General features: G+C 35.6%; 1 pseudogene; it reads left to right on the top strand.

Annotated features, from left to right (window-relative positions):
* The first annotated feature begins 20,719 nt into the window (after positions 1-20,719).
* Positions 20,720-51,360, top strand: LOC131040566 (geraniol 8-hydroxylase-like; annotated as a pseudogene).
* The last annotated feature ends 20,729 nt before the right edge of the window (positions 51,361-72,089 follow it).

The following is a 72,089-nucleotide window of genomic DNA, read 5'->3' as shown; positions in this document are numbered from 1 at the left end:
TTTTGGACTCCAAAGTCAACTGGCAGGTCAATATCATCCCAGTGAATCTTCTACACTCATGATAGCCTCCTCTCTAGCAAGACCTCCTCCTACTAGTCCCATCATTGAATGTCCCCCTTCTCCTATGCCTTCTAGTTCCCAATTACCTAAAAATGTCCAACATGAGATGGAAAAATTGAAACAAGCTCAGACATTGTATGCAAACAAATATGAGGAGAAGGTGAAAGCCACCATCTTGAAGTTTGTTGACTCAGTCAAAACCTCCAATGTATACATAAATATGAAGAGGATTCTTGAGATTTTGATCAAATTGAGAGAAGAAGAAGCCACTTTGGAACCAATCCTGAATAAGTGGGTGCCTAGAGGTAAAGCGTTAGAGCTCATGTGTTCTTCCCATGTAGATACAGAAGAGAATGACAATCTAAGGTCCACATGTGAGTTTATAAAAGAGATGAATATTCTTTCAGTGGAAGGAGCAGGTATAAAAAGAAAAGCCCAACTTTATAGGAAAGAATATGCAAATTATAAATTTGAAATGTTTCCAGGAGGTTTCATTGGTCTTGTCTAGCCAGAGGAAGAGAAGACTTAGGTAAAGGAGGTGGACCACAATTTGTCCCTAAGGATCAATCAGATTATTAGTACTGATGGCACATCCTTATTTGTCCAAACAATTGAGAAAATTGAAAAAGTGAAGAGAAGAGTTTCCTGCGAGCCTTCATAAAGGGCCTCAGATGCCTTCTCAAGTAGAGGGACATCATGAACAACATCAAGGTCATCTTCATAATCATGATTACCTGCACGAGTACTAAATGAGTCATGGATCAATGTATTTGTACCATCATCTTCAATTGTGTTTTCTGGCTCATGATCGTCATCTTCCATGGGATCATTATCTTCAGCTTCGATATTCACACCTCCTTGTTCATCCACTTCGAAAATCATATTATCGAGGTTGTGTTGATCCATAACATGTGCTCCGGGGTACTTGACCTATATAAAATTGATATACATAAATAAACCGTGATCATGATCTCATCATCACGTGATTTATTATGTATATAAATTGTCAAAACGATAAAATGAAAAACTTACAAATGGATGATAATCATGTCCACCTTCAATGTGACCATGCACCCTACAATGTTTCTTCACTGTTTTGATTAGAAGTCTTCTAGTCTTTAACCCCTTACAAATTTTGCACGGACAATAACATTTTCCATCGCCTTTTCTTTTAAAGTTAGACCACAATCTAGCAATTGTCTCCTTATTTTATTGTTTGTTGATATTGTTTGACATGGTCTTTCTTCACAGGAAAGAAAATAGAAATCATTGTCTGACATGGTCTTTCCCTCAGGAAATGGCAGATCCTGCTTCCATACTTTAATTCTATTTTCTCAAAGGACAATCCTAAAAATGCATGCATTGCAAACAACTTTTTACACCTTTGTTGGTTGTGGTGGCGTCACATAGAGTTTACATCAATAAATGAAGAACATGCCAATGCTTTTAATGCAGCAGTAGAAGTCTATCTCTTATTCAATATCTCTAGTGAAACCCCCATGATCTTTTGTTGGAGTAGAATTTGTTATATTCTAGAAAGGGTCTTGTCCTTTGTTGATGGGATATTCATCTACCTCAAGAAATAACCATTCTTATCTCCAACAAGAAGTGGAACTAAATGAAGATCTAGCGCCATGAAATTAATCCTCAAAAGGATTACTATAGTTAGTTTTGGTAGATAATGTTCTGGGTAAAATACTAATGTGGCTTTATGAAACATTATGTACTAGCTTAGCATACTCTAACAACTTTGGTGTGACATGCTATTGGCATATGCACACTCCAATGAGACATTGTATTTGATTGAAGGTTTTGTCATTGATGGCAACCTTGCAATCCTATGGCACCGGCAAAGGCATTATACCGATATCAGCAGATCACACTCTACACTGGCACTCAGAACACCAACATCGGCATAGAAGAAAGGAAGTATACCAGCACAAAGGCCAACAGGATTTTGTTATATTATATTTTGTTTATTATTGAAAAACTTTGTAAGCCGACTTGGTAAATTGTAAAATGACTCTTATATATAAAAGAGATCATTGTAGACATTTGATATAGAAGATGTAAGCATAAAGGAAAAATATTAGGTAGACCTATTATGTGAAATATAGGTTAAGGGGTTTATGTAAGCAGCAGAGTAGCAACCGGTACTGGATTAGGTATTGAAGATGCTATTGTAAAGCAGTAAAAGATATTGGATTTGTATAATCCTCATTGTAAGTCAGTGAGACTTCCCATTGAGTAGTGAGCTCTAGGTAGTTGGCCTTCCTGCATGTGCAGGCCCCTATTGTAAGTAATATTCTCTTATTGGCCAGTGAGTGAATATTGTGGGTCACAAATCCCACCGAGGTTTTTCCCACACCGGGTTTCCTTGTTAAAACCTTGTGTTATGGTGTGCTTTTCATGTGGATGTTCTTGATTCTATTTATTGCATTATTTCTTGCATACCGGTACACTGTTATATTTTGTTCTGCATGTTTTAAATTAAGAAATTCTATATACCTGTTAGATACTGATTCACCCCCCCCCTCTCAGTATCTGTGGGATTCCTAACAATTGGTATCAGAGCTTGGTCCTCTATTTTCTGAAGCCTAACAACTTGAGGGAGATCTTGACACCGGTAAAGATGGAAAATCTGATGAAGCAATTGGAAGGAGCTCTTATAGACTATGATGCAGAGAAATTGAAAAATATCAAACTAGAAGATGATTTAAGGGCAGCTCAGGATATCATTTAGGCACTTCAAGAAAATTTTACTATTGCAAGAAATAAGAGAAGAGAACTTTGTGAAAAATTGCAAAATGAGAATGATGAAAAGGAATCACTTAATGATATGATAAGCAAGTTGAAACTAGAGAACATGACAACAAAGAATGAGATACAGGATATGACTATGAGATTTTGCAAAGAGATTGAGGATAGGAAGAAGAATGAAGAAGAATTGACTAGAAGACTAAGTGATGTAGCAAATGAGAACACAAGACTTAGCTATGAAAATGACATGTTGAAGACAGATCTAATGCATACTCGGAATGACTCAAATGAACTAATGAGACAAAAAGAAGTCTTAGAAAGAGAACTAGAAACTGCAAATCAACATAAAGAAAAATTCAAGAAAAGCTCAGAGGAACTTGGCACCTTGTTGAAGAATCAAAAACCTAAAGGTGACACTTCTGGAATTGGCTTTGAAGTTGGTGAAAGCTCCGGTACTGCAAATACTCAGGATCAAAACAAACCGGTAAGACAACCTAATGCTTATAAATTCAATGGAAAATGCTTTAACTGTAATAAGTGTGGTCATAGAGAAAATGAATGTAGATCTAGAAATTATCAGAATATCAACACACCCACCAGTCAATGTACTAAATGCAACAAAGTTGGTCACAACTCTGAAAACTGCAGAATGAATGTGAGATGTTATGTTTGTGGAAGATTTGGACATTTATCTAATCAATGCCAAACACAAACCGGCATAGGTTATGGGAAAGCTATTCAGAAGAATAATGTAACTTGTTATGCATGTAACAAGATTGGGCATATTGCTAAATTTTGTAGAAGTAAAGGAACACTGGTAGACAACAAAAGTTATAGCTTGAAAGGTAAAGAAAAAGTTGAAGAGGTTAAGTAAGAATTCTCAAAACAATGGATTAGAAAAGCTAATCTAAATATTGGGAATACTCCTCCATTGGTAGAACAAACCAATGCTTCACCGGTAGGACAGAGTGATGCTTCACCAGAAGGACAGAGCAGTGCTCCACCAGCAGGAAGTTCTTCATCTAATTGAAGAAAATTTATTTGAGGGTTTGGCAATCTATAAAACCAAGAAGGTATCCAAGACCTAGTTACAAACCTAACTGGTGCAACATTCGACAAGAGGCCCCTGAGAGTTAATGATGTAACAAACATTAATGTGAGATTTATCAGCATGATATTAGGGTATAAAGCTACTCATGCAAATAGACTCAATTCAGTTTCAAGTTTATGCATTAAGAGTGCTTATGATATGGTCATAGATAATGCAAAGATTGATATATGTGAGTGGTTAAAGGATGAATTAATTGACAACCTTGGAAAGATTAAGAAGGACAAGAAAGGAACTTTCAGGTTTGGAAATCTGTCAGTATGTCTGATGCTACATATAACAAAATAGGTTCCCGGTATAGGCTACAAAGAACTTGGATATGATATACCGGTAGCCAAATAGTTAACAGAACTATTCAATAACATGGGAGAAGACAAGGAGAACAATATTCATGACTTTTTTCAAGCATTAAAGGCCAAAATGAAGAAAAGAATCAAGTTATCACAAAAGATTGTCGACAAATACAAAGATGAAATATGCTTTGTAATCAAGAAAGATGAAATCTGGATGGAAGCAGTCATCCCTAGGACAGTTTGGGTAACCGAGATGGGCTATGAAATAGATGATCATATAATTGAAACATATGCTAAAGCACTTCTAGAAGCCCTTAGAGAGCCTAAGGAAGAAGTATTTGGTAGTGCAGAAACTATTGAAAGACAAATACAATCAAAGAAAAGAGTGAAAAAGGTTGAGGCAGTTGTAAGGAAAGGTTCTAGACAAGCAAAAGCCATCAAAGAAGATGTGTTGAAGAAAACCGCTATAACAGAGGATGAGTTAGCAGCTCCACAACCTGAAACTCACCTATCACCGGTAGGTACTTCTTTGGAGGGTGACATGCCTACAACTTTCAAAAGAGTTGTAATAAATAGAGATCCCTCACCAAAAACATCACCCTCACCCAGGAGCACAAGACAAAAGCAACAAGCAGTGAGATCTCCAATAAGAAAGGCCACACCAAAGAAGAAGAAACTGACACCCAAAAAGAAGAAGAGGACAAACAAAGACTTGGCCCCTCTTGATATACTGCTGAATGAAATTATAGAGGAAGGTAAATTGAAGAACATAGAGAAAATATATGACACCTTAACAGCTAATGAAAAAGAACAAGTTAAAAATAGTGTTATATTGCATATGGATATGTATAAGAAGTTTTTGATGGAAGTAGTCAATGAAATTATAGATGAACTATTTAAAAGACTAGAAGCAAGAAGACAAGTAGTAATAGAACTAGACAAGAAAATAAATATTGAAAAGCTACTTGCTGTGTATCTGGTAAACTCACCCAAAGAAATTGATGACCTAATTGCTCAAGCCAACAGGATAGTATTTTCTACTGCACAGTGGCATGTTGCTTTAATGGTTGGAAGAATTAATGAGGTGATTGAGGAGAAAAAAAATGGATGGGATATATTCCTAGTTGAGAAAGAAAAACAAGAAGAGTACAGGAACCCCAAACCCATAAAATTTTATTAGAAAGATAGAGACAAGGGTAAAGGCAAAGTTGGTAGACCACCTAGTATCAAGGTTAGAGACAACTTACCCCCACCTCCTCTAATTACTCCACTGGTAAAAACAACAGCTACAGAAGATCAACTACATCAACTATATACTGTGGATGTTGATACACAAAAGACCAACATTGTGGTAGACAAAGATAGAACTGATAAGACTGATATGACTAGTGAGCCTCTGGTAGCTGAGGAAACTAATAACACATAGGAGAAACCGATAGAAGACAAAGAGAAAAAGGTAGAGACTCAGACTCAGACTGAGGCAATACAACAAATAGAGAAACAAATAGAGAAAAAGGCTCTGGAATAGGAACAACAATAGGAACGGGTACATAAAGAAACAGTACCACCAGCAACTAGTGAAGTAGAAAAACCATTGCTTAAAGAAATGTAGACACAAACAGACCTACCAGAGGTCAATAAAAGCTTGGTTACTTCCATTGGTACTCAGATTGTTGATTCATCATCAGGCTACAAATCAACTAATGTGACTGAGGTACTATTAGATTCAATCAAGTAGATAACCGATTGCAGCTCACAAGCTTACAAGGCAATTGATGATACCATACCAATTTTGAAGGTAATTGCTCCTAACTGTAATATAGACAATAAAGATTATTTAGGACAAATTGATACACTGTGTAAATCTATCACATAAAACATTGAGAAAATAAAGGAAGAATCATTGAAGGATAAAGTAGAAGTTGAAAAACAGAAATTCTTTGACGAGCAAATAAAGAAGTGTAATAGAGATTTTGACACAGTTCTACTGGAATTACGTAATTTATTGAAAGAGTACAAAAATATGTACAAATATACTTGTAAAACAAACTTTTTGACTGTAGATATAGACAAGAAGATGAGCAAGGTACATGATGAGATCAATAAACTTGTAGATAGTTTTGTCAACTCACCTGATACACTATCAGTTTTTGAGGAAAAGATAACAAATTTTCAAGAAGAATTACTTAAATTGGAAAGAGAGAAAGAAAGAATAGTGAATAAGGCAAAGCATTTGAGATCAAAAATAAGTCCAAGATTGGACTATCTAGCATCACTACGGAAAGAAGTATCTGAGGCACTAATACAGGGAAAGAAAACATCGACAGAGCATTTGCAGCATCTCATCGATACAATGAAGAGAACAGAGACAACAATAAAGGATAGCAAGAAGTTTATGGATAGTATAAACTTGATTTTGGGAGATCTTTTTCAAATTGTAACCACCCAGTTACAAGGTTGAAACTACAAACTCTACTGACATCTTGACAACCTTTTTCATTGATGCCAAAGGGGGAGTAGTGGGATGAGAAAATTCAAATCACCGGAATCATACGCTCAGGGGGAGCTCACACATTTTTGGTAACATTTTTGGACATCACATTTGTTTTTTGGATACATTTCTTGAAATTTCTCATGAGTGTTGCCATCAATGCCAAAGGGGGAGATTGTTGGCATATGCATACTCCAATGAGACATTGTATGTGATTGAAGGTTTTGTCATTGATGGTAACCTTGCAATCCTATGGCACCAGCAAAGGCATTATACCAGCATTAGCAGATCACACTCTACACCAGCACAAAAGAAAGGAAGTATACTGGCACAAAGGCCAACAGGATTTTGTTATATTATATTTTGTTTATTATTGAAAAACTTTGTAAGACGACTTGGTAAATTGTAAAATGACTCTTATATATAAAAGAGATCATTGTAGACATTTGATATAGAAGATGTAAGCATAAAGGAAAAATATTAGGTAGACCTATTATGTGAAATATAGGTTAAGGGGTTTATGTAAGCAGCAGAGTAGCAACCGGTACTGGATCAGGCATTGAAGATGCTATTGTAAAGCAGTACAAGATATTGGATTTGTATAGTCCTCATTGTGAGTCAATGAGACTTCCCATTGAGCAGTGAGCTCTAGGCAATTGCCCTTCCTACATGTGCATGCCCCTATTGTAAGTAATATTCTCTTATTGGCCAGTGAGTGAATATTGTGGGTCACAAATCCCACCGAGGTTTTTCCCACACCGGGTTTCCTCGTTAAAACCTTGTGTTATGGTGTGCTTTTCATGTGGATGTTCTTGATTCTGTTTATTGCATTATTTCTTGCATACTGGTACACTGTTATATTTTATTCTGCATGTTTTAAGTTAAGAAATTCTATATACCGGTTAGATACTAATTCACCCCCCACTCTTAGTATCTGTGGGATTCCTAACACATGCTACATCCAATTAAGTCTCCATTGGTATCTCTATTGTGTTTATGGATTGGGATTCAATGTACTCTTTTTATACATAGATTTTACTTTCAACTGAGGAGGTTTGTATGTACTTACTTGTCTTTCAATTGTATCCCTATTTCAAGAATTTCTTCTATCAACAAATCATTTGTTGTAAGTTGTACAAGTGGAAGCTTGAACATGCCTTCCATGCTAGCCTTGTTGATACGTTCAACACCATCTTGTGAAACAAATCTTTAGAACTCCACTTTTCCAAATTCAAGAGTGAGTAGTAGGGACAATTTAGGACACTTACAGAGGTTTTGTAAGAGAGATAAATAGACCTAAATATTATGGCTTAATAATGATCAATAGGTAAACAGATAAGAAACTCTCAATATCAAAATGACTTTCTCAATTGTCTTTACTAGAAATGGATAGATCAACTAATAATGGCTTTATGACTGTATGTCAACTTTAGACTCAATCCAAGAAGAGCTATAACTAATATGCGATATCTAGATTTATGATCTCTATAATATAACAATCCAATAATTATGTTTCCACACATCTATACCAGAACACAAACATCATGATAGTGTTCAGCCATAGCAATTGATATCCTAATTAGAGAATGTGAAATATGCACATAACTATGAATAAAGATTAAGAAAAACAAAGAAAGATGCTTATTGCAAACATAAATGACTAATGGACAAGAATTGAATTCATTGTAGATAGTTTTGAATATCAAATTCACTTATTTGTGTGCGTTTAGTAACTCATGTACTTGTGGCCAACCATTTATCTCTTTCATAAATTAAACACTTATTAATAACATTAAATGGTTGAGTAATTATGTTTTAGTAGAAATTGAAAATAAAATATTTTATTTCAGGACAACTCACACTATTCCCTATCATATTTTAGACTCTCGGTTTTGTTAGTAGTGGTTTGATGTGTTTGGAGCTGATCATTGCATTTCTTTAGTTATGTTTGCCAGCCTACTCCCAGCCTGTGCCAAAATGGGAGCTTTGGAATAGGGTATGGACATCCATCAAAGCATAAAAGATAGAGGAATTTTGTTAGATGTAGTTGCAACTGCACAAAATGGATTTGTTGAGAAGGCTTTAGAAACTTTCAAGCAAATGCAATCGGCAGGTGTAAAGCCAAATTCCAAGACCATTGCTACTATCCTCCCTACCTGTGCCAAAATGGGAGATTTGGAATAGGGTATGGACATTAATCGAAGCATAAAGGATAGAGAAATTTTGTCATATGTTGTAGTTGTAACTACCTTGGTAGACATGTATGCAAAATGTGGAAGCATAGACAAGGCATGTGAACTATTTGATAGAATGCCTAAAAGAATTGTTGTCTCGTGGACTACAACGATTGCTGGATATGCACAAAATGGATCTATCGAAAAGGCTTTAGACACTTTCAAGCAAATGAAATTGGAAGGCATAAAGCCAAATTCCACAACCTTTGCCAACATCCTCCCTGCCTGTGCAAAAATGGGAGCTTTGGAACAGGGTATGGACATCCATCAAAGCATAATAGATAGAGGAATTTTGTTAGGTGTTGTACTTGCAAATGCCCTGCTTGACATGAATGCAAAATGTGGAAACATGGACAAGGATCGTGAATTGTTTGATACAATGCCGCAAAGAGATGTGATCTCATGTGAACAATCAACACACGCATATACGGGAGGAAGGGATTGCTAATACAAAATTGAATGCTCACTCCTCAATCACAGTTCTATGGTTTTATGAGATTAAACTAGGACAATTAACCACCACATATATATATATTTTACAACATGAAATTAAAAACAAGGGCAATTTGAATCTACCTCCTGCGTGGGACTGCCTTCGACACGGGTTTGATGTTCTTGGGGGTTGAAGTCATCACGGACACCTACGCAGGATTGCAATTCACAAATGAATTCCCCGTCTCTTTTTTTATTTTGTAATGGCCACTATCATTAGAATTACGATGAACTCGAGCACTTTTTTGAAAAAAAGAAAATTCTCATTGCTAATGCCTTCTTCATCGAAACCAAATGGGTAATTTCCGTTGGAATTACGATGAATGCAGGCATTTTTTCAAAAAAAAAACAAATTTGGCCACAATATACCTTCTCCGTCACAAACCTCAGTCAAAAATCTAGTCCAAATGTATTAGTGGCAACTCTCAAAAGAGTGTTAAATCCTCTCACGAAGTTGATCCTAACAGATCATCAAACTCCTAACTGGGCTGCAAGAAGAATCCCCTAATCGGGTGACTCCTAAGAGGGTCTCTTAATCGGGCATATTGTAAGCTCCTAACAAGGCATACTTCAAAAGAGTACACATATTTGTGGGTGCCAACTCCCACCATGGTTTTTTCCCTATTTGGGTTTCCACGTCAAAAACTTATGGTGTTCATCTGTGGAATGTTTTTCATGTAATGTTCTTGTTTATATTTCATTTCATGGATTATTTCTGAGACACCAGTTATGATGTTTTATCAGAAATTTATCAGAGGTTACCGATACTGATAAGAAGTTACTTGAGAAAGTATTTTGATTTTATTGATAAGGTTAATGAGTTGGTAATTGATCAATTTTATATGATTACTTTGGTGGTGAAAGTATCGGTAAATGATTTGATTAATATGTTAAGAAAATTTGATATAGAGGTTATTAGATCTAATTACAAAAGTTGAGATATCACAGATCTGAATAAGTTCAATTTTGAGTTAAATTTTGAATTGGTCTTAATATTGATTCACCCCCCCCCCCCCCCCCCGCTCTCTCAGTATTAACTAGACCCTTATAGGATTAACATTTAGTTCATTTCTTCTAGATTATACTCTGAATCTTATTGTAAGTCAGTGAGACTTCCCTGAGGGTTGTAGCCTTCTGGGCCATTATATTTGAGCAGTGAGCTCTAGCGAGTGTGCCTGAATGCATGTGCATTCCCCATTGTAATATTTTTACATACTACTACAGCGTATGATTTTACTGTTGGTAGGTTCCCACCATGGTTTTTCCCTTAACTGGGTTTTCCACATCAAAATCTTGGTGTTATGTGTTGTGATTTCAATTTGCTTATCTGTCTTATTACTGCAATTTATTAGATCTATGTTTTGTGATTAATTTTTATATTCCAGTGAAGACTGATTCACCGTTGCCCTCTTAGTCTTCCTTCTTGGTTGCTGCTAACAATTGGTATCAGAGATATATCCTCTGGTAGAAGCTTAATCACTTGAGGAGATTTAGGATGGCAATTGAAGGTATAATCTTTAAGAAGGATAGTCCTAGATTTGATGGGAGTAACTATGATATATGGAAAGGCCGAATGGAAGTGCACTTGAAATGTCTTAGTGAAGATTATTGGAAAATTACAAAGAATTCTTATACTATTCCTCTGAATGGATCGTCTATTCCTGATGAGATCAAGGAAGTTGAACATAATATTAGAGTGAGGGAAGCATTGCTTAGTGCCCTAACTGATTCAAAGATGAAAAATGTAATGGGACTATAGACCATACATGAGATCTAGGTGAAGCTTGAGATTCTGTATGAAGGTGATAAACAAGTGAAGGTTGCCAAGTTGCAGAGTTTGAAAGGAAAACATGAGATGTTAAAGATGGGAGATGATGAGAACATACACTCTTTCATTGCTAAGGTGAATGATCTTGTCCTAGGTATTATATGTGCTAGTGGAACCATTGAGGAAGATGAAATTGTTGCTAAGGTGTTCAAATCTCTGCCTCCTTAAAAAAATAAGGTTTTTGCTATTGATGAGATCCGAAGTGTGACTATAGTGACAAGAGATATGCTGGTTGAAAAGCCTCCTACGTTTGAGCAAAGTGAGTTTGGAGAATCACATGGAAAGTCTAAAATTGCATTTAGAGTATCTACATCTATATTTGGTGAGCATAGATATGATCTTGATGAGTGAAAAATATATAGATATGAAAGAGAGTGAAGAGAGATGGAAGAGCAATAAAGGGAGTTGGATGAACTTGAAGCATTGATTGCCTAGACATTTCCTAAAGGTGCTGGTAAGTATGATGGAAAGTTTCCTTTGAAATGTTTCTCTTGTAATAAGATAGGACATTTTTCTTCTACATGCTCAGAGAGAATGGCTAAGCATGATAGACATGATAAGTTTGATAAGCATGATAGGAATGATAGATATGAAAAGCATGAGAAGTATGATAAGCCTTACATGTCTAACTGGAAGTATAGAAATTAGAGTAATGGTTACTATGTTGCTAATGAAGGTATTACAGATGAAGAATCAGAAGGAGATGAAGTTGTATTTCCTACCATTAAGGAAGATGGACCTATACTTGTTGACTCTACTAGCTACATACTATTGAGGAGAAAGCTTTAGCTGCTAAAGTTGAAGAGAAAGATTAATGAGTAATTGACAGTGGTTGTTCACATCATATGACTAGTGATAAAAGAAAGTTTGTGAGTATGGAAAGATATGATGGTGGAATAGTTAGATTTGGAGATGACAAAGCCTGTGTATCTATGGGAGAGGTTCTTTTTCTTTTGATGGTAAGCATAACACTGATGATGTCTTGTATGTTTAAGGTCTGAAGCCTAATCTTTTGAGTATTGGAAAGATGGCTAATAAAGGTTATGATCTACAATTCAGGGATGGAAAATGCAAGATCTTAAATGCCTATGGTATAGAGATTGCATCTGGAACTAAGATTGAAGGTAACATTTTTCATTTGAATGCTAGTGAGAAAAGTTATTTGATTGCTGAGATAGATGAGAGTTGGTTGTGGCATAGGAGAATGTGTCATGTAATTTTGATTCAATGATTAAGATCAGTTCTACACATGTTGTGAGAGATCTACCTAAAATTGTTAAGCCTTCTAGTTCGGTATGCAAGGAATGTCAGTTAGGTAAGAAAACAAGGATTTATTTCAAAAGAAAACAATATATATCAGAAGGATTGTTAAATCTTGTGCATACTGACCTATGTGGACCTACAAATGTTAGAAGTGTGCAGGGTGATATATATTTTATGCTACTAATTGATGATTGTTCTAGGATGATATAGGTTATCTTTTTGAAGGAGAAATCAGAAGCATTGGACAAGTTCAAGATATTCAAAGCTAAGGTTGAGAATGAGTTTGGATTAAAGGTGAACTATCTAAGATCTGATAGAGGAGGAGAATTTTGTTTTGGTGAGTTCAATTCATTATGTGAGAAGCATGGGATTAGAAGACAATTATCTGCTCCTAGAACCCCTTAGCAGAATGGAGTTGTTAAGAGGAAGAATAGAATTGTCTTGGATGCTGCAAGGACTATGCTGGTTGAAGGAAATGTTCTGAAGATCTTCTGGAAAGAAGCCATTGGCACTATTTTTTACACATTGAACAAACTTCACATCAAAGGTGATACCAGTAAGATGCCTTATGAGCTATGGTTTGGTCATGTTCCTACTGTGAGATATTTCAGAGTATTTGGTAGCAAATGTTATATCAAGAGAGATGAGGATATAGGAAAGTTTGATGCTAGAAGTGATGAAGGAATTTTTTTGGGATATTCAACAAAGAGAAAAGCCTACCGGTGCTACAATAAGAGACTGGGGAAGATAGTGGAAAGTGAAAAATGTGAAGGTGGATAAGAACCTTGGAAAAGAGATCAGAGCATGTAGTTATGATGATGGACAACATATTGTTTTAATGCTTATTCAGATTGAAGAGCTTAAGAAGAATGATCTGGTAGAGACAGTTAACTCGGATGTTGTTTTTGTCAGTGAAGGAGTGCAGGAACTTGATAGTCAGAACAATTAGAAGACTCCAAGGTATATAATACTAAATAATTCTGAAAATCAGATCATTGGTGACAAGAATAAATGTGTAATGACTAGAAGAAGTTTAGTTGTTGAAGAAGTATGCTTGAATTCTAAAGTTGAACCTAAAAATTTTGTTGAAGCTTACAAAGATAAAAACTGGATGAGAGCTATGGAAGAAGAACTAGATCAGATTGAAAAGAATAATACATGGGAACCTGTGCCTAGAGTTAAGGATAAAAATATTATTGGTACTAAATGGGTATTCAGAAATAAATTGAATGAAGTCAGTGAAGTTGTCAAAGATGAACCTAAACTGGTTTGCAAAGGATATTCTCATAAAGAAGGAATTGATTATGAGGAGACTTTTTCTCTGGTTGCCAGACTTGAAGCTATTAGATTGTTGCTTGCTTATGCTGCTTATAAAGATTTCAAGGTATATCAGATGGATGCCAAATTTGCCTTTTTGAATGGTGATCTAGAGGAAGAAGTCTACATTGAGCAACCTAATGGGTTTTCACTATCAGATGATGGAGCTATGGTATGTAAATTGAAGAAAGCTATTTATGGATTGAAGCAAGCCCCTAGAGCCTAGTATGCTAGATTAGATAAATATTTGTTAAAATTGGGATTTACTAAAGGTGTTACTTATAGTATTCTATATTTCAAGATTGAGAATGATAACATCCTAATTGTTGAAGTCTTTGTTGATGATATTATCTTTGAAGGTGATGATAACTTGAGAAAGAAGTTTGCCAGTCATATGCAGAAATAATTTGAAATTTCTATGATAGGTGAGATGAAATTTTTCTTAGGTTTGCAGATTTCACAAAGTTGAAAAGGTATATTCATATCTCAAACTAAGTATGTGAAAGAATTACTAAAGAAGATTGGGTTAGATAACTCCAAACTAGTTGGAACTGCTATGGTAAATGATTGTAAATTGTCTAAGAATGATGAATCTCCTAAAGCTAATTAGAGTTTGTACAGATCTATGGTTGGTGGACTACTATATCTTACTTTCAGACTAGGTCGAATATTATGCATGTTGTGTGCATGGCTTCTAGATATCAATCTCATCCAAAAGAGATTCATGTCACTACTATGAAGAGGATATTTAGATACTTGAAGGGAATTGTGGACTATGGTTTATGATATCCGAGGAATGATGATTTCATGCTATGTGCCTACACTGATGTTGATTGGGTTGGTGATGTTGATGACAAGAAGAGAACTACCGGTGGAGCATTCTTTCTGGGTACGAAGTTGGTTGCATGGGCTAGCAAGAAACAAGATTCAATGTCCTTATCTACTGCTGAAGCTGAGTACATTGTTGCTACTAGTAATTACACTTAGGTAGTCTGGGTGAAGCAAATGTTGAAAGATATCAGAGTTATTTATGACAAGCCTACTATTATATACTGTGATAATTCCATTACTATTAACATGTCAAATAATATAGTGCAACATTCAAAGACTAAGCATGTGTCAATCAAATATCATTACTTGAGAGAGAAAGTCAATGAAGAGAAGGTGAAGCTGGAGTAAATATCTACAAAGGAACAAATAGCTGATATATTCACTAAGTCTTTCCTTGCAGATACATTTGTCTATTTGAGAGACAAGTTAGAGGTATCCACCCCTCCTTATGAGAGATAGATGCATTGATTTGCATCAATTCGGTGGACTTCACAGTCTTATCCTTTTATCTGGATTGGTGAATTGATGTTGCTCCTTTGCTAGAGTAGTCTGTGTTTTTGGAGATATTTCTAAGACTCATGTTTTTGTTTTGCAGAGACAAATTTTGGTTTTTTGTTTTAAGATCTTTGGCATTGTTGTCAAAGGGGGAGAGAGGTCATGTGAAAAACTTCTTTATATGTCTTGATATTAGGGGGCCAAGTTTGCTGGAGATATCTTCTTTCTTTGCATTGATTGTTCATTGATTGTTTTTCACATTCATATGTTGCCATCAATGACAAAGAGGGAGATTGTTGGATATTGTTGGTCATTACTGCTACTAGGATATGTTGTAGTCATTGATGTTAACATATTCTTGTATATTGCTCCGATATGTTTGGGAGATCTTATGATCCGGTTTTGCAGTTTTGTTGTTGATCACTATTTTGCAGAGCTCGGTATATTTCGATGTGACTAGATCTTGTGCTGAGTTTTTGAATTATTTCTTTGGATGGTCTTGTGTATCTTCATTTTAGATGGATCATGATTTGGTGCTTCGCAAGTTATCTTTCTTTGTGATAGTTGTCGATTGGTTGTGTTCTTCACCCTTCAGATGTTGATCTATGAAGATTTGACAAGTGGTATTGGTGCAACTATTCTTGATGATTCTATCATACTTGTTGGTATTTCTCAGTTGTTTCCTATTTGTTTTGATGATATGCATTGATTGTTGTGTAGGTTATTGGTGGTTTCTATGAACCGGTGATGATTTTTGTGTTATGCAGTTTTCCTAGTAGTGTAGCGTGTTGCAGTTGATCTTGGCATGATTTCCAATGATATTGAGTGTTTGGGAATTTTTTTTAGGACCATGTTATGCTATGTAAACCATTATATTGGTCCGGTGGTTGATCTTTGTATCGTGTGTTATAATTTTGTAATTGAGGGTTGAGGGCTTAGCCAACCTTGTTATCAAGGTTGATGATTTGTATATATAGGTGATATTGCCATGTAATTTGGTGATTGATGTTATGCATGAACTATTAGAGAGAGGTTTATGTGTGAACAAGTGATTCATCCTTCATTGTTGTGATTGAGGAGAGTTTGGTGTTACAGGGCAGACATTTGTGCTTAACTGAAACTATAATCAGGCATTTAGAGATGCTATTCTTTTAGTTCATTTCTTTTGGATTCTAGTCCAAATTTTATTGTAAGTCAGTGAGACTTCCCTGAGGTTTGTAGTCTTTTGAGCCATTATATTTGAGTAGTGAGCTCTAGGCAATGTGCCTGAATGAATGTGTATTTCCCATTGTAATATTTCCACATACTATCGCAAAGTATCATCTTACTGTGGGTAGGTTCCCACCATAATTTTTCCCTTAACCGAGTTTTCCATGTCAAAATTTTGGTGTTATATGTTGTGCTTTCAATTTTCTTATTTGCCTTATTATTGCATTTTATTAGATCTATGTTTTGTGATTAGGTTTTATATTCCAGTGAAGACTGATTCACCCCCCCCCTCCCTCTCAGTCTTCCTTCTTGGCTGCTACTAACAAAAACATCTTCTGAATCACCAACATAAGAACCAATCCCAAAACTATACGTTGACATCAATGACAAACATCATAGTTGCAACAACATATCCCTTTTTACAATATTTCATCTATTAAAATATATTTCATGACAATTTCATCACAAGCCATAAAACCTTAATTTGATTGAATATTCTCCTATATCTATAAAAATCAAACCAAGGAACTTAATTTGTCATATTATATTTTTATGTGGAAAGAAGAACCAAGGCACCCACATGGATGAAAAGTCTCTCCATTGATGATAGGGAGACATGAACACAAATATCATAAATATGGTTTCTTATTTAGTATTATAAATATGGATTTTTAAGTGGGAGATTAAGTTTTGTGATTAGAACCAAATTAACAAATTTCATTGAAACAATAATAGAAATGTAACAAGAATTCACTCAAATATTATGGTCCCTAAAAGGTGTTGTAGAGGATTTCTAGTGTAGCATAAAAATTAGAGTTACCTATTTCAACAAATACATCTAGTTTTTCATGTTTCATGTTTGAAGAAGGTTAATAGACAAAAGGGTTGTAACACATAGAAAGTTACCAAGTTTGACGAGGAGGGAAAAATAATTTTTCATCATGAAGGTCTTCAAACAAGAACTAAGAGGCTATAGATGAAACTAATCTTAGAATATTTGATCAAATGGAAGACCTATTAAATCAAATATGCTACTTAAGAAAATAAAGATTTTTTGCAAAAACATCCACAATTGAAAAGTGTCGAAGACAATGCTTCTTTGAAGAATGGGGGCAAGTTATGCCCTTAATCTTTTAATATGCTCTGACAAGGCATAGGTACATAGTAAATATAAAAACTAGTGTTTATTTTATGATCTTCTTATTACAAATTGTGTTCTTTTGGAGGGCTTGGAAGTTTGTACTCTAAAAAAAAATTATCATTCTTGAATATTTGCAAAATTATAATATATTTTTCTTTTTTCTTTTGTATAAATTATTTTATTACAAACTACAACAAATTCAAAAAGACCCAAATCTATAATATTACATAATTACATTAAATTGTTCATACTACAACACTTATCACACAAGCATGTCACCATGAGATTTCTCTTTCCAAACAATAATTAATGATCAAATAACTGATGTGCAATCAAATTGGATTCTCATGAGTACATGAAAGAAACCCCTTTATATTTAAGCTTTAACTAAACTAGGGGAGAAATATTATCCTACATGCAACTATTTGAATACACCATATTGACGAAGGAAAAGAATATAGAGTTTTAACCTATCAAAGTCTCAATCAAAAAATTTATTTCTTATAATAACTAGAAGGAAAATCGAACCCAATTTTTGTAAGTTTGGGTCACCTAATAAGTTTGATACTTTTTGGCTTATTATTTAAACAATTGTCAATGGAATGCAAATTTTTATTAAAATTTTATTTAAAGATGATTATGTTAATATCTTATTTTAAGTTATTTTCAAATGAACTATAGGTAAAATGTTATAGTAAAGATACATTTTTTAAAATGTAAATGGAAATAGGATTCTTTTGTAGTCTAGTCATCTAGTTTAGGTTATTTAATTAAACAATCTAATTTTATAGACTATTTATTATAATTATATAAATATATGGATTATTTAATAAGATTGGTTTTTGGTCTTTTTGCTCAAAATAATTACTAATGGAGCATTACTTTTTGGATTGGAAGATCATTTAAATATGATTATATTAATGTTTTGAAGTATCTTTCAAATTTGTTAACAATAGATGGAATATCACAAAAAAATTATAAAAATAAATGAAAATGAAATTTTTTATAGTCTATTTTAGGTAACTTGTTTGGGTTAATAAGGCAACTAGAATTCTTAAGGTCACTTTCACAATTATATAAAACTATACGTAAGTTATTTAATAAGGTTGGTCCTTTCATCTTATGATCAAAACAATAATCAGTGAAATATGACAATTTGTATTGAAATCTCATCTAAATGATTATATTAATGTTCTATCTTTCAAACATTTCAACAATAGGTAGAAAATACAAAAATATATATTAAAAATTAAATTGAAATGAAAATAGAATCTTTTAATAGTCTATGATGTCAAGTGACATGGTTTGGATCTACAAATGACTAATGGAACACATAAATGTTTGGAAGAGTAAAAAATTAATAAACAAATTACAACATTTATCTTATCTAAAATTTCAAGACTTAGTTAATTCATTGAAACATATGACAATATGACATTAACTAAAATACTTTATTTAATCACCCTTTATGTGTCCTCCATTAATTCGTTAGAAATATAATTATTTTCAAAACACTCAACCAAAAGTATAATCTCGTGAAAGCTAAAATTCATAATCTTTTTCATGCATTTGAATATTACAATTAGCATCGAAAGGTTATAAGGATCAAATGGAAATTGATTCTTTTATGAGTCTACATATGGCTTATAGTGATCTCTTTATATATCTACATATGACTTGTAGTAATATGAGACTACCCGTGACTTATAATAAGATAGGACTAGTCCATACTACAAACAAGGCGCATTTCAATTTTTCATTACAAATAATTACATTAAATTTTTCATACTATAACACTTATCACACAACCATGTCACCATGACATTTCTCTATTCAAACAATAAATTAAGGATCAAATAAATGATACACAATCAAATTGGATTTTCATGAGTACATGAGAGAAACCCCTTTAGATTTAAGCTTTAACGAAACTAGGGGAGAAACATCATCTTACATGCAACTCTTTGAAAACACCATATTGATGAAGGAAAATAATATAGAGTTTTAACCTATCAAAGTCTCAATCAAGATTTTGATTTCTTATAATAACTAGAAGGAAAACCCAACCCAATTTTTGTAAGTTTGGATCATCTAATAAGTTTGGTACTTTTTGGCTTTATTATTTAATCAATTGTCAATGGAATATGAATTTTTATTGAAATTTAATTTAAACATTATTATGTTAATATTCTATTTTAAGTTATTTTCAAATGATATAGGTAAAATGTCATATAAAGGATATATTTTTTTAAATGTAAATTGAAATAGGATTCTTTTGTAGTCTAGTCATCTAGTTTAGGTTATTTAATTAAATGATCTAATTATAGATTATTTATTATAATTATATAAATATATGAATTATTTAATAAGATTGGTCTCTTTTGTCTTTTGTTCAAAATAATTACTAATGGAATACTACTTTTTGGATTGGAAGATCATCTAAATACTATTATATTAATGTTTTAAAGTATCTTTCAAAGTTGTTTACAATAGATGGAATGTCAAAAAAAAATTATAGATAATTAAATAGAAATTTGAAATTTTTTATAGTCCATGTTAGGAAACATATAACAATATGACATTAACTAAAAGACTTTATTTAATCGCCCTTTATGTGTCCTCCATTAATTTGTTGGAAATATAATTGTTTTCAAAACACTCAACCAAAAGTATAATCCCCTGAAAACTAAAATTTATAAACTTTTTCATGCATTTGAATATTACAATTAAGATCGAAAGATTATAAGGATCAAATGGAAATTGATTCTTTTATAGATCTACATATGAGTTATAGTAATATGGGACTATCCGTAACTTATAATAAGATAGGACTAGCCCATACTACAAACAAGAAGCATTTGAAATTTTGACCACTCTTTCAAGAATACAAATTCTCCCTCACTAAAGCAACTCAAATTTTGAAATAAAAAATAAGAACAGAAATTTCTGTAACACTGAACTTGACGACATTTCTTGCTGTAGGAATAGCTCTCAATGGCACAGTTTTTAGTAATGGAGTACCAAATGTCTCAGACATATCAATACCTGCCTGATTGTCCATAGGTGTGGACCAATTGAAGGCTAGCAGCAATGAACCCACCACCAAGTGAACCATTCTGTGTGCCAGTGGAAGCCCAATGCATATCCTTCTTCCTCCTCCAAATGGTATCAATTCAAAATCCTGACCTTTGTAATCAATGTTGGATTCCAGAAACCAAATGAACCATTCTGTGTTCCAGTGGAAGCCCATCAAATTGGACATGCAGACGACTTTGGTTGTGTCATCTCCATCGATCGCAAGAGAAGTACTGAAGAACAATGACCATAGCTTCTCAAGCGGGACAATCAGTACAGCTGCAAGGACATTATACTACCAAGGCACAATTCTAATATGGAGCCCTAATGGCCATCATTGGCGCTTGATTAGAAAGATCTGCAACACAGATTTTTAGTGCCAAAAGGCTCGATGCTTTGTAGCATTTGAGAAGAAACGGAGTATTTAGGACCATTGATTGCATATTGGAGGATTGTAAACAGGGGAATAGTGTGGAGATTGGTGAAACAGCTTTTATGATGTCTCTTAGCCTTGTGGGTCAGATGGTTTGCGGCAAAGAAGTGTTTGAGCCAGGCTTTGCACAAGCTGCGGAGTTTAGAGGCATGGTATGGGAAGCCCTCAAGTTGACAGGGATTCCAACCGTATCTGATTTTTTTCCTTTTTTTCAGGAGCTGAGCAGTAAAACTAGGATGTTGGCCCACCCAGCGTTTTGATAACTTGTATAACGGGGTGATGTGCAGTGCATCGGTAATGAAGTGAAGGATTTTCTTAATGTAATGTTGGATTTGAGAGAAGATGGTACGCAACTTAGTCTGGAGAACGTCAAAGCAATGCTGATGGTAAGCTGGATTCCTTAGAATGATTTGGCATGAATGAAAATGTCAGCCTTACAGCTAGGGTTTCTAGTTTCTGCACATACAGAATATATTATGGATTCATATAGACTAACTATTTTCAACTTTCCCACATAATCAAAACAATATTTCTGATTGCTAAATAGTTGTGACTATATCAACTATGTAACATCGTGCTCATTAGTCTTGCTTATGTAGGAGTTTATAACAATAGCCATCACCCTGTTTTTTATCTGTAAGGGTTCAAAAAGGGTTGAAACGTCTGACTTATCTCTTCAGAAGATGTAACTCCTCATAAAAGATTCTTCACGCTTCGTACATTACCTTTTATCTCCATATTGATCTGACAACAGTCGTACAAGCCTCTAATGATATTATGTATATTGACTTCTGCACTCCCCTCTACAGCACTTATGCACGGCATACAAACTCTCTGTGTAATCACACCACACTACACATGATTATTCATAATATGATACTGTGCATGACGTTGTGTAATTTCGTGTAAATATTTAGTAATTTTTTAATATATTTAGTAATTTTTTAATATATTGATAAAAAATATATAAGAAACACGATTGATGGCATATAGAGTCTATCAATCTTAAAAAGATTCTTTACACAAAAGTTCCAATTTTATTCGAAAATTCAAATTGGCCAAAGATAGATCACCAGAAAAGTGGAACCCTCTAAACCCCATAGGCAAGATACAAACTGTTGTAAGTATATGATGTGAGTGTCAAAATAATTCTTGTCTTTGTGCTAAGAAAAGTGAATGAAAGAAAAACAAATTAACAAAAGAAATAACAAAGTTGCTAAGAAAGACCTCCCAAAATCCTAAACACCAACAAAGAGAATCCTAGTAGATATCAAGAATCCAAAGAAACATTGTAGTCAATGAACAACTCCTCCGTTCTTTAACATATCTAGATGCTAACAACTATAGATATGTGATAAAACTCCAACCATTAGGGACCATTACAGAGTGCAATTGAAGAGATAATTAGAATTTTAGATGGTTTAAAATAGAGCATTACTATTTCTTTTTATTGTTTGTAATTATATATGTATTGTATATATTTGCACGATTTTCATATTGATAATGTTAGAATAAAAGGTATTAGTTTACTTAATTAATTAAACCATATTGATTTAATAACTAAGTCACATTTTCTCTATTTCACTTAAGCTAAATTTAGAAAGCTAAACTTAGGAATATTAATAATTAACTTATTATTAATTATTAATTTTTTTTAGGGTTTATGTTTTTAGGTTTGATCTCCTTTTATAAGGATTGATCCCTTTGTAATCCTAACCAAACGGATTATTATTATTGCATATTCTTGCTTCGGGTTTTCAAAGCAATCATTGTATTTTGTGAATCTTCCATCTTTGTGACAGGTTATTTGCATACAAGTGTTCACTGCGCTCTATGAGGTTGTATTCTACAGCTTTTACATGGTATCAAAGCTTCAAACCTGAGGTTTTCCTGTTCTTCTGATTGGAAGATTCTACTAGAGCAGGTCTTCTGTGCAATCTGGGTTGATTTGGACTTCATTATTGAATCCAGCACATGTCAAATAGTCAAGATTGACCTTTTGTTTGTCAATTTTTGATTCACGGGGCCAAATCTGTGAGGGTTTGAAAATTCAGTTTCTTTTTGTGATCTAAGGGGGCACCTGGTTTTTGGACAAATTTGTGCTCAAAAGGACTTCACGGTTGGATTCAGAAGGCCGATTCCATGAATTTTGATATATAATTTGCCTATTTTCGGTGACAAGGGCATCTAGGACAATTTTTTATTGGCATGTTTTCTTAGACATGAAAATCTATAGAGTTGTTCCTGCACCTGCGTCAGAAATATTTTCAAAAAAAAAAATCAATTGACTGGTAAAAAAAATAAATTTTGATTGCTGGGTTTTCAATTTTTTTTGTTAAAAAAAAAAATCAAGTTAATGCATGTTGTCAAAAGATTTTTTTTAATTAAAAAAAAAAAGTCAACCCTTTGCACCAAAAGTACATTGCATCAGTGTTGATGTCATCATGCTAACATCAGCAATACAGTTAGCTGTATGGATGGCTTGCATGGCCCTCTATGACCCTCTTTGTGCCCTAAAAGAGGGGTTTTTTTGTTTTGGCCATAACTTGGGCATACGATATCATTTTTTGGAAAATAAGACATCATTGGAAAGTTGGTTTTGTACATCGTTGGAAAGCTAGTTTTGTCTACTTTCCAGATTTGTGAGTTTGATCACCTATTTTTGCTGCTGGTGCATTCTACAATCATTTGAAGTCAAAGAGGCTGTTTTCAGTCCCGAGCTCGTAATGTTTCACCAGTTTCTCCGATTTTTGCGATTCCAGCAGCGTTGGGATGGTGTTTCAGAGATCTTCACAACCATCCATGTAATTTTTCTAGATTTTACTCTAGGTACATTTTATTCAGGTTTTTGTGTTTTCACACTCTGATGAATTATTTTTACATATGAGATCATGGAAACTTCTCATTTGCATGGGATGACTTGTTTTTTGTTGTTATTCATGTATTTCTAGTCTTATGTCTTTTTTTGACATTATGCGCTTTCATTGTGAGCACTTATGATTTTGTAATCGCATTGAGATAAAGTGCCTTTGTATTGCACATGTATTATGGGATCTTGCACATCAGTTTTGTGCCTTATTGTACTCACACTGTGATATAAAGTTCCATGGGGGTTTGATGTTTGCCTTTGTTTACCTTCATACCTTTCTCATGCGTGTGTGCCTTGGTTTGCACACCCTTTGTATTTGCTTGTACTTTCATGTCTACATGGTCAAATGTTTTTGGTTCTTTGTCATACACTACATTATGGCTTTCAGATTTAGTGTACCTGTCATACCTCTCCCTTGTTAGCATTATGGGGTGGTTTCTCTTGTTGGTTGTTGGTTCATAATGCTTCTTTGGTTCGTTGGAGTGAGCTATGTATTTAGTATTTGTTCCTACATACTAGGTGGATGCAGTGGTTGGTTACCTATGCATTTCAGTGAGATGGATCATTTACCATATGGACAATCTTTCATTCCTTTCTTTTTGGAGGCAACCTTCCATCTTCGATTGATCAACTCTTTAGACTTTGGTGTTTTTGCCATATGTATCTTCGAGTTCAATTGTTTGTCTTTGCTTACCATCTGATTTGAGTAGTGTTATTTGAGGGCACTCATGTAGATTACAGTCTTCTCTACCTGATCATCTTCTATTTCAATGGAGGTTCTTCAGATCGACAGTCATTCTACGACATAGTTTGCAGCTTCTTCATGCTTCAGTGATTCTTCATGCTTGTCTTTTGTTACTATCTTTTGGAACATTCTTGTTTGGAGGCTTCTTAGTCTTTCACTTGAGCTTTCTTCTCTTCTTGGAGAGGAGTTTTGTTCCCACAAAGTTTTCTCTTTTTTCTCCATTTTACAGAGATTTCATTGTACTTGGGTACCCAATTGCATATACCCAAACAATAAAGATGGTTTATTATCTACCTAATTGCATATACACGTTTAGAAACTTTTTAATATTTCTTCAATGTTTATAGAATAGAAAACTTAACTTTTCTAAGAAAGCAATAAAGATGGTTCATTATCTACCCTATTGTACATATAAATATTTAGACTATATTCCTTTCAAAATATATTGTAGTTGACTTTTTAACAAGTGGCTAAACTATGCTGTAAAGTTTCTACAAGATGACGAAAGGTTGGGGAGGAATATCTGCCTCACAATTCAAAGTAAAAAGCTAGTGAGGTGCAAAAAACCATAAATTAGTTTTATGAAAAAAAATTACTTAATTGTAGTAGTGTCCACCATAGTGGAGCATTGATTTTACCGATGTAAACTCATTTCAATATATAAAGGTGAAATTCATAGAATTTGGAGACATGTAGCCTAGAATACGAAATAAATTTGTGTGCTAGCAACCATTTCTCATAGTAGAGATTATATGATTGTGGTGGTGACCATAATGTGGTGGAATTTTTTTTATTGAAACACTTCAATTTTTTGGAGGATGTGTGTGTGGGTCTATATTTCACCGCCATGCTTATATAATTCTAATCTAATTTACCTATGGAGAGATATTAGGTCCAAACATGTAGTTTTGAATAAGAAAATTATTTGGAATACTTAGGAGACTACCTCTATTAGTAACCTATTTGGTTTATTTTAACCTCCACATGTAATAGGATATGTTGGAGTATTGTGGATGTTTTTTGTGTGTTTAGGGTATTGTGACTACCAACAAAACTCAATGAGACGTTCAGCACTATTGTTTTGTGTGATTGTGAAATGGAGGAGATAAAGGAAATGATACATTACGAGGATGTCAAGGGTTTTGGAATTAGAAATGAATGTGAGGTTGCAAATTTTGGATGGTGGTATAAATATAAACTTTAAAAAGACTATAAACAAAATTTGTAAGGAATTATAAATAGAATAAATGACCTTGAAGAAATTCATCGGAGGGAGAATTGATTAAAAAATAGAATTCAAGAGAATTTGGAAATATTATTATGCAATATTATATATGTAAGAGATCTAAAATAACATATCGATTGAATTGGTAAGCATGATAGCATTTCAAAAATGTTAAAATTCGCCAAAAGAATATTTTAAACATTCTAAAATGGTTCAATGTGTGCATATTGTAATTGCATTTTTCAAAATGATTTGATGTCTACATATTGTGATTGCAATAGCATTTAGATACATATAAATTTCTAGAAAGACTAAGGGGCAGTTAGGAATGTATATTAGCCAAGAACAAGTTTGAATGGAGATTTTAGTAATGTAAGTTTAGTGTGTATTGTTATGCTACTATAATTACTCTAGACTATTGTAGGTGATATTCCTAAAAAGCCTTAAACTCTACAAGTTTTTTACTACCATTGATTACTAAATAATACATTGTGTTGTTCTAGAGCATGTTATTTTTCTCTCAAAGGATTTTTCACAATGTAAGTCACCATATTATGATATATTACTTTTGATGTTTAATTATTTGTAATTATTTGATTAGTTTAGTTTTTGTGCATACCTCCTCTTGTAGTTTAATTTTTTTCTATAATTTAAAGTGATATGAAGAATGCCAAAACACCTACATTGATACATCCAACTTGGTTTTAATTGATAACCAAAAATAACTATATGGATAGTTAGTTACATCTCATCCTCTTATACATTGAGGGGGAGAGAAACTCCTCTTATAAAACACGATAGACCCTCTTATTGTATCACTAGATTAGTTCTCTCCAAACATTTTCTATTATTTCTTATAAAAACCTTGAGAGATAACCATATAGATAGTTAGTGAGATCTCATCCTCTTTGAAGCAGTCACGGCTAGGAGGGTCCTCAAAGAGAACAATCTGGATCATGTAGCAAGAGTAAACACAATGGAAACAAGACAATCAGATAGAGGCAATGCAAAACTAACTGAACTATATCATGAAAAGAATTTACAATCTGTAAGCAACATGTGGGCTACAAGATTCGACTCACTGGTCTGAATACAGACATGCTCAATTACAATATCGATCAACTTCAGACCTCTTAATCTCAAGACCGATTTTCTATGTTCTATATACTGGTTTCTACAAGCTTAATTACATTGATTTATATGATCAAGAGGGATCCGCGTCGGCCCAAGATGAACAAATGCTGATGAACAAGATGAAATGTGTAAAACCACCAGGTCGGCCTCCGCCAAAGAGATCCTTCCGGAAAATCCATAGGATGAAGTGTGGACATAAGGCAAGGTCGGCCATACGCCAAGGAACGTTAGAAACAATGAGCTGAAGTTCTGCAAGCTACAGAAACGATCCACAAGATTCACCAATAGCAAAATAGGTCCAAATGATTTCGGTGTTCTAAGCCAGAAAACTGTCTCAGATTCCGGAGGCGATAACTTGCCGGAAATAGATCCAGACGTCTTACAGACTTGGGATAAGGCAAATAGACACGTTCACAACTAAAATCCAGCTCCACAAGATCTGGTGAGCAAATACAAAGAAACAGAAAATAAAATACTGAAAACTGCAAACAGGAATAAATTGAAAAAAATATTTTTGATTGAAGCAAGATTGCCAAGAACCAGGGATGCTCCTACATCACTCTTTTACACTTAAGAAAAGAGAAACTCCTTTTAGAAAACATAATAGACCCTCTTATCGAACCACTAGATTAGTTCTATCCAAACATTTTCTACTATTTCTTTTTTAAAACATTGAGAGATAATCTAGCGATGGAATCATATTCTCATTTCATATTTCTTGATCAACTTTAGCTATCTTAATGTGATCCCTAGCAGTAGTTGGAACGGTGCATTATAGGGCAGTCTACTCATGACCGCCACTTTGTCTTTGTATGGTACAGTTTCAACGCTGCTTTTCCCTCCCGAAAAATTATCAGCTTGGACCTTTCATAAAACTCACCACTATTAATAACACTGCGCAAATTCTTGTTTTGGAGGACATGTTTACTGCAGGGATAGACACAATTTCATCAACAATTGAATGGACAATGGCAGAGCTTCTGAGAAAACCAGCACTGATGCAAAAATCCCAAACAGAGCTGGATGATGTTGTGGCTGTGGAGAGAAGAATGGAGGAAACAGACATAGCAAATCTTCCTTATCTCCGAGCAATAGTGAAGGAAGTGTTCAGATTACACCCTACAACTCCAATCATCTTTAGAAGAGTAGATATGTCTCGTGAGATTGGTGGGTATCTTGTTCCAGAGAATACCCAAGTGCTTGTAAATGTATGGAGCATTGGGAGAGACCCTAGTGTGTGGAAGGATCCTTTGAATTTTAATCCAAATAGGCCAGGATTTTGAATTTATGGAATTTGGCATTGATTACAAAGGCTAGGATTTTGAATTTATACCATTTGAAGCAGGAAGAAGGATATGCATCGGGCTTCCATTGGCACAGAGAATGGTTCATTTGGTGGTGGGATCATTGGTGCAAGTTACAGAAATTCCTGTGCTTATTACATTTGATCCTTATGGCCTTCGGATGATAGTTTTAATATTTAAATGTCTGATAAAAATATTAAAATTAGAACGTTGGAAAAATTAGAACGTTGGATTATGAATGTTAATTTTAAATATTTAAAAAACTATTTCAGATTTACTACCAGGTGGTTTATATAAACGAAATTAGAGTCTTTTAGTTAGTGTAATATTGTCATATTTTCATCAATTCAGTAAGTCATGAAATTTTAGAAAAGATTAATGTTAAAACTTGTTGATTAATTTTTGCCTTCTCTTTCAAATATTCATGTGTTTCATATAGCATTACTTAGAAGTATATTAATGATTTTATTGTTTGAATTTTAACTTATTTCTTTTTTCATAAATATGATTACAAGATAATCTCAAATGGCATGAATCGCTTGTAGATCTAAATCAACATCATAGATTGTAAAAAAAATTATTTCCATTTCAATTTAATTTTTTAGATATTTTTGTGATGTTCCATCTATTGTCAAAAGTTTGGAACATTATTTAAAAACATTAATATAACCATTTAAATGAGATTCTAATCCAAAATGTCTTACTTTGTTGAAAATTATTTTGAACATAAGATGAAAGGACCAACTTTATTAAGTGACCTACGTATAGTTTTATATTATTGTAAAAGTGACCCTAATAAATCAGGTTGTTTGTCTCACTCCTTGTGAGAAATGGCGTTATCGCTTCTTGGCAGTTTTAGAAACATTATTAAGGGTTTGGGCCCTCTCCTGCTTTACCTACTCAAAGCAAGTCACCTAACATGGACTATAAAAATTTTCCATTTTCATCTAATTATCTATAATTTTCTTTTATAATCTGCCTATTCTAAACAAGTTTGAAAGATAATTTAAAAAATACTAATAAAATTATATTTAGATGACCTTGTAATAAAAAAGGTCATACTTTATTGGTACGTATTTTGGGCAAAAGGCGATATGCACCAACCTTATTCAATGATCCATATTTTTATATGATTATACAAATAATCTAGAGAATTAGACTGTCTAATTAAATAACTTAAACTAATCACCTAACATAACAAGCTATAACAGAATCCTATGTCCATTTACATTTTATCTATTATCTTTTGAAAAATAATTTAAAACAAATTATTAACATAGTCATATTTAAATAAAATTTCAATAAAAATGTCACATTCCATTGACAATTATTTAAATTACAAAGCCAAAAAATGCCAACAATATCAAGACAACATAATGAATGGCAATGCAAGGCAAACAAATAGGATTTCAAGATTTCAGACATGGTTGTGTGGTTCATGGCCTTGGTGGTAAGTTGAATCAGAGGTACACTAATTCGACATGGCATCCACCAAGCTGGACTTGGGAGGATCAGACAAACAAGAGACACATTTTTTTTTTCTATAAAGCAATGTGCTAGTTTGGATCAAACAAGACAAACCCAAAATTGTTGGGGTTTTGCAAAAATCTCAGCTAGGTTGGGTATAAGCTTCAAGAACTTGGAGGGAAAGGTGTGGATTCAACCAAAAGGTCAAGTTAGCCCAAACATGGGGGACTAGGTTAGTATTCAAATAGCACAGAACCAATTAGTTTCTCTCCATATAAATAATGCAAATTAGAGGAATTTTACCAACATACTTAGAGAAAGGGCTTATTTCATGAAATGTGTAGGAGATTGGCCTACTATCTCAAGATTCCATAAATGGTGTGATGAGTAATGGGGTAAGAATTTTATTTTAAACACTTTGTTGAATGTCTTTTATTTGGTCATCTGTGAAAAAGTTAGAGAAAAATGTGGATTTTGAATAATGGCCCTTTCATAACGACAAGAATGGGCTTTTATATTAGAGACCAAAATTCAAATTTTGATTCTTTATAAGAATCTATTGAAGAAACTTATATTTGCATATGCCTCTATTATTGGGAACTTGAAACCCTAAAAACCATAGGGAATGAGATTGGGAGATTCATTAAGGCAGATGAGGCCATAGAGGAGAAGGATTTTAGTATATATGCAAGAAATTGTACATACTGGAAACCACACCCCTCCCCCCCATTTCCCAAACCTATTGAACTATAGTTGGAAGAAGGTGTTTGGAGGTAGCAGATTGAATTGGAAAACATAGCTGAAAATTGCAAGATTTGCAAGGAATCGGGACATTCTATTAGAGATTGTGTGAAAGATAAAAAAAGGAAAAGAGTTGGAGAAAGATCTCTTGATTAACAAATTGTCCAGGATGAGCACAGTTAATGAAAGGAACTTGACCACCGAGAATCAAGAATCAAGGGAACCATCGTATTTGTGAATGGGAACCTAGCTTGAACTAGCCCTTGACAAGGATGAACAACATAACCCTACCCTCTTAAAAGAACTTGAGAAATGACAGTAATAGATTTTGAAAGAGAACCCAAATGTAATGACACATCAAAATGATAGACATGTGGGGTCTATTGAAGATTTGATTTCAACTTGAAACCAAGACCAAGCGGTGCTAGATGCCAATCCAAAAATTGAAAGGAAAATCACCAAGATAGAATCACATGTGAACCTAGAATGGGGAAAGGAGAATGTGGGAAACCCACAACAAAATTATGGAAAAGAAAGACCTCCATAACAAGCTGATAGAATATCCAAGTTGTGCCAAAATTGAAGATAGGGGTGAGTCAGCACTCAAGTCTTTGGACCATTATATTGATCTAGAAATATTAATAGGAGTTGGATTGGATACAATGGTGGAGGAGGATCAACTTGCACAACCAATTAAAGATATTCATATGTCCCTAGTTAAGGACTTGCCTCCACAAATAAGGGTTCATGAAGCAAGTCAATATACTCATTTTTTAACTTCCCTTATCAGAAGAATGAGTTGTTGGTCTCTCAAGACATATTGAATAAAAGAACTATATCTCAAACTAACACCATCGGGGATAAAGTCAATAATGGATAAAAGAAATCAAAGGGACCAAAAACCAATAAGATGAAGCTACAAATTATGGGGAGTGCAAAAGGTTAAAGAAAACTTAGATATAGTGAAGAATTTTCCATTCCCAAGTAGCTATGAAAAACTTATCTTGGAATGTCAAGGGTTGCAATACCTTTGACAAGAGATGTCTAACCAAACGACATTTTGATTAGACAAGGCTTGATATGTTACTTCTTCAATTCATAAAATTAAAAAGGGTAGAGGCAGAAATGAGTCCCATAAGTTGGAAGTTTTGGAAAGGGTTATTTGTGGAAGAAGATGGAGCATCTGGTGGTCTAGGTTTCTTATGGAACCCTATTATGGTGAGAGAAAATATGCTACTTCAGGATAATCACTAACAGCTGGTTAAATTCTTCCTCAGTATTGGTGTTGAAATTATTGTTCTTAACATTTATGGTCCCACAAGTACAAGTATAAAACGAGAGGTATGGCATCATCTTTCATGCATTTTCAACATTACTACAATATGGTCATGGTTATTGGGGCTGATTTCAATGCAACTTTGACAAAATGTAGGAAAGGGGGGGTAATAGTTTTTATGGGGTAGTCTAAAGGGACTTCCAAAACATCGTCACATGTAATGGACTACTAGAAATCAAGCATAAGAATGGAAATTTTACTTGGACTAATCAAAGACAAGGGTTTTCAAACATTGTAATGAAATTGATCATTTCTTTTTGGTGGGTAATTGAGTAGACTATCCATTTGGTTTTTAGGTGAATATCCTCCCATTCTTGGGATTGGATGATTACCCTATTTCCTTGCTATCACATCATGATGCTATATACTAATAATATGTTCATTCAAGTTTCAAAAGATGTGGTTGTGTGCAAATGTTCTCTAAGATATAACTAAATATTGTTGGAACTCTGCTCTAGTTAGACAAGGAAAAAAGGCCTTCATGCTTTTTAAGAAGATACAATTTATCAAGTCACGTTTAAAGGAGAGGAATAGAGTTCATTTTAGAGATATTTTTGTAGAAGGCTCCAGTTGAAACAATAATTGGAAAAACTACACAACAAAGTCATTAAGAATGACATGGAAGAGACTAATTTTCAGGAGGAAAACCTTTTAATTTCACAATACTTAGAGGTGTTGACCTAGGAAGAATTTTTCTGGCATAAAAATGTTAGGATTCCCATAGATACTGAGAGGGGGGGGTGAATCAGTATCTAATCGGTTTGTAGAATTTCTTAACTTAAAACATGTAGAACATATTATAACAGTGTATCGGTATGCAAGAAATAATGCAATAAATAGAATTAAAAGCAACCACATAAAAAACACACCATAACACAATGATTTAATCAGGAAACCCGGTGAGGGAAAAACCTTAGTGGGATTTGTCACCCATAATATTCACTTACTGGCCAATAAGAGAACATTACTGCTACAAGAGGGGCCTACACATGCAGGAAGGCCAATTGCCTAGAGCTCACTGCTCAATGGGAAGTCTCACTGACTTACAATGATGGATTATAAAAATCCAATATCTTGTACTGCTTCAAAATAGCATCTCTAATGCCAGATCCAGTACCTATTGCTGCTTTGCTTCTTACATAAACCCTTAACCTATAATTCGCATAATAGGTCTGTCTTATATTTCTTCCTTTTCTTACTTCTTACTTACAAAATGTTCTACACTGATCTCTCTTATATAAGACTCATTTTACAATGATATCAAGTCGGCTTACAAAATATTTTACAATAATAAACAAAATATAATATAACAAAAATCCTGTTGGCCTCTATGCCGGTATGCTTCCTTTCTCTGTGCCGGTGCCAGTGGTCTGAGTGCCGGTGTAGAGTCTGATCTTGCTAGTGTTGGTGGTCTGAGTGTCGGTGTAAAACTTTGCCAGTACCATAGTATTGTAAGGTTGCCATCAATGACAAAACCTTCAATCACCTACAATGTCTCATTGGAGTGTACATATGCCAACAATCTCCCCCTTTGGCATTGATGGCAACACTCATGAGAAAATTCAAAAGTGTATCCAAAACTATAATAAAAAAAATGTTTCCAAAAATATGTTACAAAAAATATAAGAGCTCCCCCTGAGCAGATAAGTCTTTTGTCGGTTATTTTATCATACTACTACTCCCCCTTTGGCATCAATGACAAAGGTTGCCAAGATGTTAGTAGAGTTGTAGTCTCACTCAACCTTGTAACTGGGTAGTTACAATTTGAAATAGATCCGCCAAAATCAAGTTTATACTTTCCATAAACTTCTTACTGTCTCTGTTCTTTGAACTGTACCGGTGAGGTGTTGCATATGCTCTATCGGTGTTCTCTGTCCCTGTACAAGTGCCTCAGATATTTCCTTCCACATGAATTCTAGATAGTCCAATCTTGGACTCAGTCTTAGTCTCAAATTCTTTGCCTTATCCACTATTCTCTCCTTTTCTCTTCCTAGCTTAAGTAACTCTTCCTCAAAACTTGTTATCTTCTTTTCAAAAACTGATAATGTATCAGGTGAGTTAACAAAACTGTCTACAAGTTTATTGATTTCATCTTGTACCTTGCTCATCTTCTTATCTATGTCTACTATCAAAAAGTTTGTTTTGCAAGTATCTTTATACAGAGTTTTAAATTCCTTTAATAAGTTGCATAGTTCTGGTAGAAGTGTGTCAAATTCCCTTGTACACTTCTTTATTTGATTTTCAAAGAATTTTTTCTTTTCAAGTTCCATCTTATCCTTTAATGCCTCTTCCTTTATTTGCTTAATTGTCACTGTGTTCTTAGTGATGTACTTGGACAAAATGTCAATTTGACTTAATGAATCTTTATTGTCTATATTGCAGTTAGGAGCTAGCCTTTTCAAAATTGGAATTGTGTCATCTATAGCTTTATAAGCTTATGAACTACAATCTGTTACCCTTTTGACTAAATCTAAGAGTACTTCAATTATATTAGTTTATTTATAGCCTGCTGATGATGAACTAATATTCTGAACTCCATCAGTGGAGGAAGTAACCAAGCTTGTTGTGACCTCTGGTAGGTCTGTTTATGTTTGCATTTCCTTAAGCAATGGTTTTTGTACTTCTCTTGTTGCCAGTTGTACTGTTTCTTCATGAATCTGTTCCTGTACTTGTTCTGGAGCTTTTTGCTCTTCTTGTTTCTCTATTTGTTCTCCTGTGTTATCATCTGTCGATTTCTCTTGTGTTTGATTAGTTTTCTTAGTTACTGGTGGCTCACCAGCCATGTTTGTCTTACCAGTTGTATCTTTATCTACCACCAACCTTTCCTTTTCCCTTGTCCTTGTCCTTCTGATATACCTTTATAGGTTTGGGGTTCATGTACTCTTCCTGTTTTTATTTTTCAATTAGGAATATATCCCATGCATTTTTTGTTTCTTCAGTTACCTCATTAACTCTTCCAACCATTAAAGAATCAAAAAATCAAGCTAGTTAAAATAAGGGGACCATAATAAAAAAAATTTCCACAATTTAATTAAGGCTAGGAGGTAAATCAATAGAATTCACATCATTAAAAATGCAGATGGCCAATGGTTGGTGGAGAAAGAAGACATTGGCAAGGAAGTGATCTCATACTTTAAGAACCTTTTTATCAATGGAGAATGGTCAAGGGGCGGAGGTTAATGATGACATTCTCAATGTAATTTTCCAAACTCAAACTTTATAGAAAATAATCGGATGCTTCAAGAACCACTTAGTCTAGAGGAAGTTATACTTGCCCTATTTTCAATGGAAGCTAACAAATCCCCTAGCCTCAATGGATTCCCAACAATCTTCTTTCAGATAATTTCAAACATTTTCAAAGATGATTTATGGGGTGTTGTTGAAGAATTGAGAGTTGATTGTACGATGTTAAATGACTTGAATAGTACATTGATTGCACTTATTCTAAAGAATGATAATGCGCAATCATTTGATGATTTTCACCCCATGTCCTTGTGTAATATAGTTTATATGATTATTTCCAAATTTATGGGAAATAGGTTGAAGAAGGTGTTGTTTTATGTCATCTCTCAAGAGAAAAGTGGATTTGGCCCAAATAAATCCATTGTGGAAGGTATCATTATAGCTCACAAGGTCATTCACTTGATTAGAACAACGAGAATTGGTCAAATATTTGTAAATATTGACATTGAGAAGACATATGACCAAGTTTATAGGACTTAAATTTTGCTGAATGTTCTAACCTGATTTAGCTTTAGTCAAAAGTTGGTGTCTTGGGTTAGAAGTTTCATATGTAGTCCACATTTTCAGTATTAGTTAATTGCAACCCTCAAGGTTGTTTTTCAAACTTTTAGAGGGATTCTAGACAAGGGGACCCCATTTTCCTCTTTCTCTTTATTATCATGGTGGAGGGTCTTGGTAGATATATTACAAAGAAATGAAGGGATGGTCAATGGAAAGTTGTTAAAAATAGCTAGTGGAGTGGACTTTATCTCAAACCTTCAGTTCATAGATGATACACTAGTCATGGGAGAATCTTGTTTTAGAGAAGACCATTGTATGAAAGCCACATTTGATGCTTATCATCAAGTGTCAATTAATCAGTTTAATAGGAGGAAACCAGAAATTGTTTTATTTAATACCAACTAGAGAAGCAATGAAAAATAGTCAGAATTCTAAGAATCAAACCAATATCTTTACCAAGTAAATTCCTAGGTATACTACTCTTAGAGGGAGCCTGTATGGCCAACATTTTGAGGAACTTAGTGGACAATTGCCCGAGTAAAATAAATGGTTGGAAAAATAAGTGGCTTAGCTTAGTAGGTAGAATTCTCATGTTGAAGACATGTATTCCTACAATACTAATGTTTTCAATGATGTGCCTCAAAATCCTATCAAATGTTCTCAAGGTGATTGAAAAAAATGAAAAAAATCTTTTAGAATGGTAATCAAGATCATGACATGATCCCTTTTCTTGTGTGGGATAAAATTCATCAACCAAAGCAAGTGAGTGGTGTGGGTATGAGGAGTTGGTAGGTTATGAATGATGCAATGGGGGCAAAGCTAATTTGGATCATGTATAGCAACCCAAATTAGATGTGGGTAAAGATATTGAAAGATAAATACCTTGATAGCCAATCAAAAGAAAGGATATCAAGTATAAAAAATATCCCACAAGGTTCAACAATTTGTAATTTCATGATTTATTATTGTCATGTAATAATTGATCACATTACATGGATTCTAGGTGATCGTAAATCTGCGTGCTTCTAGGAGGATTCTTGGGAGGGATATCGGGTCTTGGGGGAGGAAGTTAGCTTGAATAGACTAAAGAAAATAATGGTGGATGGTAGAGATGAGTGGAAGTGGAAGTCCATTAGAGAGTTAAATTTAGATAGAAACAACATCAAGATGCTTCATAAAATTTTATCAAAATAGAAAGTTTTACTCTCCTGATGTCAAGATGAAATTATCTAGTGTAGCTCTCAACAAGGTAATTATTTGGTTAAGATTGCTTGCGTGGCTAGAATTACCTAGAGTGGTTTCTTTTTTCATGGATAGAATTATAGTGCAGAATTCTCACTACGGAGAGGCTAAAAAACTTAGGCTTTCGAGGCCCTTTCAATTGTGTGCTTTACAACATAAATGAAGAGAAAATTGATCATCTCATGCTACATTGTGACTTTTCTTATTATTGTTGAAGATTTGTAAGTAGGAACCTTGGCTCACAAACTTCCTTTCCCTCAACCTCGAAAGAAATGTTTCAAAGTTGGTTAAGGGGTTATAGAAAATCCACATTCTCTAGCATTTTCCAGGTTTTCTCGTCTATTGTAATATGGAAAATCTAGAAGGGACGAAATAGGCATATTTTCTAGGAGAAGAGTGTTGGCATATGCACACTCCAATGAGACATTGTATGTGATTGAAGATTTTGTCATTGATGGCAACCTTACAATCCTATGGCACCGGCAAAGACATTATACTAGCATCAGCTGATCACACTCCACACCGGCACCGGCACAGAAGAAAGGAAGTATACCGGCATAGAGGCCGACAGGATCTTGTTATATTACATTTTGTTTATTATTGTAAAAATGTGTATGCCGACTTGGCAAATTGTAAAATGACTCTTATATACAAAAGAGATCATTGTAGACATTTGAGTGATGTGATAGAGAGGTATTAACGAAAATAATAGGCAGACATAATGTGCGAAATATAGGTCAAGAGGTATATGTAAAGAACAGAGTAGGAACCGATACTGAATCAGGCATTGAAGATGCTATTGTAAAGTAGTACAAGATATTGGATTTGTATAATCCTTATTGTAAGTCAGTGAGACTTCCCATTGAGCAGTGAGCTCTAGGGAATTGGCCTTCTTGCATGTGCAGGCCCCTATTGTAAGTAATATTCTCTTATTGGCCAGTGAGTGCATATTGTGGGTCACAAATCCCACTGAGGTTTTTCCCACATCGGGTTTCCTCGTTAACATCTTGTGTTATGGTGTGTTTTTCATGTGGATGTTCTTGATTCTGTTTATTGCATTATTTCTTGCATACTGATACACTGTTATATTATGTTCTACATGTTTTAAGTTAAGAAATTCTAATTACCGGTTAGATAGTGATTCACCCCCCCCTCTCAGTATCTGTGGGACCACTAACAATTGGTATCAGAGCTTGGTCCTCTATTTTCAAAAGCCTAATAGCTTGAGGAAGATCTTGACACTGGTAAAGATGGAAAAGCTGATGAAGCAACTGGAAGGAGCTCTTACAGACTATGATGTAGAAAAGTTGAAAAATATCAAATTAGAAGATGATTTAAGAGCAGCTCAGGACACATCATTCAGGCACTTCAAGAAAATTTTATTGTTGCAAGAAACAAGAGAAGAGAACTTTGTAAAAAATTGCAAAATGAGAATGATGAAAAGGAATCACTTAATGATATAATAAGCAGGTTGAAACAAGAGATCATGACAACAAAAAATGAAATGCAGGATATGACTATGAGATTTTGCAAAGAGATTGAGGATGGGAAGAAGAATGAAGAAGAATTGACCCGAAGACTAAGTGATGCAGCAAATGAGAACACAAGACTTAGCTATGAAAATGACATGTTGAAGACAAATCTGATGCATACTCAAAATGACTCAAATGAATTGATGAGACACAAAGAAGTCCTAGAAAGAGAACTAGAAACTGCAAATCAACACAAAGAAAAATTCAAGAAAAGCTTAGAGGAACTTGGCACCTTGCTGAAGAATCAAAAACCTAAAGGTGACATTTCTAGAATTGGCTTTGAAGTTGGTGAAAGCTCCGGTACTGCAAATACTTAGGATCACAGCAAACTGGTAAGACAACCTAATGCTTATAAATTCAATGGTAAATGCTTTAACTGTAATAAGTATGGTCATAGAGAAAATGAATGTAGATCTAGAAATTATCAGAATATCAACACACCCACCGGTCAATGTTCTAAATGCAACAAAGTTGGCCACAACTCTGAAAACTATAGAATGAATGTGAGATGTTATGTTTGTGGAAGATTTGGACATTTATCTAATCAATGCAGAACACAAACCAGCATAGGTTATGGGAAAGCTATTAAGAAAAATAATGTAACTTGTTATGCATGTAACAAGATTGGGCATATTGCTAAATTCTGTAGAAGTAAAGGAACACCGGTAGGCAACAAAATTTCTAGCTTGAAAGATAAAGAAAAAGTTGAAGAGGTTAAGCAAGAATTCTCAAAACAATCGATTAGAAAAGTTGATCTAAATATTGGGAATACCCCTCCACTGATAGAACCAACCAATGCTTCAGCGGTAGGATAGAGTGATGCTTCATCGGAAGGACAAAGTAGTGCTCCACCAGCAGGAAGTTCTTCATCTAATTGAAGAAAATTTCCTTGAGGGTTTGGAAATTTATTGATACATGTGCTATTATTCCCTCGGTTAGAGATAAGAAGTTGGAAGTTACTGATTACTGGAAAACAATGTTAAGTGAATACTTAACTGGCATGCAATTAATGTGGTAGATGGTGAAGAGACATTATAAAGTTAAGATTTTGACTCCATTTCATTTCATCGTGATTTCAAATTTTCAAAGAGTGCGAAGACTCCGAGCTAAGGCATTTTGAGCAAGAAGAAAGAACACTCCAAGCAATCATCCATCCAAGGCAGTAAAAAGTATTTAATCATGGCATCCATCTTTGCAATTGAATACATAGAAAACCCTACTATTGTTGAAGTAATAAAAAGACCTAGGCCCGTATTTCAGTTAGTTCCCAAGATAGCAAAGAAGGATGATACCCTAGGTTCTTTTTCTCAAATTCCTAAGGGAGTTGTATATGCTGAAGACCCCAAAATGTGCATCCACTGCAACATTGAAGAGTTAGGAGATGAGGAAATTAAAACCATGTATAAAACTGTGATATGTGATAATACCAACAATATAAAGGATGAACACAAGATTATTGAGTCCCTAGGATTTACAGAAATCCTTAGCATTCCTAAATTTCCAAAGGATGTGATTAGGATAGTTTTGAGCAGGGTCAATGGAGAATTTTTCTGGCTAGATGCAATTCATAAGATCACCAAGGAAGCTGTGAAAGTTGTCATAGGGTTACCGACCATCGGTAAAAGACCAGATAAAACCAAGAAAGTTTCCAATGACCTAGTTATAAACCTAACTGGTGCAACATTTGACAAGAGGTCTGTAAGGGTTAATGATGTAAAAGATATCAATGTAAGATTCATCAGTATGATATTAGGGTATAAATCTACTCATGCTAATAGACTTAATTTAGTTTCAAGTTTATGCATTAAGAGTGCTTATGACATGGTCACAGACAATGCAAAATTGACATATGTGAGTGGTTAAAGGATGAACTAATTGACAATCTTGGAAAGGTCAAGAAGGACAAGAAAGGAACTTTCAAATTTGGAAATTTGTTAGTATGCCTAATGCTACATATAACAAAATAGGTTCCTGGTATAGGTTACAAAGAACTTGGATATGACATATCGGTAGGCAAACAATTGACTGAACTATTCAATAACATGGGTGAGAACAAGGAAAACAATATTCATGACTTTTTCCAAGCATTAAAGACCAAAATTAAGAAAAGAGTAAGGTTATCATAGAAGATTGTAGATAAATACAAAGATTATATATGCTTTGTCATCAAGAAAGATGAAATCTGGATGGAAGTGGTCATCCCAAGGACAGTTTGGGTAACCAAGATGGGATATGAAATAGATGATACCATAGTTGAAACATATGCTAAAGCACTTCTGGAAGCCCCTAGAGAACCAAAGGAAGAAGTAATTGGTAGTGCAGAGAATATTGAAAGAAAAATTCAATCAAAGAAAAGGGTAAAAAAGGTTGAGGCAGTTGTAAGGAAAGGGTCCAGACAAGCAAAAGCCATTAAGGAAGATGTATTGAAGAAAACCGGCATAATAGAGGATGAGTTAGCAGCTCCATAGCCTGAAACTCACCTATCATCGGTAGGTACTTCTTTAGGAAGTGACATACCTGCAACTTTTAAAAGAGTTGTAAGAAAAAGAGATCCCTCACCGACAACCACACCTTCACCTAGGAGGACAAGGCAAAAGCAACAAGCTGTGAGATCTCTAGTTAGAAAGGCCACATCAAAGAAGAAACTAACACCCAAGAAGAAGAAAAGGACAAACAGAGACTTGGCCCCTCTTGATATACTGCTAAATTAAATCATAGAGGAAGGTAAACTGAAGAACATAGAGAAAAAATATGACACTCTAACAACTGATGAGAAAGAACAAGTTGAAAATAGTGTTATATTGCACATGGATATGTACAAGAAATTTTTGATGGAAGTAGTCAATGAAATACCAGATGAATTATTCAAAAGACTAGAGGCAAGAAGATAGGCAGTGATAGAATTGGATAAGAAAATAAAAATTGAGAAGCTACCTGCTGTATATCCGGTAAACTCTCCACAAGAAATTGATGATCTGATTGGAAAGGCCAACCGGTCAGTATTCTCTACTGCACGCCATCATATTTCGCTAATGGCAAGAAGAGTTAATGAAGTGACAGAGGAAACAGAAAATGGATGGGATATATTCCTGGGTGAGAAAGAAAAGCAGGAAGAATACAGGAACCCCAAGCCTATCTTAGTCTATCAGAAAGATAGAGATAAGGGTAAAGGTAAAGTTGGTGGACCACCAAGTATCAAGGTTAGAGACAACTTACCCCCACCTTCTTTAAATACTCCATCGGTAAAATCAAAAAATAATGAAGATCAACCAGTAGCCGAGAGTATGGATGTAGAGGATAATAATCCTAATCCTGAAGTCCTATATACTGTGAATGTTGATACTCAAAAGATCAACATAGTAGTAGACAAAGATACAACAGAAGAGTCAGATATGGCTACTGAGCCTCCAGTGACTGAGGAAATTGATAAAACGATAGATGATAAAGAGAAAAAGGTAGAGACTGAGACACAAACTAAGGAAATGAAACCTACAGAGAAATAAACAGAGCAAAAGGCTCCAGAACAACAACAACTGGAATAGGTACATAAGGAAACAGTGCCACCGGTAACTAGTGAAGTAGGAAAACTAGTGCTTAAAGAAATACAGACACAAACTGACCTACCAGAGGTCAATACAAGCTTGGTTACTTCCACCGGTACTCAGATTGTTGGATCATCATCAGGATACAAATCAACAAATTTGACTAAGGTACTGTAAAGCAGAAAAATCGAACTCTAGTTGTTCTCCCCTCCCCAACTCCAAGGAGAGAGAAGGGAGAGTCACTAGTGTTGATGGTTTTCACTTAGGAGGGACTTTACATTCAAAAGAGGATTGAAACCCACAAGATCCAATCCCACGCAAGGCAAGATTGGATTCTAAATGAGTTTCAAGGGTTAAGACATCAAGGATACCCTCTTTTGTAAAGAAATGTGGATAGGATGATTGAACTAAGAATGTATGTAAAATAGGAAAGATTCGCTTATAAACAGAGATAGGGATATGGGATGAAGCTGCGGACCTGGAATTAGCAGTAAAATGTCGAGACGGTGCTGTTCTGCAAATTTGAGCGAAAGTTGACGGGATGATGGTGCCCGGCGTGCACACGGTCCTCCGAAAAATCCGCAAAATGAAGGGGGATCTGTTCGTCTCTGCACAAGGATTCCAGATCTTCAATTACAGCCGCGTACCTGCAACCTACACATAGAAAAGAGAGGACGATTGGGGGGTTAGGGATGAGGGGTTTGCCTTTAGGTCAAACCCCGGTTTTGGAATTAACCAAGAAATGAGAATGTTGTAAATGTAAATGTTTGTAATGTAAACAAGTACTAATACCTTGTTGTAAGAATGTTTGTATTCTTACATGCGAAGGTGTAATGTATGTTGTATGTAATGTGTTGTAAGTGATCTCCTCTTCAATTGTTGAATCCTTGTCTTGAATGCAACACTTAACCTTGAATGGAGACTTAGAATGCTCAATTGCTCGAAGGAATGCTTGAATGCTTGAATGTTTGAATATCGCTTTCGCGCCTTGCTCACATATCTCCTCCTCTTTCTCTCTCTTTCTAGGAGAGGAAAAGTAGTTTATATACTTGTCAATTAGGGCTGATAGACTAATTTTCTTGACCTTAGGCTGACCAGGAAACATTATTTTCCAATTTGCAAACTTAAAGACCCGAAGCCCCATAAGAGACCGGGCCCAAAATAGGGCCAGGGACCAGGGCGCCGGGCGCCATGGTCCTGGGGGACCAAGGCACTGGGCGCCCTAGTCTTGAAGGACCAGGGTGTTGGGTGCCATGGTCCCACCTCCCGAGACAGCAGGGTGCAAGGAGGATCAGGCCAGGTTACTGAGAAATGCAGTTTATGATGTCATGAACAAGTCTCGGGGTCTCCATTTAGGTTTCGTGTTGCATCGCCATCGTGAAGACCCAAATGCAGTCAAAATTGCAAGTGTCACAATTTTAGGACGCTACAAGTACTACTTGATTCTATCAAGAAAATAACTGACTGCAACTCACAGGCTTACAAAGCAATTGATGACACCATACCAATTTTGAAGGTAATTGCACCTAACTATAATATAGATAAAAAAGATTCTTTAGGACAATTGGATACACTCTGTAAATACATCTCAAAAAACATTAAGAAAATAAAGGAATATTTAGTGAAGGATAAGGTAGAAATTGAAAAACAGAAATTCTTTGATGAGCAAATAAAGAAGTGTAATAGAGATTTTGACACACTTCTACCGGAGCTATGTAATTTGTTGAAAGAATACAAAAATCTGTATAAAGATACCTATAAAACAAACTTTTTGACTATAGATATTGACAAGAAAATGAGCAAGGTATAGGATGAGATAAATAAACTTGCAGACAACTTTGTCAACTCACCTAATACACTATCAGTTTTTGAAGAGAAGATAACAAATTTTGAGGAAGAACTACTCAAATTGGAAAGAGAGAAAGAAAGGATAATAAATAAGGCAAAACATTTGAGATCTAAACTAAGTCCAAGATTGGACTATCTAGCATCTCTACGAAAGGAAATTTCTGAGGCATTAATACAAGGAAGCAAAACACCAACAGAGCATTTGCAGCATCTCACCGATATAGTGAAGAGAACAAAGACAACAATAAAGGATAGCAAAAAGTTTATGGATAGTATAAACTTGATTTTGGGAGATCTTTTTCAAATTATAACTACCCAACTATAAGGTTGAAACCACAAACTCTACTAACATCTTGACAACCTTTGTCATTGATGACAAAGGGGGAGTAGTGGGATGAGAAAATTCAAATCACAGGAATCATATGCTCAGGGGGAGCACACACATTTTTGGATACTTTTTGAAATTTCTCATGAGTGTTGCCATCAATGCCAAAGGGGGAGATTGTTGGCATATGCACACTCCAATGAGACATTGTATGTGATTGAAGATTTTGTCATTGATGGCAACCTTGCAATCCTATGGCACCGGCAAAGACATTATACTAGCATCAGCTGATCGCACTCCACATCGGCACTCAAGACACCGGCACCGGCACAGAAGAAAGGAAGTATACTAGCACAGAGGCCGACAGGATCTTGTTATATTACATTTTGTTTATTATTGTAAAAATGTGTAAGCCGACTTGGCAAATTGTAAAATGACTCTTATATATAAAAGAGATCATTGTAGACATTTGAGTGATGTGATAGAGAAGTATTAACGAAAATATTAGGCATACATAATGTGCAAAATATAGCTCAAGAGGTATATGTAAAGAATAGAGCAAGAACCGGTACTAAATCAAGTATTGAAGATGCTATTGTAAAGCAGTACAAGATATTGGATTTGTATAATCCTTATTGTAAGTCAGTGAGACTTCCCTCTGAGCAGTGAGCTCTAGGCAATTGGCCTTCCTGCATGTGCAGGCCCCTATTGTAAGTAATATTCTCTTATTGGCCAGTGAGTGCATATTGTGGGTCACAAATCCCACTGAGGTTTTTCCCACACCGGGTTTCCTCATTAACATCTTGTGTTATGGTGTGTTTTTCATGTGGATGTTCTTGATTCTGTTTATTGCATTATTTCTTGCATACCGGTACACTATTATATTATGTTCTACAAGTTTTAAGTTAAGAAATTCTAATTACCGGTTAGATATTGATTCACCCCCCCCCCCCCCCTCTCAATATCTGTGGGACCCCTAACAAAGAGGAAAACTTATCTTGGATGTATGGAAGAATAGAAAATGTCATCCTAGAGTTGGTAAGTGTCATTGCAGTACAAATAAATCCATCTAAGATTCCTTTCAGTTAGGACAACAAATTGATCCAATCCAAGTGGCCTTATATCAATTTTCAACCTACTAATGGACTTGTCTGGGTTAATCTGGGAGCAAAGGAGAACAAATCAATTGAGTGGGTAAAGTGAATGGAGGGTTTGGTAAAAGTCAATTTTCATGGAGAATTAAAGGGTAATTTGGGTTTGTTAGGCACAAGATATATGGCCTAGGATTGGACTATTAATATCATTGCTATGGGAGTTAAGAAATTGATGGAGGATAAAACAATGAAGTTGAGGCCTAAGCAACATTATTGGTAGTCAAGATGGAAAAAATATCAATCTCAAATTTGCACCTGGAAGGTGGCTCTTTGATAATTATTAATATTATTATTAACGAGGAAACCACTGTTGGCAATTTGGAGGAATTTATTATGTGTTGCATTGATGTTTGTCATTGATGTCAACACTAGCTTCTTTGGTTGTTTACCGAGTTCAGGTAGAATGGTTGGTCTTTGATGATGATCAAGAGATTTATCTCATGTATATTCTAATTGGTGGAATTGGTTTGGTTCAATCATTCACATCGATCTGATGCGTGTCACATTCAGTTGGTTTAGGATTTGGTGATCGGGAAGCTATCGTATGTTCTAGTAAGCCTTTTGTTACCAGTAAGGGTTCTACCGACAGAGCTTCGTTTTAGATCTTTTGGTGGATTTGATAAGTGGTGTTGGTGTACCTTCTAGAAGGTTTTCAGGATGTTGATGGTTATCGTGTTCTTGTTCCAGTTGATTGGTGGTATTTCATTTATCTTATGGCGACCTATTTTAGGTCTAGTCTTATTCTGCTAAGTTATGGACCTAGTTATGTAATGTGTTGGTAGATGCTCCCGATGCATTGCCGGTTGGATTTAATGTTTGATTAATGTTGTTTCGGTCTTAGGCCAACTTGGATTATCATTGGTTTGTGGTTTTATGTAATGGATTTATTGTATTATCTTTTAGGTGGTTGACCTAATTGTTTAGGTCCCGGTTTGGTATAAATATGATGTAAGATCTCTTTGTAGATCGTGGAATGGTGGTTATGGGATTATCTATGTGCAAATAAAGTTGTAATCATATGCAGAGGTTTTAGTTGATTATAGGTGATCGAATTGGGTTTGTGTAAGAGGTTGAAGACCTCCGACATTGAGCTTAACCAGAATTGTACTCAAGCATAGGAGATGCTATTCTTGTAGTTCATTCTTATTTCTGGATTGTAGTCTGGATTTCTTTTGTAGTCAGTGAGGCTCCTTTTGTCATGAGCAGTGCACTCTAGGCTGTTGGCCTTCCTACATGTGCAAGCCATGTTGGAAAATGCACTCTCTAATGAGAAATTGTTGGTGATTGAAGGTATTGTCATTGATGCCAACTGTACAATCATATGATACCGGTAGGCACCGGCACCGGAAGACTCTACACCGGCATATAGTTGATCGACACCGAAAATAAAGATTACGGGCACCATGGCCAACAAGAATTTAGTTTAAATATATTTTGTATTTAATTGTAAAATCCTTTTATAAGCCGACATGGCAGATTGTAAGATGACTCATATAAGTATGAGATATTGTATATTTTTAGGATGAAAGTATGGAAGGATTATTGTAGACCTAATGTGCGAATTATAAGGCAAATTTCGGATAAGTGTTTATGATTATTGCAAATCTTCAACTGGTACTGAACCTGGCATAGCAGATATTTATCTGAAGCAGTACATGATATTGGATTTGTATAATCTATTTTTGTAAGTCAGTGTGACTTCTTTTGTAACTGAGCAGTGAGCTCTAGGCACTTGGCCTTCCTACATGTGTAGGCCCCTATTGTATCAGTAATATTCTCTTATTGGCCAGTAAGCAAATATTGTGGGTCACAAATCCCACCAAGTTTTTTCCCACACTGGGTTTCCTTGTTAAAAATTATTGTGTTATGGTGTGTCTTTCATGTTGTGGTTGTTGTTCTCATTTACTGCATTATTTTTGGTTTACCGGTACATGGTTTTTAAATGCTTTTCATGTTATAATTCAAGAAAATTCATATGCTGGTCAGATATTGATTCACCCCCCCCTTCTCAGTATCTTTGGGAATCCTAACAATTGGTATCAGAGCCTGGTCCTCTATTTTCAAAAGCCTAATAGCTTGAGGAAGATTCTGACACCGGTAGAGATGGAGAACTTGAGAAAGCAATTGGAAACAACTCTTTTAGACTTTGATGTAGAAAAGGTGAAAAATATCAAACTTGAAGATGATTTGAAGGCTGCACAGGATATCATTAGAGGACTTCAAGAAAAACTCACTATTGTAAGGAATAAAAGAAGAGAACTTTGTGAAAAGATGTAGAATGATGATGATGAAAAAGAAACTCTTAATGACCTGGTGAATAAATTGAGACAAGAAAATAGTACAATGAAGAATGAGATGCAAGATATGACTATGAGATTTTGCAAAGAGACTGAGAATCGGAAGAAGAATGAAGATGACTTGGCTAGAAGAATCAATGATGCTGCAAATGAAAATCTAAGACTCAGTCATGAGAATGATATGCTAAAGATAGATCTAATTCACTTAGAACATGACAAAACTGAACTCATGAGATAGAAAGATTTCTTGGTAAATGACTTGGCTACTACAAATCAACACAAAGAGAAATTCAAGAAAAGTTTAGAAGAATTTGATAACATGATGAAGAATAAGAAACCTAATGGTGATACAATTGGCCTTGGCTTTGAAGTTGGTGAAAGCTTTAGTACTGCAAACAATCATGATAACAGCAAACCGATAAGACAACCTAATGCTTACAAATTTAATGGGAAATTCTTTAACTGTAACAAGTATGGTCATAGAGAAATTCAATGTAGATCTAGAAATTATCAGAACACTAATGCACCCACTGGTCAATGTTCTAAATGCAACAAAGTTGGTCACAATTCAGAAAATTACAGAATGAATGTAAGATGTTATGTTTGTGGAAGATTTGGACACTTATCTAATCAATGCAGAACACATATCAGCATAGGATATGGGAAAGCTATTTAGAAAAACAATGTGACTTGTTATGCTTGTAACAAAATTGGACATATTGCGAAATTCTGTAGAAGTAAGATATCACCGACAAATAACAAAGGACCCAATTTGAAAGGTAAAGAAAAGGTTGAAGAAATAAAGAAAGAATTCTCAAAGCAATGGATCAGAAAGTCAGATCAGAATGTTTATGGGAATACTCCTCCATCGGCAGAATAGAGTATCACTCCACTGGTAGGAGACTCTTCATCTAATTGAAGGAAAATCCTTTAGGGGTCTGGCAACTAATTGAAAACATGCTAATATACCCTCGGTTGATGGTGAGAAGTTAAATTACTTCTTTACCAGCAGATGAGTTAAGTTTGACTTCATCGGAAGGAATTAAATGTGGTAGTTTAAGAAAATAACATTATAAGTAAGTATTTTGGCTCCTTTTTCCATTCACTGAGCATTCAAATCTTCGAGAGCGCGAAAATTTCTGAGTGAAGGCATCCTTAGCAAAAATTGAAGCAATTCATCCAAGCACTCATCCTAAAGGTAGATTAAGGTATTTATAACTATGGCTTCTTCATTTGCACCTAGATTTATTGCAAACCCTACTGTGATTGAGGTTATCAAGCGTCCTAGACCTGTATTCAAACTTATCCCCAAAATTGTAAAGAAGGATGATACCCTAAGAGCATTTTTGAAAATAGTTAAGGGAGTAGTTTATGTAGACGATCCTAAACTGTATATACATTGTCATATTGAGGAATTAAGAGATGATGAAATCAAGAACATGTATAGGACTATAATCTATGATGAAAATGGTGATATCAAACTAGAACACAAGGTAGTGGAAACCCTAGGTTTTGTGGATATTCTTAGCATCCCTAATTTTCCTAAAGATGTGATAAGAATAGTCTTAAGAAGAGTACATGGTGAATTATTTTGGTTGGATTCCATCCATAAGATCACTAAAGAAGCAGTTAAGGAAGTAATAGGCTTACCTTCCACCAGTAGAAGACCTGACAGAACTAACAAAGTCTCAAATGACACTGTGATAAACTTAACCAGCGCAATAGTTGACAAAAGATCCCTAAGAGTCAATGATGTGAAGGACATCAATGTCAGATTTGTCAGTATGATTCTTGGCTATAAGGCTACACATGCAAATAGGTTAAACTCAGTATCCAGCCTATGTATTAAAAGTGCATATGACATGGTGAACGAAAATAAAAGAATTGACGTATGTGAATGGCTTAAAGATGAATTGATAGACAACCTAAAGAAAATCAAAGTTGATAAGAAGGGAACTTTCAAATTTAGAAATTTGCTTGTATGTTTAATGCTATACATTACCAAGGAAGTACCTGGTATTGGTAGGAAAGACTTTGGTTTTGATATACTGGTAGGAAAGCAACTGTTGGACATATTGAACAACATGGGAGATGATAGAGAGAAACATATGAATGAACATTTTCAAGCACTAAAGGCCCGAATGAAGACAAGAATAAGGCTATCTCAAGCAATTGTTGACAAATATCAAAAGGAGATATGCTTTGTAATTAAGAAAGATGAAATCTGGATGGAGGCAATTGTCCCTAGAACTCTTTGGGTAACCAAGATGGGATATGAGACCGATGATAACATAATTGAGACCTATGCAAAAGCCCTCCTTGAAGCACCAAAAGAACCATCTGAGGAAGGTTTTGGCAATGTAGAAACAATTGAGAGTGGCATCCAATCTCAGAAAAGAATCAAGAAAACTTAACAAATAGTAAAGAAAGGCACAAGACAAGCTAAAGAAATTAAAGAAGATGTACTTAACAAAACTGGTATCAAGGAAAGTGATTTGGAAGGACTTCAACCGAAAGCTCATCTTTCATTGGTTGCAACTTCTTCTGAAAGTGATATACTGACTAAATTCAAAAGGGTAGTAAGGAAAAGAAAACCCTCATGGGCACCCTCACCTACACCCAGAAGAACAAGATGAAAGCAACAGGCAATTAGGCCTCCAGCTAAGAAGTTAACTCCAAAGAAAAAAAAGGTTAAACAGGATATTGCTCCACTAGACAAACTTCTAAATGAAATAGCTGAGGATAAAAAATTGAAAAATATTAGCAACCAGTATAACACACTTTCTGATGATGATAAAGAGAGCATAGAGAATAGTGTAATTTTACACTTAGACATTTACAAGAAAATTTTGACGGAGATTGTTGAAGATATAACCAATGATTTATACAGAAGACTAAAAGCTAGAAGGGTAGCTATTGTTGAGTTAGATAAAAAGATAAAGATAGAAAAATTACTTGCAGTTCACCCAGCGAACTCCACTAAAGAGAGATGAATTAATCAGTGAAGCCAACTAGACAATATTTTCAACTGAGCATCAACATGTAGCACTAATGGCAGGCAGAGTGAATGAAATCATAGAAGAAACTGTATATCAATGGGATATATTCTTTTTTGAAAAGGAGAAACAAGAAGAACTCAAAAGACCCAAGACTATCAGAGTCTACCAAAAGGACAAGGATAAAGGGAAAGGTAAGGGAGGTGGACCTCCAAGCCTAAAGATAACTGATAACTTGCTACCACCTCTTTCTGATACTCCACCAGTAGAAACTGTTGACACACAACCGGAAATAGAGAGTATGGAGACTACTCATGAGGATACAAATCTGGAATCTGAAATTTTCTACACTATGAACGTAGACACCCAAGAGGTAAATATTGTGGTAGATAAGGAATCAACTGAGAAGACAAATGTGGCAACAAAGCCACTAGAAGAAAATGTTGGAATTGATAACATTAGAATTGGGGAATGATAACAAACTGAAGAATCAAATGATCCCCTGGACACTAAGAAGGCAGAGACCATAGATGTGCATACTGTTGCATCTAATGAGCCATCGACTACAAATATTGAGATTGGGGTTGAGACACAAACTGAACAATCAGCTGATCCCCTATCTACTGCAATGGCGACTGATACTAAACCCACTGAGCTAGAGCAACTAGTTGACAACACAGAGAAACTAGTTGAGATATCAGCAGTGGACAGTACAGAGGTGCATACTAAGAAACTGGCAGTGGATACCACTGGTAAAGCATCAGAAACACCAGTAGATAACACTGAGAAACAATTAGAAAAACTGACAGACGAGAGCATAGTGAAATAGACAGAGACAAAATCAAAGAAATAGTTAGAGTCACAGGTTCAAACAGAGACAGTGCCACCTTCATCTGAAAATCCCAAACCTTTGGTAGTGGAAATGCAAACTCAAATAGATCCTCCTGAGAAAGAGGAAAGAAAATCTATCACTACAACCGGCAGACTACAGAATGTGAGGACAGTTGGACAGTCATCTGGCACATCAATGACTAATTTTTGGCCAACAAATGTGATAGAGGTACTCTTGGACTCAATAAAGAATATAACAGAGTGTAATCCACAAGCTTACAAGGCTATAGATGACACATTACTAATTTTGAAAATGATAGCTCCAAAGTGTACCATAGATAATAAAGACCTTTGAGCCAATAGGCACATTGTCTAAATATATAACCGGCAATCTAATTACACTGGACCAGATAAATGAAGACACATTCAAAGAGAAAATGAATAAGGAGAAAGAAAAATTATTTAAGGAAATAGTGAAGAAGAATAAGGAACAAATAGACACCTTATTACCGACACTAGGAGAAACAATTTTGGATTTCAAGAAACTATACAGAGATACCTGCAAAACTGATATTTTGATAGAGGATATAGATTTAGAGATCAGAAAAGCACAAAAGGAAATCAACAATATCACTAACAATTTAATAGGAACATCAAATTCATTTTTGGAAATTGAAAAGAACATTGCAGTTCTTGAAGAGAAAATTGAGAAGCTAGAAAAAGATAAAGAAAAGATAAAGCATAAGGAAAAGGATTTAAAATGCAAAGTATACCCTAAACTAGATTACCTCATTTCTTGAGAAAATTAATTTTTGAGGCTCTGGTTCCAAGTCTTAAGACACCGGAAGAGCAAATGCACATACTCACCTGTAAAATTTAGAGAATAGAAGCGTCATTAAAGGACAACAAGAGGTTTAGTGACAGTCAAAATTTTGCATTGGTAGACATCTATCAGATTGTAACCCACTGGTTACAAGGATCTAGGTAGGAACCACACTCCACTGATAGTGAATGACAACCTTTGTCATTGATGCCAAAGGGGGAGTAGTCGAGATGAGAAAAATGATCAAAAGAAAGACATCATCAGCTCAGGGGGAGCACACCTTTTGATTACATAGTTTTGGTAAGATAATTTTGGCAAAATCTTTTTGGACACTTTTTGGATTTTATCATGAGTGTTGCCATCAATTCCAAAGGGGGAGATGGTTGGGAAATGCACACTCCAATGAGAAATTGTAGGTGATTGAAGGTATTGTCATTGATGGAAACCTTACAATCATATGATACCAGCAGGCATCGACACTGACAGAGTCTACACTGGCATACAGTTCACCAGCACCGAAAAGAAAGATTACCGACACCATGACCGACAGGAATTTTGTTTCATTATATTTTGTATTTAATTGTAAAATCCTTTTGTAAGCCAACATGGTAGATTGTAACATGACTCATATAAGTATGAGATCTTGTAGATCATTTAGGATGAAAGTATGGAAGGATCATTGTAGACCTAATGTGTGAATTATAAGGAAGATTTTGGATAAGGGTTTATGATTATTGCAGAGCTTAAACCGGTACTGAACCTGGAATAGAAGATGCTGATCTGAAGCAGTAAATGATATTGGATTTGTATAATCCATTTTTGTAATTCAGTGTGACTTCTTTTGTATGTGAACAGTGAGCTCTAGGCACTTGGCCTTCCTACATGTGCAGGCCCCTATTGTATCAGTAATATTCTCTTATTGGTCAGTAAGCGAATATTGCGGGTCACAAATCCCACCGAGGTTTTTGCCACACCAGGTTTCCTTGTTAAAAATTATTGTGTTATTGTGTGTCTTTCATGTTGTGGTTGTTGTTCTCATTTACTGCATTATTTTTGGTTTACCGGTACACAGTTTTGAAATGCTTTCATGTTATAATTCAAGAAAATTCATATACCGGTCAGATACTGATTCACTCACCCCCCCCCTCTCAGTATATTTGGGAATCCTAACAAGTCCCTTATTGTAATCACATACTTACTACAAAAGTATCATCTAACTATGGGTAGGCTTCCCACCATGGTTTTTCCCTTTACTAGGTTTTACACATACAAATATTGGTTTTATGTGCTGTGGATGCATGGTATTTGGTTTGTGGTTTATGTTTGTGCTTAATTGATATATCAGTTATTCTAGTATTTGGTTTATGCATTCCAATAAAATGTTTTGTGTGCTTAAAGTTTCATAATCTATTAACAACTTATTCACCCCCCCTCTCAGTTGTTCACTGATTATCCTAACAATTGGTATCAAAGCTTAGTCATCTTTGTAGAAGCTTAACTACTTGAGGAAGATCCTATGGTGACTAATCATTCAACTTCAATTTCTTACCAAGAGGAGAACCCTGGGATTAAAGGAACAAATTACAGAATATGAAAGCTTTAGATGGAGATTCATTTGAGATGTCTTAGCAAGGAGATTTCAGAGATCACTGAGTAAGGCTATATTCCTTATGATCCAGCATCTGGCAATCCTCCTCCGACAGACTTGGATAATAATATTGAAAATTACTGTAGAGCTAGAGAATCCCTTTTGAGTGCCCTTTCAGATCCACAGGTAATGGGATTAACAGACAAATCATCTGCAAAAGCTATATGAGATAAGTTGGAGATTCTGAATGAAGGTGACCCTACTGTTAAAATTTCTAAACTTGATCATTATCGAGTAGCATGAAAACTTGAGAGTGGAGGAAGATGAAATAATTACTGCCTTTATGGAAAGAGTCAATGGAATTTTCTTGAGAATTCAATGTTGTGGTGGATCTCTGAGAGAAGCTGGGATTGTTTCTAAAGTATTGAGAGCTTTACCATCTGCTAATGAGCTGAGAACAATGTCTAACCCTTCTATTAATAGGGATACTTTTGTTGGAAATTTATATGCTTTTGAGCTTGAAGAATTCGATCCTCAAGGAGATGCAAAGACAGATTCTCCATTGAAGGCATCTACATCATCAACTGGCAAGAGTGATTGGAAAACATTATATGTGAAGGAATTGGAGGATATGAGGAAACAAGATGAAGACCTTGAAGAAATTGAAGCCCTATTTGCTAGAAGAGTACCTAAAGGTCCAATAGGAAGTAAGTATGAAGGAAAATCACCTTTCAAATGTTTTGCATGTAATAAGATAGGCCATTTTGCATCTAGATGTCCTGAGAGGAATTCCAGATTTGAGGAGAAAGCTACAATATATTTTAAGCCTAACTATGAATATATAAACAAGCATTAAGTATAAGAGGAACAAAGACAAATCATGCTACTATGCTGATGAGGAAGGTGTAACTGATGATTCTGATGATGAATTGACAAAAGATTTAGCTAGTGGATCCGAAAATGGAAAGGAATGGGTATTCTTAGCTATTAAGGAAGATGCTCCAGAACCTATCATTCATAATGAAGAGAAGGCCCTTGCTGATAAAGTTGAGGACAAGGATGAATGGATAATAGATAGTGGATGTCCACATCATATGACTGGAGATAAAAGTAAGTTTTAATATTTGCAATAATTTGATGGTGGTTTGGTTAGATTTAGAGATGATAAAGCATGCATGATCAGAGGAAAAGGAACTATATCATTGGATGGCAAGCATAACACTAACAATGTTTACTATTTTGAAGGTTTAACGCATAATCTTTTGAGTGTAGGATAGTTGGTCAATAAGGGATTTTAATTATAGTTCAAGGATGGAAAATCCAAAATCATCAATAGATTTGGATTGGAGATTGCAAATGGTACTCAGACTAGAGGTAACATCTTTCATTTGAACTCCAGTGAGAAGACATGTTTGATTGCACATATTGATGAGAGTTGGCTATGGAATAAGAGGTTGTGTCATGTGAATTTTGATTGCATTGTAAAGATTAGTTCAACTAAGGTAGTTAGAGATATACCTAAGATTGTGAAGCCTCATAATCCGGTATGTAAGGAATGTCAAATGGGAAATCAAGTCAGAACTTCTTTTAAGAGTATTCAAGATAAATATAATGATGTTCTTAATCTTATTCATACTCATTTATGTGGTAGAATAAGAATTTTTTTAGGGTGATAGATATTTCATGCTAATCATTGATGACTATTGTCAAATGATGTGGGTTACTTTTCTAAGGGAGAAATCTTAAGCCTTTGAAAAATTCAAGAACTTTAAAGGTATGGTTGGACAGAAACAGGGTTTAAAATCAAATGCTTAAGATCCGATCAAGGTGGTGAATTCACATCCGGTGAATTTAATAGTTATTATGAGAAACATATGATAAGGAGACAACTGTCAGCACCCCGAACACCTTAGCAAAATGGTGTTGTGGAAAGAAATAATAGATCTATCCTGGATGCAGCTAGATCTATGATGATGGAAGCTAACTTTCCACATATCTATTGGAGAGAAGCTGTGAACACGATGGTGTACACATTCAACAAAGATCATATCAAAGGAGACACTGGTAAGACACCTTATGAGTTATGGTTTGGTCATACACCTATTGTTAAGTATTTCACAAACTTTGGTAGTAAATGCTATATCAAAAGAGATGATTCCATTGGAAAGTTTGATCCTAGATGTGATGCAAGAATATTTCTTGGTTATTCAAATGAAAGAAAATCATATAGGTGTTATAAAAAAAGATTGCAGAGAATATTGGAGAGCACTAATATCAAGGTGGATGAGTAGTACATAGGTCAAATAACAAACTATGAGAGAGAACCAAAAGTGCAAATGATCATAATTGAATCAGTAACACTTGTACCGGAACAAAATATTGAACCAGTTACTCCGATAATATCAAAAAATTCAATAGTAACTAAAGATCAGAGCAAAGAAACAGAAAGTCATAAGACTCCTAGATATGTAAGGTTGATTCATTCAGAAAATTAGATCATTGGAGACAAGAGCAAAGGAGTGATGACAAGGAGAAGGTTGGTAGCTAAAGAGGTATGCTTAATTTCTCAAACTGAACTGGCATCAGTAGATGAATCATGTAAGGATGAATGTTGGATGAAAGATATGGAAGAGGAATTAGATTTGATAGAAAAGAACAACACATGGACTTTAGTTCCTCGACCTAAAAATAAGAATGTAATTGGAACTAAATGGGTTTTTAGGAATAAATTGAATGAAGATGGATAATTTGTGAGGAATAAGGCTAGATTGGTTTGTAAAGGATATTCTCAAAAGGAAGGAATTGATTATGATGAAACTTTTTCTCTGGTAGCTAGGATTAAAGTTGTGAGATTATTTCTTGCTTATGCTGCTCATAAGAAATACAAGGTTTATCAGATGGATGTTAAGTGTGCATTTCTAAATGGAGATCTTGAAGATGAAGTCTACATTGAGAAACCTAATGGATTTCCAATTTCAGATAACAATAACATGGTTTGCAGATTAAGGAAAGATTTATATGGATTGACGCAAGCACCTAGAGCTTGGTATGCTAGATTAGACAAATATATTTTGAAGCTTCATTTCACTAAAGGTAATGCTGACAATAATTTGTATTATAAGATCACTAATGATGTCATATAGATTGTTGAGGTCTTTGTGGATGATATCATTTTTGGAGGTGAGGAAAAGTTATGTATGGAATTCTCTGATAATATGAATAATGAATTTGAGATGTGTATGATTGGAGAAATGAGATTTTTCTTAAGTTTGCAGATCGATCAGAATGATAAAGGTATTTTCATCTGTCAAACTAAGTATGCTAGAGAATTGTTGAAATTTGTTATGGAAAATTCTAAACCAATTGGTACTCCTATGGTTACAAGTGAGAAATTGACAAAGAAAGATGTATCAGCTCTAGTAAATCATATAAGGTATAAATCTATGATTGGAGGGTTGTTATATTTGACTTAGAATAGACCGGATATAATGAATGTTGTTTGTATTGTATCAAGATATCAGAGTGACCCTAGAGGGAATCATTAGAGTGCAGTGAAAAGGATTTTCAGATATTTACAAGGAACAACTGAATATGGTTTGTGGTATCCTGAAAATGATGACTTTACATTATGTGCATATATAGATGCAAATTGGGCTAGAGATATAGATGACTAGAAAAGCACATCTGGTGGAGCTTTCTTTGTTGGAAAGAAACTTGTTTCATGGATCAACAAGAAATAGTCATGTACTTCTTTATCTATTGCTGAAGTTGAGTATGCTGCTATTGCTACTAGTTATTCACAAGTTCTATGGATGAAGTAAATGTTGAAGGATATAAGGGTAGATTGCAATAAACCAGTATTTATTCACTGTAATAACTCTGCTGCTATTAACATATCAAAGAATCCGGTATTTCATTATAAGACAGAGCACATATCAATCAAGTATAACTTTCTGAAGGAAAAGGTGTAAGAAAATGAAGTCAGATTGGTTTATGTGAACACTAAAGAATAGATTGTAGATATCTTCACTAAACCTTTTGATGCAGGATCATCCACTGTTCATAGCAATCTTGCATCAACCAAAAACATTTTCCTTTTTGTTTTCCTTTCTCTTTGCAGTTTCAGTTTTCCTTTCTATGTGTCTTAGTTTTGGCTCACTGGATCTTGTGGAGTTGGATTCTACTTGAAGACTTTATCATCTTTCTTGTTTCTAAACTACATCGCATTCGGATCACTTTCCAGCAAGATATTGCTACTGGTTTCCATGACAGTTTCCTATTACTGGTTGACAGTCCTCTGTTACCAGTTGCTTGGACCTATTTTGGCGATCTACCAGAACCCCTCCCGAAGCTTGCAGAGCCTTGGGTTTTGATTCTGATGTTCCTTGGCATGTGGCTAACCTTTTTCCATGATCTATGTTTCATCCTTTGGATTTTCTAGAGGAATCTCTTAGCGGAGGCCGACCTTGTTGTTTTACATGTTAGGTCTTGTTCTTTGGGTTTTGATCCCTTTTGGGCCAACTAGATCCTTTGAATCAATATATTAAATTGTAATTATGCATTAGAATGTAAGGAATTAGAGAATCAAGTAGCTAGACTATGCATAGAAGATAGATCTCAAGATTTAAGGTCCCGGTTGTGACCTATTATGTATATTCTACTAGGCTTGTGAGCCAGTATGTTGTAACCTAGTTATTACTGGTTGGATGTAATCATTTTTCATCAAATAAAACAATATGTTTTGCATTGCCTCCATCATATCTTTGTGTTTTCTTGTATTTACTCTTGCTGACTAGTCCAGATTGATCTCTTTGAGGTCCCTCCTGACCGGTGACTACTTCAAGTGGTATCAGAGTGACGTTTCATTCTGGAGATTGCGTGTCCTGATATTTTTGTTGTAGGATGGCAGATTGTGGATCCGACCTACAGTTGTAGAGGACTGGTGTGAAGGACAGCACGAAGAGGAAATAGGAATGGTGGAGTGCATGGGAATGTAGACCCTGTTGTTATGGAGATGTTGTGAGGTATAGTAGCTTGGTTGGAAGCCATGGAGATAGCCCAAAGAAGAGGCCAACATATTGAAGATGTAAGTGAAGATGAAGGAGAAGAAACCTTGACAAAACAATCAAACCTACCAGTGCTTGATTGGGATGAGGAAAGGTTTTTGAGGGTTTTGAGTAGGGCAAATACTGAACCTCATTTTACCCCACTGAAATATGATGAGAAGTTAGATTTAGATGAATTGATAGATTGGATCTTGGAGATGGAGAAGTATTTCGATTTTAAGAACATTGTAGAAGAGAGGAAGGTGAAGTATGCTTGTACCCAGTTGAAAGGTCATGAATCTCTTTTGTGGGAGAATTTGCAAGTTGACAGATAGAGAAGAGGTAAACAAAAGATTAAGACATGGGATTAGATGATTGCTAAGCTAAAGTCAAATTTTGTGCTAGTGAATTATCAAGTGGATCTGTTCCAGAAGTTGCAAAATTTGAGATAGAAGGAATCTAGTGTGAAGGAGTACACCGAAGCATTTTATGAGTTGAATAACAGATGTGGACAAGATGATGAAGTTGAACAAGTTACAAGATATTTGAATGGATTGTGGATTTATATACAAGATGAATTGAGTATGATCAAATTGGAGAGTGTTGAAGAGGCTTACCAGTATGCCCTAAAGGTGGAAGAGAAGTTAAACAAAAGATGAGAAGAGATAGAGAGGTGGAGGTGGAAAGTTTATCGAAGGAAAATTTCAAGGAGGAAGAGGATATACCAAGGGAAGAAGAACCAGTACAGTTTAGAGTAAGGACAAGGAAGTGAACAAGGAAGGTAATTCATACCAGAAGGATGATAGAAATTTCTACCAGAGGACAGAACCAGATGGTTAACGAAATGAGAATTTTTCAAGACAAGACAAGAGGCCATTTAGAGGAACCTTCTTTAAGTGTGGAGGAGAAGGACATCGCGCATTCTAGTGTAAGAAGACAAAAACTACTGAAAAAGAAATAATGGTGGAAGTAAACCCCACCGGATCAGACAATAAACCTGAAGATGGAGAATTTTTTATGATGAGGAGAGCTTTGTGTCATGTCAGAGGAGATGAAGAGCCCTTGCAGAGGAAGAATCTGTTCAAAACTAGATGTAAGGTATCCAATAAGTGTTGTATAGTTGTTATTGATAGTGGTAGTTTAGATAATCTTGTTTTAGAAGAAATGGTGAATAAGTTGAAATTGGAGAGATTGAAACACCCTAAGCCTTATCCGATAGCATGGATTTAGGATGAACATAAGTTGTTAGTAAGTGAACAATGTTTGGTGAAATTAAAAATTGGCAATTATCATGATGAAGTCTTGTGTGATATTATACCTATGGATATTTATCATCTTTTGTTGGGTAGACCTTGGTAGTTTGATAGATAGGCAATAAATGATGGGAGAAAGAATACATACACTATTGTGGCCAATGGGATGAAGCAAACCTTGTTACCCTTGGAGGAACCTTTGAAGAATGAAGTCTGTACGAATGCTAGAATCTATTTGGTAGATGGAAATAAATTCATGGATCGACTGAGACATGACAATGTGTTTTTTTCCTTAATTCCTAAGAATACTGAGAAACCGGAACCGAAAGGAAAACACCCCGAAGAGATAAAAGATTTCCTAATAGAATATGAGGACACCATTTTAGATGATGTACTTGATGGATTGCCACTTATAAGAAGTATTAGTCATTGCATGGACTTGGTTCCTAGAGCTAGTTTGCCTAATAAAGCTACACATTGGTTGACATCGAAAGAGAATGAAGAACTGAATAGACAAGTACAGGAGATGTTGAAGAAAGGTTTCATTAGGATGAGTCTAAGACCTTGTGCAATACCAACAGTATTAGCACCTAAGAAGAATGGAGAGTGGAGAATGTATAGTACTAATTCCAGAGCAATAAAAAAGATCACAATGAAATACCAGTTTCATTTTCCTAGGATGGATGACATAATGGACTGTATGAGTGGAGAAAATACTTTACAAAGATAGATTTGAAGAGTGGATATCATCAGATCAGGATCAAAGAAGGTGTTGAGTGGATGACAACATTTAAGACAAATGAAGGACTGTATGAATGGTTGGTGATGCCTTTTCGATTGACTAATCCACTGAGTACTTTCATGAGGCTGATGAATGAGGTATTGAAGAAATTATTGGATAAGTTTGTTATTGTGTATTTGGATGACATTCTGATTTTCTGTAAGACAAAAGAGGAGCATTTTTTGTAGTTAGGACAAGTTTTGTAGAGGTTGAGAGAAGAGAGGTTGTTGATCAATATCAAGAAGTGTACTTTCATGAAGGATGAGTTAGTCTATTTGGGATTTGTGATATCTATTGATGGATTGAATATCCAAACCTTGAGAAAGTAAAAGAAATTGTTGAATGGCCTACACTGGAAAGAATTGGAGAGGTAAGATCATTTCATGGATTGGCTAGTTTTTACCAGAAGTTTATTAGAAATTTTAGTTCAGTTTGTAACCCTATGACTGAGACCATGAGGGGAGATCAGAAGGAATTCAAGTGGACCACCGGAGAAAACAAAAATTTTGAACTCTTGAAGTAGAAAGTGACTAAGCAGCCTTTGTTAGCTTTACTGGATTTCAAAAAAGTATTTCAAGCGGATTCTGATGCAAGTGGAACAACAATAGGAGCAATCTTGAGTTAGGAAGGGAGAATAGTAGCTTATTTCAGTGAAAAATTGAATGATGCCTAAAGGAGATATTTAGTGTATGATCAGGAGTTTTATGCCATAGTTCAAGCCTTGAAGAAGTGGAGACATTACTTGTTGCCTAAGGATTTTGTGTTGTATACAGATGATCAAGCTTTGTAGTATTTGAACAATTAGAGTAAGTTGAATCAGAGACATATGAGATAGGTAGAATTCTTGCAAAGTTACACCTTTGTGTTGAAGCATAGAAGTGGTAAATATAACAAATTTGTTGATGCATTGAGTAGGAGAAGGAATTTTATGATAGAGATGAAAGTGACAATATTAGGATTTGAAGATTTGAAGACCTTGTATGATGATGACCTAGATTTTGCAAAACCTTGGAAAGCATGTAGAGAACCAATTATGGTAGATAAAAGAAAGTGGTTGGATTACTTCATTCGGGATGGGATGTTATTCAGAGGAGTTCAGTTGTGCATACCTAAGAGTTCTATGAGGGAGAATATGATAAAGGAGAAACATAGTGGAGGACTAGCTGGACATTTTGGCATTGACAAAATAGTAGCATTCATGACTGAGAAGTACTTTTGGCCCTAGATTCATAAGGATGTTAAGAGATATGTGGAAAGTTGTAGAGTTTTTCAAGTTGCAAAGGGTAGTAGTCAGAATCTGGGATTGTATAAACCTTTGACAGTACCGGTAAGACCTTGGGAGGATATAAGAATGGATTTTATACTTGGATTGCCTAAGACACAAAGAGGGAATGATTCTATATTTCTGGTGGTGGATAGATTCTCGAAGATGACTCATTTAATACCTTGTAAGAAGACATCAGATACATTGCATGTAGCAAACCTTATTTTCAAGGAAGAGGTAAGGTTGCATGGATTACCTAAGAGCATAGTTTCAGACAGAGACACTAAGTTTGTTGGCAATTTTTGGAGAACACTTTGGAAGAAGATGAAGAAAGATTTGAAGTTCAGTTCTACTTTTGATCCACAGATTGATGGATAGACAAAAGTTGTTAACTAGAGTTTGGGAAATTTGTTGATATGTTTAGTGAGAGATAAAACTAGAGGTTGGGATTTGATCCTTGCACAAGAAGAGTTTGCCTACAACAATTCAGTGAATAGAAGTACATGAAAAAACACCTTTTGAGATAGTTACTGGAGTACATCCTGGAGGTATATCAGAACTGTGAGACATTGGTAGTGAAGACCAGAGGATTTTATAAATAGAAGACTTTGCAAATCACATGATAGCATTTGGAAGAGATGAAAAACAAGTATAAGGAGAAGGCAAATGAGAAGAGGAGACATAAGGAATTTGAAGTTGGCGATGAAGTGATGGTATAGCTGAGAAAGGAGAGATTCCCGGTTGGAACTTATAACAAGTTACAGATGAAGAAGTTTGGACCTTGCTAGCTTTTGAGGAAGTTCAGTTCTAGAAATGCATATGAAGTGGAGTTACTAGATAGTCTGAGTATTTCACCTATATTCAACATTGCAAATCTTCATGGGTATCATGAACCAGAATTCAGTGAGGACAATGTTTCAGACTTTGAGAAATAGTTGCCCTAAAAGGAACCGAATTAGATTGAAGAGATTTTGGACAGTAGGATTGGGTGTAATACCTGAAGCAGTCAGTATAAGGAATATCTTGGGAAGTGGAAGGATAGTCCAATTGAGGATTCATCTTGGATTTCTCAAGAAAAGGTAGACCGCCTTGGTTTTCTTTTAACCCCAGCAAATTGAGAGGCTCACTTTTTAAATAACCCTAAGTGTCTGATGCAGGAGCATCCCTGGGTCATAACAATCTTGCATCAACCAAAAACATTTTCCTTTTTGTTTTGCTTTCTATTTGTAGTTTCAGTTTTCCTTTCTTTGTGTCCCAGTTTTGGCTCACTGGATCCTATGGAGTTGGATTCTACTTGAATACATGATCATCTTCCTTGTTTCCAAACCGCGTTGCATTTGGATTATTTTCCAGCATGACAGATCACTATTGGTTTCCATGATAGTTTCCTATTACCAATTGACTATCCTTTGTTACCGATTGCCTGGACCTATTTTGGTGATCTACCGGAACCCCTTCCGAAGCTTGTGAATACTTGGGCATTGATTCTGATGTTCCTTTGCATGTGTTTGACCTTATCCCATGATCTATGTTTTATCCTTTGGATTTTCCAAAGGAATCTCTTGGCAGAGGCCGACCTTGTTGTTTTACACGTTAGGTCTTGTTCTTTGGGTTTTGATCCCTTTTGGGCTGAATGGATCCTTTGGATCAATATATATATAATTGTAATTGTGCATTAGAATGTAAGGAATTAGAGAATCAAGTAGCTAGACTATGCATAGAAGATAGATCTCAAGATTCAAGGTCCTAGTTGTGACCTATTTTGTATGTTCTACTAGGCCTATGAGCTAGAATGTTGTAACCTAGTTATTATCGGTTGGATGTAATCAATTTTCATTAAATAAAACAATCTATTTTGCATTGCCTCTATCATATCTTTGTGTTTCCGTTGTGTTTACTCTTACTGACTGGTCTGAATTGATCTCTTTGAGGTCCCTCCTAACAAATAACCTCTTCACCTTTGCCCAAGGAATCATTTGAGTATTTTAGAGACATATTGGGGGTCTCTACCCCTCCGATTGAGACTTAAATGATTCTGATTGGCATCAGTCCGATATGCACTATTAGAACTATCATTCATTCTAGATTGATGAGTTGGTGCTACTACTCAAGGGGGGTAGTTAGATGTGTGGTTCAGTGGTTTTATGATTTTTCTCTGATGTTTATTTTAGATTTCTGGCATTTATGTCAAAGGGGGAGAGATATACATGTGAAAAACAAAGATTCACAGTGATATCAGTCATAGGACGAGTTTGGTCTATGGTTTGCTTATTTGGTTCAAAACTTCATTGATATATCATTTGATTGGATGTCTTCCATTGGGGGAGACTTGTTTGGCACTTCTTGGCACTTGGATGTTTTTCACATCTAGTGTTTCTATCGATGCCAAAGGAGGTAATTGTTGGAAATTTGGAGGAATTTATTATGTGTTGCATTGATGTTTGTCATTGATGTCAACACTAGCTTCTTTGGTTGTCTATCGGGTTCTGGTAGAATGGTTTGTCTTTGATGATGATCATGAGATTTGTCTCCAGTATATTCTGATTGGTGGAATTGGTTTGGTTCAGTCATTCATGTCAATCTGATGCGTGTCACATTTAGTTGGCTTAGGATTTGGTGATTCGGAAGCTATCATATGTTCTAGTAAGCCTTTTGTTACCTGTAAGGGTTCTACCAGCAAAGCTTCGTTGAAGATCTTTTGATGGATTCGATAAATGGTGTTGGTGTTGTTTCTAGAAGGTTTTCATGATGTTGATGGTTATCATGTTTGTGCTCTAGTTGATTGGTCGTATTTCATTTGGCTTATGGTGACCTATTTTAGGTCCAGTCTTATTATGCTAGGTTATGGATTGGTTTATATAACGTGTTGGTGGATGGTCCCGATGCATTATCGATTGTATTTATTATTTGATTAATGTTATTTCAGTCTTAGGTCGAATTGATTTGTGGGTTTATGTAATGGATATTTTGTATTATCTTTTAGGTGGCCGACCTAATTGTTTAGAACTCGAGTTGGTATAAATATGATGTAATATCTCTTTGTAGATCATGGAATGGTGGTAATGGGATTATCTGTGTGTGAATAAAGTTTTAATCATATGTAGAGGTTTTGGTCAATCATAGGTGATCGGATTGGGTTTGTGTAAGAGGTTTAAGACCTCTGGCATTGGGCTTAGTTGAAACTATATTCAAGCATAGGAGATGCTATTCTTGCAGTTCATTCTTATTTCTAGATTGTAGTATGGATTTCTTTTGTAGTTAGTGAGGCTCCTTTTGTGATGAGCAGTGTGCTCTAGGCTGCTAGCCTTCCTGCATATGCAGGCCCCTTATTGTAATCACATACTTACTACATAAGTATCATCTGATTGTGGGTAGGCTTCCCACCATGGTTTTTCCCTTTATCGGGTTTTTCATGTACAAATCTTGGCATTATGTGTTGTGGATGCATGGTATTTGGTTTATGGTTTATGTTTGCGTTTAATTGATATATCTGCTATTCTGGTATTTGGTTTATGCATTTCGGTAAAAGGTTTTGTGTTCTTAAAGTTTCTATTTGTGTAAACAAATATTCATCATGGATATTATTACACTTTACTTAAGTTAACTTAGGATAATGCATCTCTTCATAGTTTGGATTTGAGACACTTAGGGAAGTGTGCACATAGGGATATACCTTGTAGGAGAAATTCCATCTTTTGTGGTCTTATCTTGTTGTTACACTCCACATTTAGTGGGTCATCCACCTCTTGTGAAATATTATATTATTTCTCCTACCTACCCCTAGTATTTCTTACCTACCCTTGTTTCTCATTGATCCACATGTCATGATTGTGTGCGTGTACATCCATATGGCCTTGCCTATATAAACAGGCCTATATTCATTGTATTGGTTAATCAAGTTGATCATTTGCATATTGATGAGAATAAAGTTTGGTTTTGTCCTTATTTTGTCTCTCTTTTATACTTTTCATTGTGCCCTTGATCTTGGCTAAATCTCAAATGGTATTAGAGCCATTGGGGCTTCAATTGATTGGTTTTTTGAGACATCTTGGAAGGTTTCTATTTTTGGATCTGAGGGACAGCACTTTTTCGAGGCATCTTAGAGTATTTTTGACCTCACCATTTCGTCCGGGAGGGCATTTCCATAAAAATCGGGTATAAACTTGACTTATTATGGCGAAAATTGAATTTTGGGTGTTGGAGGATTTTTTTGCCCAATTCGAGCAGTCCGCTATGGAATTTTCGGATCTCAAAAAAAAAAAAATTCTGAAATTTTTTTTTCCAGGTTTGAAAAAGACTTTTTTGAAAAAAAAAAAGAGTTTTTTTAAAGAAAGAAAAAGGGGGGTTCTATTTATTAATTTTTTTTTTTAAAAAGAAGGAAAAAAAATAAAATTTTGGGGGTCCATAGACCCCCCACCTATCCCGTCATACTTTTCAGCAGGCTTCGTGGGTCCGTGCAGCATTCGGCTACTCTGTGCAGTGTAGACAACCCGCATGCCACCACCGGCAATGGCCTCCCATTGGCCTCGGCGCCTCCCATCGACCCAGTGTGCCGCCGGCTTCGGACGCTCACGTCATCAGGCCCCAACCCTCCAGAAAACTTCCGGCCATCGGCGGCAAACCTCTGGTGACAGCCGCCAGCAGTCTAGTCACCTACTATGGAGACAGCAGGCCCACCTTCACCTGCCACATCACCCACAAGTGCCCAGTCAGTGCCACCTGGTTTTTTTGTATAGTCAGCGCTCAGTCGGCACCCAGTTAGCATTTTTTGAAAGTTTTTAGACCCCTCTTTGTTGAGCAATTTGGATTTTTGAGTCAACTTTGTAGGCTCATAGCTTACTCTATTTTGCTCCTTTTTGGGTGCAATTGTTTTTTATTTGCGCTAATTTTCTGTGCTCTTCACAGTGGTGTGGTTATTGTCTGATTTTGGTGCACAGGTTTTTTAGAATTTTTGGATTCTCTCAGCTATATGTTTCTAGTCCTCAATTTTGCAACTTCAAAGGCTTCATTTGAGCAGGTGCCATTTGTTTTGAAAGTGCATATTTTTTTGTCTACGTTCATAATCATTGATCAGTTTTCAAAGATTTTGAGTGGATATTGTACTTTCAGAGATTGGTCCTTTTTGGCCTATTTGGTACTTGTAAATTGCTTGGATCTTAGTTTAGATATCTTGCATTATTAGTTTGAGTCTCTTTTGGCCTTATTGAGGAAGTTGTAAAGTTGAAATCAGAAATCCACTTTTCCATTTTTTGCAACTGGCCCATTGTACACATACTAAGTATAAAGTGCCAAATCATCATTTTGGGAGGGGTGGTTCTTTGATTGAGTGAATTTGGGGGGACCTGTCTTGTGTGAGTGTGCCTCTCTTTCCTTGTGCTCTTTCATTTTGGTTGCTATGAGTCCTAATAAATTTCCACCTTTAACTCCACATAATTATGCATCATGGAAAATTAAAGTATGGGGCAAATTAATGGAAAAAGGTCTCACGCATTGCATAGATGGAACAATAGTAGCACCACCTGATCCTAATGCTCAGTTAGAATGGCTCACTAAGAATTGCATGGCTCTTGGAACTTTGTGTATGTATCAAATGACCTCATTTTTCACATTGAGAAGTGTACAACAATCAAAGAGGCTTGGGATATGTTATTGAAATTGTATGGTCAAGTTGATGAAATCAGAGGTTACAAGATTGATAATGAGCTCACCAACTTCGATCCCAAGAATTTTGATACAATCCAAGATTATGTCACCAAAGCAAATGAGCTAAGAGAAAAGCTTAAGGATTGTGGAATTGACAAAAAGGATGCTCAGTTGATATTCAACTTGTTGGACAAGCTTGCACCAGAATATGCAGCATTTGTGTCTAGCTTCCGAACTCATTGTTTGACAGTGGGGAGTTCCTACATTATGCCTTCATTTGATGCTTTCATAGAAATGCTGATATTGGAACAATCTAAGTTGTTGAACATGGGGCTTCCCAAGTCCTCAAATTCCAAGGCTTTGGTGGCTAATCAAGGGAATCAAGAGAGTCAAGGCAAAGATTCCAACAAGAAGAAGAAGCAATCTAAGTCAAAGCCATAGTAGGAAAAAGGACAATCATCCTCTCCATCACAAGGCAATTTTTCATCCTCTTCCAAGAAGGGGACTCCACCTAAGAAGGATAAACCAACTTGTGCATATTGCAAGAAGTATGGTCATGATGAGCATCGATGCCACACCAAGCAAGTTGACAAGTTGACAAATCTTCTTAAGAAAAAAAACATCAACTTGCCATCCGCCTACACAAAGAAGGATTTATCTCCTTCCTCTTCCTCACAGTCTAAGGGAAAAGGGAAATCATTTGTGGCTACAACAGGTTCTTCATAGCAGTGGATACTTGACTCGGGTGCCTCTTATCACATGGGTTCTACAAAGGAGCAGTTTTCTTCATTGGAGCCATCTAAGGTACCTCACATTTACATAGGTGATGATACACAAGTAGAGGTTGAAGGGAAAGGTTCAGTTGACATGGATGATGGAACATTTGAGAATTTTCTTTATGTTCCTAACTTGTCTACCAATCTTCTCTCTATCTACCAAATCAATCACTATGGGAATGGGAAAATGGTTGAGTTTACACCAGATTTCGTTGTGGTAAAGGAACTTGATAATGATGCCTTGGTAGTAGTGGGACAAGTCAATGACAACTCAAGGCTTTATTCATTCTCCCACTTTGTGCCAAGTTCTCCTTCTAGGGCCTTGCTTACTCATTCAAACTCAAAAAATAAGCTATGGAATGAGTGGTTTGGTCACCTCAACTACCGCTATCTTCAGCAGATCAACACTAAATACATGGTCACAGGTCTACCTCGAATCAGTTTTTCAGAGGGTGTATGTTCAGGTTGTTCCATGGGCAAGCATCCTGAGGAGAAGTTTGATAAGGGGAAAGCTTGGAGAGCTTTTGAAGCTCTTCAACTTGTTCATAGCGATGTAGCAGGTCCATTTCCAGCACCATCATTTAGTAAGGCCCACTATGTCCTCACCTTCCTTGATGACTACTCCTGCTTCACTTGGGTCTACTTTCTTATTCATAAGAGTGAAGTATTTGACAGATTTCAAGACTTCAAGAATCGTGTGGAGAATAAATCCGGGAAAGTGGTCAAGATTCTTCACACAGATAATGGAACGGAATATGTGAACAAAAGACTTGAGGATTTTTGTATATTTGAGGGGACTGATCTTTAGCATTATGTTGCATACACTCCATAGAAAAATGGAGTTGCAGAGCACAAGAATAGAACTCTCAAAGAAATGGCTAGCTGTATGATACATGCACGTTCTCTTGATCCCACCTTTTGTGCAAAGGCTATCAGTTGTGCCACACACATCCAGAATCGGGTTCCTCACAAAGCTTTGAAATGTATTACTCCTTTTAAGGCTTGGGCTAGTAGGAAACCGATTGTGAGACATTTTAGAGTCTTTGGGTGTCCAACATGGGCTCGCATACGTCTGCAGAAACACAAGGCATTGGAACCACAAATTCGGCCTTGCATATTTGTTGGATATCCTAAGGGTGCTAAGGCATATAGATTGATGGATCCTGAGACACATGAGGTGATCATTGAGAGGAGTGCTCATTTTGAGGAAAGCTCTCCTAGCTTCACCTCTCTACCTCCTCCACCTTCCTCCATTGTGGAGAGTGATGCTAGTGATTCAGATGATGAAAACTTCAACTCTGACTCACAAGGTTACACCTCCATAGGGTCCACTTGTATTTGAGGAGCCAAGTTCTCCACCTCCACCTAGACCTTGTTGAGCTCGATAGACACTTGATTCAGCAGGTTCTCTAGGGATCCTTCCACATGCTTTCATCTCTACTGCTTCCAATCCAGAGACATTTCAGGAAGCATCAGGGGTTCTTGAGTGGGACCATGCTATGGAGGAAGAGTATAGTTCCTTGATGAGGAACAACACATGGGATTTGGTCCATTTCCCTAAGGGGAGAAAATGGTTTGCTGTAAGTGGATCTACTAGACCAAGTTTGCAGTGGATGGTAGTGTGGATAAGTATAAGGCTTGGCTTGTTATGAAAGGTTTCTCTCAGGTTCCAAGATATGACTATACTGAGACCTTTGCACCTGTAGCCAAGATGAACTCCATTCACTTGACACTTGCTATTGTTGCAGCTCATGGTTGGGTTGTACATCAAATGGATGTGAAGAGTTCTTTTCTTCATGGTGATCTTGATGAGGATATTTATATGGAGCAGCCACAGGGTTTCATCGAGGATGCTTCCTTGGTTTGCAAACTAAGGAAATCTCTCTATGGCCTTAAGAAGGCACCCAGGGCTTGGTACGCCAAGATGGATTCCTTTCTTCTCTCAGCAAAGTTCACCAGGTGTCATTCTGGTTTGAATGTCTACATTTTGCGATAGGATGACTCTCACTTGATACTTGTGCTCTATGTTGATGATTTGATCATTATAGGGAGCACCACATCCATCATTAGCAAGGTCAGATATGCTTTGCATGACAGATTTTCTATGACTGACTTGAGTCTTTTACACTACTTTCTCGAGATAAAGTATTTTCTATGACTGGTAGTTACCTTCTAGGATTACACTATTGCAACCCAAGTATTCTCTTGATCTACTTGCACTCTTTCATATGGCTGATTGTAAGCCTACACCAACTCCCTTTCTTTCAAGAGTCAAGCTTGAGGCTCAATGTTCTTCTCCACCAGTTGATGCCACATTGTATCGTCAACTTGTGGGTAGTCTCATCTACTTGACTCATACACGCCCTAATATTTCATTTGTGGTTGGCATGGTTTTTTGCTTCATGCAAGAACCACATGAGCTTCATTGGAAAGCCACCAAATGCATCCTTCATTACATCTAGGATACACATCACTATGGGATTCACTATGCAGTAGGCACAAGACTTCGCTTGGTTGGTTACACAAAATCCTATTGGGTTGGTGATCTTGATGATCGTAAGTCTACTTCAAGTTACACTTTTCACCTTGGTTTAGGCCCCATTTGTTCATAGAGCAACAAGTAGCATGCTATTGCTCTCTCTTTGACTGAGGCTGAGTATCGAGGAGCTGCTAATGCAGCAATTGAGACCATTTAGCTTCCCCAGATTCTTAGAGAGTTTGGGTTTACCACTCCACGACTGACAAGTCTACATTGCGACAATCAGAGTGCTATTGCAATCTCTAAGAACCCGATCTAGCACTAGTGGACCAAACACATCAAGATCCATATGCACTATATTTGAGAGCTGATTCAGAAGCAAGTCTTTGATTTGTAGTATTGTCCTACTGTGGATCAGGTTGCAGACATATTCACCAAACTTTTCATCGAGAGTAAGTTCCAGCAGTTGCGAGCTCTCTTGGGCATGCAAGATGTCTCATTAGGGGGGGTTAGTTGACTTCAACTTCCTCTCTTATGGGGGGGACTTTTTCCTCTTTAAGGTTTTATCCTTCTTCTTTGAGTCTTTTTGTACATTCATCTCTCTTTTGGGGGTGAGTTTCTTCCCACTAGATTTTCTCCCTTTCTCCATTTGTGAGAGATTGCATTGCATAGTTTTGCTTGATTTTGCATATTGTACATGGGTACCTATCATGGCCTAGTAGTCGGGACCCATCTTACATTGTTGGCTTGAGTCTTCATTCCCCTAAGTTGCACTTAGGGGGGGTGTATGTGTAAATAAATATTCATCATGGATATCATTACACTTTACTTAAGTTAACTTAGGATAATGCATCTCTTCATAGTTTGGATTTGAGACACTTAGGGAAGTGTGCACATAGGGATGTAACTTGTAGGAGAAATTCCACCTTTTGTGGTCTTATCTTGTTGTTACACTCCACATTCAGTGGGTCATCCACCTCTTGTGGAATATTATAATATTTCTCCTACCTACCCCTATTATTTCTTACCTACCCTTGTTTCTCATTGAGCCACATGTCATGATTGTGTGCTCGTA

This window comes from Cryptomeria japonica, chromosome 4 (genome assembly GCF_030272615.1).
Source record: "Cryptomeria japonica chromosome 4, Sugi_1.0, whole genome shotgun sequence".
Lineage (NCBI taxonomy): Eukaryota > Viridiplantae > Streptophyta > Pinopsida > Cupressales > Cupressaceae > Cryptomeria > Cryptomeria japonica.
Note: the sequence above shows the minus strand (reverse complement) of the source record. Positions and strands in the feature narration are given on the sequence as shown.